General features: G+C 37.1%; 1 protein-coding gene across 2 annotated transcripts; it reads right to left on the bottom strand.

Moving 5' to 3' along the window:
- Positions 1–12,251: 12,251 nt before the first annotated feature.
- On the bottom strand, positions 12,252–45,151 carry CEP97 (centrosomal protein 97). Of its 2 annotated transcripts, none has more exons than XM_037835007.1 (11): positions 45,067–45,151; positions 40,624–40,766; positions 39,814–39,972; positions 38,696–38,797; positions 37,275–37,388; positions 36,570–36,736; positions 27,341–27,505; positions 26,469–26,602; positions 25,246–26,020; positions 20,795–20,870; positions 12,252–16,941 (listed from the first exon to the last, which is right to left on the bottom strand). In XM_037835007.1, exons 1-11 carry the CDS (start codon positions 45,107–45,109, stop codon positions 16,240–16,242), a joined length of 2,580 nt encoding a protein of 859 aa, XP_037690935.1. In that variant the 5' UTR covers positions 45,110–45,151; the 3' UTR covers positions 12,252–16,239. The 2 variants fall into 2 exon arrangements, with proteins under 2 accessions (XP_037690935.1, XP_037690936.1); XM_037835008.1 differs by lacking the exon at positions 39,814–39,972 and adding an exon at positions 39,746–39,784.
- Positions 45,152–58,525: the final 13,374 nt, after the last annotated feature.

Below are 58,525 nucleotides of genomic sequence, written 5' to 3'. Positions count from 1 at the left end.
GAATTCCCTATTTCAAGTTATGGCACAGCATAAGGAATTTCTGAACATTCCATTTATGATAATCTCACCCTGAGAGTTGGAAAAAAAAAAAATGAGAGCATAAGGTTTGTATGTTATAATAAACACCAAAGGAACTGGTCATTTCTGATGCAAAATTGGTTTAGATGTTAATGTTTCTAAAGTTTATTTCTCTAAGCAAAACAAAGTGTAGCTGTTAAAGGTAGATAAGCTAAAGCAAGGGAAGCCCTGTTTCTGGTATAACTACCTTGGGGGATATTCCCTAGCAAATCTGGCTCCACTGATGGCAGAAGCTTGGAGTACAAGCACTCCTGAGCCATCATCAGTTCCTGATTCAGTTCCCTTGCTACCTCCCTTTGAACAAGTGAGTAAAATTTGGGCCCCAAGAACCATCAAATCATTGTTCAAGTGTATACGTGAATTACAGTGTATGTTCAAGGATGTGTGCAGCTAACTCTTATATGTTTAGAAGACAGAGCAATAGATGATGGATGATAGATAGGGAGGGAAAGAAATAGCGATGTGACAGCATGTTAAAGTTGGTGGATTGAGCTATCGGGGGAGGGGGTCAGGGTATGATGGAATTCTGTGTATGGGGTTAGTACTGTTTTTGCAACTGTTCATATAACTTTGAATTTATTTCAAAAAAAAAAAATCATTGTTCAAAATAGGTTGCTTCTGTCCTGTTGGGTATTAACCACTCTATTCCAAACACATCTGGGACTGTGAGAAGGTACTACCATGGGGGAGGTTTGAAGGCGAGAGGTACTTAATGCCACTACCATCTTGATCCACTCCCTCAAATTAATTAGCAGCCTTTCCTTTTTTAAATTCTTAATCAATTAAGGCTAATCTCTTTTGCCCTCATAGATGTTTTAGGGAAAAATGAGATAAATTGTTTCCTCCACCCTTGATTTCTCCAGCTCAGTAGTCCTCAAATCAGACTCCACTAATAAGCAGAATCATGTCAATAACTTTTTTAAAAATAGAGATTCTGGGCCCTACCACCAACCTGCTGTGTCAGAGTCTCAGGGGCAGGAGTATTTGAAATCTGCATTTTGAGAAGCTCCCCAGATTTTAAAAAAAAACATTATTTGAGATACTTTTAGATGTACAGAAAGGTTACATAGAGTTCACTCACTTTCCTTAGTAGTAATATCTTACATAACAGTGGTACAGTTATCAAAATGAAGAAACTAGCACCAATATGACACTATTAACTAAACTACACATTCTTCGGGTTTCACCAGTAGTTCCATTAATGTCCTTTTTCTGATCCAGGTTGCCATCCAGGATACCACATTGCATTTAGTCATCTTCTTTACTCTTTTGCAATCGCAACAGTTTTTCAGTCTTTCTATGTTTTTCATGGCCTTGAAATTTGGGGAGAGTATTGGTCAGGTATTTCGTAAAATGTCCCTCCATTTGGGTTTATCTAGTGTTTTTTCATGATTAGATTAGGATTTGGATTTGGGAGAATACCAGAAGTGAAGTGCCTTTCTCATCACATCAGATTACTGGGCATATTAAAGCAAGATGACTTACCATCAATGATGTTAACCTTGGTCACTTGGTTGAGGTGGTGTCTGCTGGGTTTTTCCACAATAAAATTTCAATTTTTTCCTTTCCAAACTATATTTTTTAGAAGTGAGCCGCTATGTCCACATTCAGGAGAGGGAAAGTAAGTTTTACCTTCTGAAGGGAGGGTTATCAAACAACTTGTGGGTATGTGTTAAAACTACCACAATCATTAATAAATATTTGGAGGAAGATGTTTTGAAGCTATGTAAATATACTGTCTCTCCTTAAATTTTAGCCCGCTAATCTTAGCATTCATCACTGGATCTCTCCTGTAGAAATTATTATGTGGTGTTCTAATGGTGACTTTCTATTTCCGTCATTCCTGCTACACTTTGTATTTGGAAATCTTCTGTAAGGAACAGGTAGGTGTCTCTTCTCCTGTCTATTCATTCACTCAGTTTATTTACATCAGTGTGCACTTATTTTATTCCTTTGGCTAAAATCCAATACTATTGTGATTTATTTTGTTGCTCAATTTGTTCCAGCTTTGGCCATTGGGAGCTGTTTCAGGTTGGCTCCTGTGTCCTTTTGTAATGCCACCAGCTTTTTTTTTTAATCACTTCTTTATTTTCTAGCATCATAAAATTGTTTCAAGCTCATCTTATGTTTTCCCTCCTCCACCTCTGGAAGCAATCATTTCTCCAAGGAGCCTGGTTTCTTTTATTAAAGATTAACATTTAGAGACCAGGATTTGGGTGCTAGGTGTGCTTAATGCTACTGGAGTGTCACTCTCTCGAAGCCCCCTCAAAAAACAGAGCTAGGAAATTCGTGAGTATATACTAATCCCTGTATACACACTCATCTGTGTTTACTCCCATAACTGTCTCTGTGTGTATATATGTATGTTTGTAGATATATATATTTTCATGCTGATGTTAGATCCCAGAAGAAGAAACTAACATGTAGAAAGAGTTTCTAACTCAGGGGCCCCACAGCTTATCTCACAAGAAAACAGGTGCCCCATAAACTAAAGAATGAAGGCTGTTCAAAGCTGTTCAAGGCTGTCCCAGTGGCCCGTCAATGGCAGGTAAGGCAAGGTCAGATATACCCATAAAATACACAACCAAAAAGGCCTACTCTCCCTAGCTAGATAACGCAGCTGCTTTCCTAAAAAGAATATTGTCTCAGAATTCTACCAACCAATCAGCCCAAAACTAGATAGGCACTTATCCAATCAAGGCACAGAACATCACAGCAGACACCCTACCCAACGTGGGTTCCTTTTTTCGTTAAAGAATGCTGTTCTCAGATAGAGAGCGGGAGCCATTATCTTTTTCTTCTTTTCTGCTGGCTCCCACCTGCTTTCTTCCTCTAATAAATCTTAAACTTTATACTTAAACTTTGACTCGCTGCATTGTATGAATCCTTGAATGGCTCCAAACCTAACAGCTGATATCTCCAATTCCAGTCCAGCACTATGGAGTTCATTCTAGCAATCCCCCTTTGCTTATTTGTAACTTCTTTCTCAACAGTGATATATATCGTTATCATTTTCTACAATATTATTTATTGCTCAACCTTAGTATACATATAAGGTAGTTTCAGAGTTACTAACCTGTACCCCTGTAAAACACAAATTTACCAACTGTAGTACAGTGTTTATGTATGGTTCTTTTTGTCTTTAGTCTTACATTGTCCAGAGAAAACGCTCTTTTCCAAAGTTACTTAGGTCATTTCCCTTTTTCCTCACCCCTTTCAGGGAGGTTATATCATACAGTTGTAATATCGTTATATTCATTTGTCATATTCTCCATTCCATCCTGAGATCCTATGACATCCTGCTTGAGTTTTTTTATTTTAATAAAATTTGCATATTGTAAAGTTTGGACTCTGTGATGTACCATTTTATGGGTTTTGACAAATATATAGAATCATGTATCCACAACCACAGTACCATACAGAATATTTTCATTCCCCCAAAAATTCCCATGTGCAACCCCTTTATATTCAGTCTTCCCCTCAACCCCTGGTAACCACTAATCTGATTTCTGTCCCTATAGCCTTTTCCAAAATGTCATATAATGAAATCAAAGAATATGTGTTCCCTAGATTTTGATTACCAAAAAGTTTGGGAATTCTTTCTGAGAAAACTCTGAAATTTTTCCAAATTCTTATTAATTCAGGTACTATCTGAAACAAGCACCAACATTTCTACCAGGTTACCAAACTGTGAATCAACTTCAACTTAGATATATTTTTAAAGGATAGATATTCTTTCCTATCTTACGTAAAACTCTGTTTTAGCATTCTTGAATGAGAGACTCGCCTGGCTGGCTTGCTGAAGTAATGGCCATGTTGGAGAAGCCCACATGGCATGGAACTGTGGGTGGCCTCTAGGAACTGTAGGTGGCCTTCAGGAAATGAATTCTCCCAACAACCTGAGTGAGTTTAGAAGTGGATTCTTCCCCATTAGAGCCTCCAGATGAGCTTGGCAACACCTTAGTTGTGGCCTTGTGACTCCCTAAGCAGAAGATCTGGCTAAGCCATGCCCAGACTCCTGACCACAGAAATTATGAAATCATAAATGCCCATTGCTTCAAGTCACTAAGTTTGTGGTAATTTGTTACACAGCAATAGATAACTAATACTATAGGTAATACCTGAACCCAGGTTAAAACCAACTGCTAGCCTACTAGTAGGCTAGTTCTACATGTACTAGAAAAGAGTCATTCAATTGAGTTGACTTAGTGTGACTTTACTCATGATCAGAAATCTCGAATGGAAAACCCATTCTGCTTTCTCACTGGGCTGGCTTTCCAAGTTTCCATGACTTGACTTCTCTCCTCATATTCCCATTGTCTTTACACATCCTTCTCAACAAATGATCCAGCTTCATTCTTCAAATTGAGTGTGGAGTTTTTTGGCGTCCTTCAGGATAGCATTATTTTATAAAATCAGCATTGTTGAGATAGTTTGCATACAATAAAATATGCATATAATTTTAAATGTACAATGCAATGAGTCTTGACAATGTATACAGTCAATTACTACCATTACTGTGATGTAGAACGTTTCCATAACCCAGAAAATTCCCTTGTGCTCCTTTACAATTAATCCCTCTTTCTACCCCAGCCCCTGAAAAACACTGATCTGCTTTGTGTCACTGTGCTTCTTTTAGAATTTTCATATAAATGGAATCATACAGTATGTAACCTTTTGAGTCTGGCTCTCTTCACTTAGCATAATGCTTTTGAGATTTGTCAGGTTTTGCAAATCAGTTATTCGTTCCTTTTTTCTGGTTAAGTAGCATTCCATTGTAGAATGAACCACAATTTGTGGACATTTGGGTTTCGTAAGGATGGTTTTAAAACACTCAAAAGATGATTTAGAAGTTTACTTTTGAGGTAAACAATCAGTTTATATTTATTTACGTTAATAATTCAAAACAGTAGTTCTTTCTTAGCCTTTAAAATTCAGTTTACAAATTTTACTGAAAAATCTAGCAGATTTTAGCAAACACTTCTAAGGTACCTTTTACAGACTTACACTTTCAAACATCTTAAAGTGCATTTATAGATGAATAGATTTGAATTTCCTTTTCCAGTACCTATTATCTGAAATAAACAAAACCTCCTGAGGGTCTATATTATTCTTATAAATCTAATAAATCCAACGTATAAATATGGCAAAAAAGGATATATCCTCTTAACTCTAGAATATTAGATTGTCTAAATTTGGAAGATCTTGCTTGAGGTAAAAAAAGTTTTCTTTTCCTTCAAAGACAAATGGGAAACTACAAGAAAAGCTTTGTTTGCATGCTGACTTGCTTTTTACTCCCTATCCAGAGTATGGACTTCCACTCTCACCAATATGAGTTATGTTTGTTTCCAAACCAGTTTAAACTAGTAATAGTGTTATTGTAATTATATAATCTAATTATTTATTATATGAATCTTTAAAATAAAGTGTAAAAGAAAATTTTCTCTTGAAACAAAAGTTGAGTGCTTTGATAAGACTCAAAGATGAATTCCTTCAAAGAGCAAACAAACAAAAAAAAAAACTGCTACAGAGTTAGGTATGGGCAAGACAATTATATAAAAATCTAGAAGTATTCTGCATTCAGATGAATTTACAAATGCTTTTAAGTTCTCTATTAAAGTTAAAGAAATTCAAACTGGATATGGTGTATTATTGGGGCAATTTATACACAAAGCCACAGAATTCCAGAGCATCAATACTCAAAGAAAGCCTTGAAAAAGAACAATCCTGGAGGGGTTTTATTACCTGATTTCAAGACTTATTATAAAGCTATAGTAATCAAGATAGTGTAATATTGACATATAAAGAAATAAATCCATGAAATAGAATAGAATCCAGAAAGTGATTTTTGGCAAAGTGCTAAGGCTGTTAAATGGGAAAAGGACAATCTTTTCTCTAAATGGTGCTGGACAGCCAGATAACCATATGCTGATAATAAATAAATAAACCTCAAACTTTATCTCATACCCCATAAAACATTTAACTCAAAATGGTTCATAGGCTTAAATATAAAATTTAAAACTCTAAAGAGACAATCTTAGTGACTGTTATGGAATGAATTGTGTCCCCCAAAAAGAAATGTTAAAAGTCCTAATCCCCAGTACCTCAGAATGTGACCTTATTTGGAAATAGGTTCATTACAGATGGAATTAGGCTAAATTAAGGTAAGGTCATACTGGATTATGATGAGCTCTTAATCTGATAAAATTGGTGTCCTTCTAAGAAGAGGAAATTTGGATACAGATAGACAGAGGGAAGAATGCTTCATGGCAAATGAGGCATGGAAAGCCAGCCAGAAACCAGGAAACCAGGAAAGAGGCATGGAACTTCCCCACAGACATCAGAGGAAGTATAATCTTGCTGACACCTTGATTTCAGACTTCTAGTCTCCAGAACAATGTGATGATAAATTTGTTGTTTTAAGCCACCCAGTTTGTGGTACTTTGTTACGGTAGTAATAGGAACCTAAGATGGTGACCTTAGCTGTGGCAGATTTCTAAATGCAACCAAAAAACACAAACTATAAAAAGAACAAAATCAATAAATTGGACTTCAGCAAAATTTTAGGTTTGCTCTTCAAAAAACATGATTATTCAGAGACAGCTTTGCAGATGTGTTCTCATACCAAAGTGAATCATAAGTGAGTCTTGAACCAGAAATGAGCACATTTTCTGTGGTAGTCAGCCACTCTGCAGGGCTGCCCTGCAACCAGTGCCAGTGATGTCTCAGCCAGGAGACTGGTGAGGTGAGAGAATGGACAGACAGATTTCAGGATCAACTTCTCTCTGGGAAGTGCCTTGGCTCTTGTACCAAAAGCATCCAGATTTCTTAAAACAGGAAAAATTGCTTTCTAACTAAAGCAGTGCTGTTTACCCTTTGTTTCTTATTGTAAGGATGTTGGTTGGGAAGTGTGTAGGGAGCTAAAACTCCTGAAAACTTTGGGTATGTGATAGAATGGTTTCTATGAAAATCTACAAAAGCAAGTCAGTTTTGAAGCTAATGTTTCATTGCTTGATAGTAAGTACATTTTAAATTTTAGTTCTCACAAGTGACCTAAGGTAAAGTTATATGCCCAGAGTCTGACTTGGTTCTCAGGACTGCCTTTCCACAGATTTAAGCAACCATTCTAGGCATTTCGACATCTGTGACCATGGGGGTGAGACCCACAGTTGCCTGCCAGCTCTAAGATTAGGGGATGGAGGTGGGTGAAGGGAGAAAATAGATGGGGGACATCACCCACTCCTTCCTTGTGATTTAATAAATACTGTGGCATGGGGTTGTAGGGTGTTGGTTTCATTGACTAAGCATAAGAAGGACTGCTAAGCTTTTAATCATTGGTGCTTCTGTAGTTGGTATACAACTGATGATTGAGAAGCTCTAAACACTGCACAACTTTTTCTGCTTCATCTGGAACATTATGTTCTGCCATGATAAGAAACTTCATTTAACTTATATGCTTATTTGGTCACTAAGACTGTCGTGCTGCATGGCTGGGGTTTCATTTTGTTGCTTTTCTGCTTTCTATTTCTGGCTTTCTGAACATACCATCTTTCTTGGGGGTCATATGTTCAAGCAAAGATGGCTGTTGAATCTTGGGTGCTTGATATCTCGTTATAATACAGAGTCTTTCAAAACTTAGTTTTCTCTGTTCCACTGGGTCCTCATCACACTTATATCAGATAAAAGCTTTCCATTGCTGATGAGTAAGGAAGATACAGTCTAGGTTAATGCTTCTTCTTGGTTGGTAGTATGGGAAGAGGCAAAACCAGAAGATCCTGGTACAATGGAATTAAGTGCAGCTGTTTAAATAAGCTCCATTTACTAGATTAAATGCCCCTAGAACCTTCCAGCCCTAATTCTAAAGGTAGTCTCTATGGATCTCATGGGCTTCTGGGTTTGTTTGGCTTGTAGTTCATTAAAAAGGAATTGTCAGCATACGAATTGGGAGATGCTGGAAACCAGGGTTTGTGACTTCTTTAGGAAGTGGAACCTCAGGAAAAGGCAGTCATTACTGAGCTGTAGGACCATGATGTACCTTAAACCCATTCCATGGGCTGCCCCATCTCTCCACCAGGGTCCACGACCAGTTCTTACACCTGGCTCACTTTATTCCTGTACTGGGACTGCTTGACCCTGCCAGATACAAATATAGGATAGGCAGAGAGGCCAGTGCTCCTCTGCAATCTTGTTTCAGTGGTTTTTTGTTTTTTTGTTGTTTGTTTTTGAGGTCCTTTTGTATGCTGTATTTGCCTGGTGCTGTCAAGAGGAAGGAAGCTTTTACCAGAAATATGTCAAAGTTAGAGACCAAGTTGTGATAAAGTGTTCCTGACCTTAAAGCTTTATCTTTGCAGAGATCTCATAAATGGATATGTGAAAATTAAGCCAAACAAGCAAAATATTTCATAAGAGTCATCAAAAATTTATTTGGAATAGAGTACTTAGGTTGTGTCAGGGATTGTTAAGTTTATTGTGCTCTTGCAACCAACTGATGTTACAATTAAGTTGTTTATAATTTATGGGAGGTTTATATGGTGACAACTTGAATGAAACTTACCTCTTGGAAGGAAGCCCTGCATTTTTAGTGTATATATTTAGTCTTTTTATACCCTATTGAATCTAGTTTCAGAGGTTAAATTCATCTATCATTCCTTAGTCCTGAATTTTTTATTTTGAAAAATCTGAAGGGAAACTTAAAGGAAAATCCCTAAATGTTCCTCTTTATTAAATCTGGAGTTTTATGAAATCCTCACACTAGAACTAGCTTACATTTTAAGAAGGGGAATGGGGACATGAGATGCTTACCCCACACAGTCATGCCTTGTTTGTATTGGCCCTCCAAGTCGACCACAAGCTTATCTGCCTTATGAACTAAGGGCTTAGAATTTATCTTTTTGCTTGAAATTTTTAACCACTTTTTCCTAACAGCCCGGTTCTTAGAAGAGCTGCTACTTTTCTCTTATTCTTCAAAAAATATTTTAAAATGGGAAAAAATGGAATTTCCAGCTCACAAAATAACTTACCTGTTTCTACAGCAGTTCTGAAACTTGGTCCATCGTGTCTAACTACAATGGGATTTTGCTAATAAACTCCTTTGTTAGTTTTATGATCTCTAGTGTCTAGATATCTCAACTGTTTGAAACAGTCTCTGAAGTAAGTTCACAAATTGCATTTTCCTCATGCCACCCAGAATCCCATGCCAAATGACTGTTCTGTGTCCTCCCTCCTCCCTCAAGGTTCCCAGTCCTTAACTTCTTTAAGATGTTAATGTCTTAAGTGTTCTTTGTGCTTTCGCATTCATTAAGAAGTTCAAGATTTCATTCTATTTCAAGCCTTTTTAGAACAGCTCTTCCAAGTAACTGGATGAATGTATTTCTCATGTAGACATACAACATGTAATGTACATGACTTTGGAATCATACAGTTGCTTTATTCAGATTACACTACTTTACCTACCCAATGCATTTGAAGAGTAGGTTTCCCCACAGTTTCAAATATACTGAGACATTGTGATGGTTGGGTTCATGTGTCACCTTGGCCAGATGATGGTGCCCACTTGTCTGGTCAAGCAAGCACTGGCCTGATACTGAGAGGACATTTCATGTACTTAAATCATCAGTAAGCTGATTACATCTATGACTGATTACATCTACAATCAACTAAGGGGAGTGTCTTCCACAATGAGAGATGTTTAATCCAATCAGTTGAAGGCTTTAAAAGGAGAAGTAATGAGTTCAGCAGTTAGAAGAGAGAATTTTCATTTCTACTTTAGCCAGTCAGACTTTCCTGGGTAATTCATCTAAAACCTTCATTGGAATTGCCAGCTTGCAGCCTGCTCTACAGAATTTGGACTCGTGCATCCCCACAGTTGCACACGACACTTTTATAAAATCTCATATTTACAGATATCTCCTATTGGTTCTATTTCCCTAAAGAAACCTGACTAATACAGACATCTCTCAAAACAATGGCTAGTCTAAAGATCTTCATAGACTGTACCTTTTCCCCCGTTTTGGGACGAATACTTTTTTAGGGCTAAGTTAAATTTAAGAGCAGTACCAAAAAAAAAAAAAAAAACAGGTTTATGAATATGAAAAGGCAGTACACAGACTGGGACAAAATATATATAAAACCAGTATCAATGGAGCATTTTTATCTCGACTATATACAAAACTCTTACAATCAAAATAAGGAAAAAAGAAACAATTTTTAAATGGGCAAATTTTTTGAATACTTCACCAAACTTTGGGACACTGACCCAAAAAAGATGGAAAATAAGCAAATAAAAAGATGCTCGACATCATTAGTCACTAGAGAAATGTAAATTAAAATCACAATGAGATATTACTATACACCCCTTAGAATGGCTAAAATTAAAATAACTGACCATAGCAAGTGTTAGGGAGGATGTGAGCAGCTAGAACTCTCATACACTGCTACCAGGAGTGCAAAATGGTACAACCACTTTGGAGAATATTCAATAATATGGTAATATCTTATAAAAGTAAGCGTAATACCTACCATATAACAAGCCTTTCTACTAGGTTTTATGAAAGACAAAAGAAAGCATTAGTCCTTACAATGACCTGTACACAAATATTCATAGCAGCTTTCACTTATGATAGCCAAAATCTAGAAACAACCCAAATGTCCATCAATAGATGAATGGATAAACAAATTGTGGCAAATACATACAACAGAATACTACTCAACAAAGAAAAGGAATGAACTATCAGATGACTCTCAAAATTACCATGAGTAAAAGAAACCAGACAAAATAGAGGAATTACCAAAAGAATAGGAAACTTTTGGTGGCGGTGGATTTGTTCATTACCTTGATAACTGTCATGCTTCATGGGAATGTTTGTGTGTCAAAGTTTATCAAATTTTCTACTTTAAATACGCACAATTTACTATATGTCAATTATATCTCAATAAATATATCTTTTTTAAAGTTTAAGGCACATATATCATTTTTTATGATTCCCTGCTCTAACCAATCTTTTAATTAGTCAACCAACTACAGGTCCTAATTGTGTCAAATGAGAGGGCTTCTACTCCACTTACTCACTCCCTAAAACTTTCAGCACCCATTGTCTTCTCTAACATCTGGCTATGTCATCTGTGCTCTTTGAAGGATAACCTCTGCTCTTCTCTACCCAGATAACTGCAGTGGGTAAACAGTATGTCATGAAATCTATACTGAATAAAACTAAATTAGCATACCTTTCACTTCATATACATTTTAATAAGGCTAGGACTATTTTATTGTAAGTTCACTTACATCACAATATTCTGCACCTTTCTTAGTAGAGTTCTATTTGCAATTTGTTTTGAATTTTATTTATCCATTAATTGCTAGCAAAATGAATAAGAACCATCACTACTAATAACTAATAAACAGATGTCACACGCAAATGCCAAAACCTTTTATTTAAAATTAGAAACTCAAACACAAATTAAGTAAGTGTAATATAAAATATTAATCCTTCATAAAACAGACCATAACCACTTTAAATCACCCACTATTTCTACAACAAAATTAAAGAGACATCTAAAAATAGTTCACAAATTAAACTATTACTGTCAACATTAAATTATTATAAAACAGTCAGATTTACACTGCCCTCCCCCCAACGTGGGATCAGACACCCAGGGGAGTGAATCTCCCTGGCAACGTGGAATATGACTCCCGGGGAGGAATGTAGACCTGGCATCGTGGGACGGAGAACATCTTCTTGACCAAAAGGGGGATGTGAAAGGAAATGAAATAAGCTTCAGAGGCAGAGAGATTCCAAAAAGAGCCGAGAGGTCACTCTGGTGGGCACTCTTATGCACACTTTAGACAACCCTTTTTAGGTTCTAAAGAATTGGGGTAGCTGGTGGTGGATACCTGAAACTATCAAACTACAACCCAGAACCCATGAATCTCGAAGACAGTTGTATAAAAATGTAGCTTATGAGGGGTGACAATGGGATTGGGAAAGCCATAAGGACCACACTCCACTTTGTCTAGTTTATGGATGGATGAGTAGAAAAATAGGGGAAGGAAACAAACAGACAAAGGTACCCAGTGTTCTTTTTTTACTTCAATTGCTCTTTTTCACTCTAATTATTATTCTTGTTATTTTTGTGTGTGTGCTAATGAAGGTGTCAGGGATTGATTTGGGTGATGAATGTACCACTATGTAATGGTACTGTAAACAATCGAAAGTACGATTTGTTTTGTATGACTGCGTGGTATGTGAATATATCTCAATAAAATGAAGATTAAAAAAAAAATAAAATAAAACAGTCAGATTTAATTATAAATTGAACAAAGCCACTACAGAGTGATTCCTGCTATCCACTAAAGGAATTAAAAAGTAGTATGATTTTTATTCATTGACAGATAAAAAGCACCTCATTTCTAAAAGACAATTATTATTTATTTCCTCTCCAAGGCTGTAAGGACTGCTTTGTTTACTTGATTTTTAATTTTAGTATGGCACAACAGGGTTGTTCAGTGAAAGCAATCTCATTAAAAATGTTTAGAATTTTTACAGACCCTTTCTGCTTCACTTCTTGAATAAGGAAGTCATATATCTAGAAGTTAAAACATTACAATATAATATCCTTTAATAAGGTAAGTGGCAAAATGAAAATATACGTTAAACAATGAAGTCCTTTTTCCTTTTCATTTATGAATGGGAAATTGACAGATTCATTCCCCTTTTTATTGTGTCTTAATTCTCCTTTAAAAAAAGGTTTTATATTTTATATTTTAATGTTATAAGTCCAATTCTAAGAATTCACACCAAAAAAAAAAAAAAAAAAAATGCCAAGGGAGATAGTATAATATCTTGAGCCTGTATTTTCCTGAAAATATTTATAAAAAGAAGTACACTTGCCTTGAAAAGATAATAGGAAAATACACTATTATAGTGTTTATATATTTTAAATAATCCACAACAAATAAAAGATAAACGCATACTCAAGAATGGCACTCACATTATTCAAGAATAAAGTTATGAACATATATATAAATATATAAACAATTGTGTGGTTAATAAACCTTTTCCTAAAACATGCACATTATGAGGCCTGTTCTAATTAAATTCATAAAATCAAACTAAATTGTATATGTATCAACTGTCATGATCATAGTTTTCTGCACACCAGAAGAGTTAAAACTTTAACATATAATCAAACTCAGCATTTCACCATAAAATTTTATATATATCAGCAAGCAGTAATACTTCCTTGTCATCAGACAGATGGACTCTAAGATGCAGTATGCTTTTCTACTATGATCTACTATTTCTCTTCAAAAAAACATTTTAATGAAATAACATTTCTTGGAGAAAATTCACTCAAGGTTCTGAGAGCAACATTATCTTGAATGACAGAGTTAAAGCTCTCTTAGAACTTTTTTTTCTTTCAAAGAGAATGAAAAACATGCAAAGACTTCCCTACTTACTCACTAAATGTAGAGATTAATAAAGAGGGTATAATAAAATTTTGGGATACAATAATATTTAAGTGTTCATGGTTTACTTACTACTACTAACAGTAATCTTAAACAAGTCCTTTAACTTCTCTGCTACTTAGTTTCATCTTTAAAACAAAGAGATTTGAATAATCTCTGAAGTTCTTTCCAACTCTCACATGGTATGATTCTGTTCTTCTGTAAGAATTTCTAATTGATACACTGAATTTTTCATAAATCAAGAGAACTGATATGACCTAAAATAGCAAAGCTGACATAAATCTCCCGTTAGAAATATCACAAAGACCATATTAAAAGCTCAACTTCCCAAATCTTATTGGATCTATTCCCTCCTGAACAGACCAATGAATAGCCCCTAGAGTTAAAACCAAATATCTTACTTACATAAATTACTTTTAAATAACATTGTAAACCTATCAAAATACATTAAGTCTATGCCACAGATTTCCTACATTCTAATATATATTATTTTCATTCACCTACATTCAAGATAATCTGTACAATTCGGGTGGGGGGGGACTAAATATTCTTGTACTTCAAACTGTAGTAACAGTTAAATAAAATACAGATGGAAAAGGAGACTATTAATTACCATATTCTGTTAATTTTTATAAAAGTATTCTGAATACTATTTATGGACTAGAAAAACAAGGCAAAGGCAAATCCTCATGATAAATGCTGATGTTCAAATGAATTTAGTTGTGTTTCGCCATTTCTTAAAAGAAAAAAAAAGGAAGGAGAAGATGTTAGCAGAAACCTACTTAAGTAATACTGAACCATGACATTTCAGCAGCTTTTATGAAAAATGATGTACCATGAAGTAGCACTTTGGTACTATTGCAGTGCAAGTTGGGTGGTGGTGGTTTTTTTTTTTTTCTAATCATGGGCAGCAAATGAGGCACTTAACTGTAAAGTAGAAAAATAGGGTATATTTAAGAAGAAATTCAAGATTATTCATAAAAGATAATTAGCATTATTCAAAAAGTTAAAAATTCAATTTTTATTTAACATGCACCCAACGTTACACGTGCTTCACTAGGGAAAGTCATATTGAAGATAAAACTGCTGTTCTGGTGATAAGAAACAAGAAAACATTTCCTCTGCAAGAGATTCTGGATTTCTGAGAATGAAATCCAAGTCTTCTCAACCTGAGTGCTACATATTTATAAACCCAGAACAATACATCTTACTATACTGGAGAAATATTTCTAACTACCAACTAAGTATAGCATGCAATCCCTGACTTTTTTCTTGAAGGGGAAGAAGTTTTTACTTTATATAACTTCAAAGAAGGGGACCTAGTGACAGTAACAGAATAATGAATAGATATTTAGCACCTAAATTTAAAGAACACATAAGTATTGCCATAGTTTTAAACAGTTGTATATCCATGGATAGGGGAAAGAAGATATATGTTGTTTAATTATCTTAGAAGATTCTCAAAGATTAAAATATCCAGCTTCCAAAAATTCTCCTTGATTTGCAAATGCATCTCTTCTATAATATTCAAACACAATCTTATCATTTCTTCTCAAAGTTATGGATATATATTCTTTTTTTAACAAGTAAAGAAACAGTTGAGGTTTTGTTTTTCTTAACTATCATTAAATTGTCTTCCAAATGTGAAACTGTTTCAGAGATTTAGATAGAAAATAGTCCTTTAAAAAAAAAAAAAGTCATTCATATTCTACCACTAGTATTACTTTAAATGTTCTTCACTATGGGGTAGAGGTCAAAAATGAAGTGAATGGCCATGGATCTTCTGCTGAAATACATAAACAAATACAAGCAGAAACAGAGAAGATAAACATACATTAACTTCTGACAATATATTGGCACATAAATACTTATCTGTAGGGTAAAAAGCAGTAAATGAAAAGATGTGTGCCTTGACATTATTCCAAGTGAATGGAGCTTACCATCTGCTTTCTTCATATCTAAGATAAATAATCTTGTGTTGTTCTAAGTAAGCCTGATTTTAATAACTGTATGAAACATTGTACTTCATATGATGCATGACATTAAAGTTTTCCATGAGACAATTTAATCATGCCCACTGTGAAATCCTATAATATTACCTTTACTTCCTAAATTTACCTATAAGAAGGCTTTCTTTGTCTCATAAGGGAGGAAAGAAAGACTTTTAAAAAAATGTTTTTATTCCATGAAGACTGTCTGGCAACTTTAAATAGTTCATCATCCTCATATTTGTCATTTATATTCATTTAAACAAATTGCATTCTTCACTACATAATTAATTTCCTCATATGAAGAAGAATCAAAATTCTGTTCTTTATATCAAGATAAAATTTCCTATTTGTAAGATATTTTCTAATTTAATTATTTTTGAAAGGAAATAATCTGAGTACATAAAAGAAACAGGAACATTGTTGATACAATTCATTTAAGAAATAAAGTGCATAGAGCTTTCAATATAAATATTGTTTTGTACATTACAGCTAAGTAAAAGTTTATTAGCAAAATTAAAATGAAGACACAGCACAGTATCTAGAATCTAGAAAATATGAGACAAAAATACAAATTCTATATAAATAGTAACAAAATTGAGGGAGTACTCCCCTTCCCACCCCACCCCCCAAAAAAGAAAAGGCAACTGAAAACATTCTTAATCAAAGTTTAAGTGGACTTCTGCTTCCCAAGTAAGCTAAGAAATGCTATACAATAATACCAACATGCAATACCTGAAATGCAGAATCACATTCTGACTGCTGCCCTTGAACTTCTTTATTTAATTTACAATTCTCTGGTGTCTGGCTGATTTCATCTTTCAAAGTAGCAGATATGCCATGAGTCTCACCTACAGCAGCACTGTCAGTCAAGACATCTAACTTCTCCAGAGAATGTGCTATGTGAAGCTTACTATCTCCTATCCCTTCATCAAAAGTTGTCCTCTCCTCAGCATCTTCTAGCTGTTGAACTGAAGTTAAATATTGTTCAAGCAGACTATTATCCTGTTCATTGTCTGCACTTTCCCTACTCCATTCAACATGTTTTTCACTAACATCCCCTAAATCTGACTCTTTGCCATATTTGACTGTGTCAATGGAATTCCCCATTATGGAACTTTCGCTGCCTTCTGTGGAACTTTTTTCAAAATCCAAAGAATCCTGCAAATAATGAACTTGTTCTGTTAGAGAGGAATGAAAACCAGAGTCTGGAAATTCTGGTAAGGATTTCTCTTGAGGAGCTTCATCAGGAGCAATGACCCAGTCAGAATTTTGATCAGAAGATAGCTCCTGGCTTTCAGTGGATAATGGAAGCTTAGATGGTATCAAACTACTTGACATAGGAACATCAGTATGCCAAGAACTGAGGCGCTGGTCCACCATCTGTTGCCAAGCCTGTAAAGACCTTACCTATAAACCAGAGGATAAAGTTTTATTATAAAATTAAAATCATACCTTTTTTACAATTGCCTTTTGAGCTTTTTTTCCAGTAGTCATAAGGTGGTAAATGCAGAACTAGAATTAGAAACTGTCTCACTCTATAGTCCTTGCCCTTTTCATAGCACCCTTGGCCTAAACCAGTCTGGCACAAATGGTATGTGTCCTTGGTTACAAAAGGCCCTCACCAGGAGAGCGGGGATGGGCCAAAGCAATTCCCTTGCTTCTCCTGGAAAAACAATCCAAAACACAACAGTATACATCTAGCTGACCGAGGAAATCAATAATGTATTCAGTATACACTGAAGTCTATTCGGTAAGACAGATTAGAACCTATTAATATAAGTAAATCCACTAAAAAGTCGCATTTAGATATCCATGTAAGGAGAAGAGTTTTTAAACATTATTTAACAATATAGTATATGCAACTCTCTAAATTGCCTAAAAATATCTTGAGCTCTTGATAGTACAGCCTTTACGTTTTTAAAATACTCTTAAAATTTCACAAGTAAGAAATACTTATTTTAAAAATTGCAAGCAAAAAAGCAATATGTAGTATTTTTAAAAGTTCCCCTTTGCTCTTGGAGGTAAATCACTGATAGCTGTTTGATAGGTATCCTTCTAGACCTTTTTCTATATATTTTCAAATATACAACATTTTTTTTTTAAACATAAGTGGACTCCTAATAGACAAACAGTTCTGTGACTTGCTGTTTTTTACTGAACAATATTATTTTGGAGATCTTTCTATTTCATTTCATACTGTTACCTCATTCTTTTTAACCTGTTCCATAGTATTCCATGGTACTGTTATTCTACAATTTATTTAACTATTTCCCTACAATTGGTAATTAGAAAACCTTAAAATCAATAATTACTTTTTAATTTTGTAGGTCAAATCCTGTTATAAAAAATCCTTCTATAAAAATATTTCCAAGAAATTATCAAGTATGTGATGCAATACAAGACTAGTAAAAACAACTGTCTGAACTGTCCCTAAAATGTGTGGTTCAGAATTCAAACTCTCTCTTCCAGGGAATTACGCTATACTTTTTAGGACATACATATTGTAGCCATCTGTGGTAGACTGAATTGTGTACCCTGGTGTGCCAGTTTGCATACATTATGTCTCCCAGAAAAAGCCATAATCTTGAATACAATCTTGTAGAGGCAGACGTATTAGTGTTGATTAGATTGGAACCTTCTGATTAAGTTGTTTTCATGGAGATGTGCCCCACCCAACTGTAGGTTACATACTGTGATTAGATAATTTCCATGGAGGCGTGGCCCTGCCCATTCAGCTTGGGCCTTGATTAGTTTACTAGAGCACTATATAAGCTCAGACAGAAGGAGCGAGCTTGCTACAGCCAAGAGGGACACTCTGAAGAAAACACAGGAGCTGAGAGAGGAGCTGCAGCTGAGAGACACGTTTTGAAGATGGCCGTTGGAAGCTGACAATGACATTTTGGAGAACGCCATTTTGAAATGCAAACCAGAACACCTAATTTGGTCATGTTCTTGGTTTTGTTCCACATTCTGGGGTGTGTGGACCCATTGTAAATAAAATCTCTTCAAGATATTACTTCAGTAAAAGTGTGGCCCAACTGAATCAGGTTGGGCTTTAATCTGGATTACTGGAATCCTTTATAAGCAGAGTGAAAATCAGGAGAAGCCAGGGAGCAGCTGCCAGAAGCTAGAAGTCAATGGAACTCAGAAGAGAAAAGAGAAGACACCGCATGTGCATTGCCATGTGACAGAAAAACAAGGACTAAAGATCGCAGGCAGCCAGCCCTAGAACACCACAGTATTGGGGAAGAAAGCATCACCTGGCTGATGTCTCGGTTTTGGACCTCTAGCCTAAAACCTGAGGGCCATACAATGGTTGGCTTAAACAACAGAAATTTATTGGCTCACAGTTTTGAGGTAGGAGAAGTCCAAAACAGAGGCATCAGCAAGGCAATGCTTTTTGGCATTCTGCGGCTGGCTGCCAGCCACCTTTGGTCCTTGGCTTTTCTGCACACGGCAGTATCCTCTCCTTTCTCTCCCTGGTTCTGTTGACTTCCAGCTTCTGGCGGCTCCCCATGGCTTCTCTTTCTGTGTCCAATTTCCTTTGCTTATAAGGGTGTCAACCATACTAGATTAATGCCCACCCTCATTTAGTTTATGTACACCTTAACTAATAACATCTTCAAAGGTCCTATTTACAAATGGGTTCAGACCTACAAGATGAATTAAGATTAAGAACATGTTTTTCTGGGGCACAAAATCCAATCCCCAACACCGTCTGTTCTAGTTTGCTAATGCTGCCGGAATGCAAAACACCAGAAATGGATTGGCTTTTATAAAGGGGGGTTTATTTGGTTACACAGTTACAGTGTTAAAGCCATAAAGTGTCCAAGGTAACACATCAGCAATCAGGTACTTTCACTGGAGGATGGCCAATGATGTCCGGAAAACCTCTGTTAGCTGGGAAGGCACGTGGCTGGCGTCTGCTCCAAAGTTCTGGTTTAAAAATGGCTTTCTCCCAGGGCATTTCTCTCAGGCTGCTGTTCCTCAAAAATGTCACTCTTAGTTGCTCTTGGGGTGTCTGTCCTCTCTTAGCTTCTCCGGAGCAAGAGTCTGATTTCAATGGCTGTCTTCAAACTGTCTGTCATCTGCAGCTACTCTCTCAGCTTCTGTGCATTCTTCAAAGTGTCCCTCTTGGCTGTAGCAAGCTCGCTCCTTCTGTCTGAGCTTAAAAAGTGCTCCAGTAAACTAACAAAGGCCCATGCTGAAATTATCCATGATGGAAATTATCCAATGAAAGATCTCACCCAAAGTTGAACGATCACATCTCCACGGAAACATCCAATCAAAAGTCTCCAACCCAATTGTGCCAGTTTGAATGTATTGTGTCCCCCAAATGCCATTATCTTTGTAGTTTTGTGGGGCAGAAGTTTTGGTGCTGGTTGGATTTGCTTGGAATGTGCCCCACCCAGCTGTGCGTAATGATTCTGATGAGATGTTCCCATGGAGGTGTGGCCCCGCCCATTCAGGGTGGGCCTTGATCAGTGGAGCTATATAAATGAACTGACGGGGGGAGGAAACTGAGTGCAGCTGGGAGTGATGTTTTGAAGAGGAGCAAGCTTGCTAGAGAGGAACGTCCTGGGAGAAAGCCGTTTTGAGGCTGGAGCTTTGGAGCAGACGCCAGCTGCCTTCCCAGCTAGCAGAGGTTTTCCGGATGCCACTGGCCATCCTCCAGTGAAGGTACCCGATTGCTGAGGTGTTACCTTGGACGCTTTGTGGCCTTAAGACTGTAACTGTGTAGCTAAATAAACCCCCGTTTTATAAAAGCCTATCCATCTCTGGTGTTTTGCATTCTGCAGCATTAGCAAACTAGAACACCAATCAACACCAATAGGTTTCCTATCCACACAAGACTGCATCAAACATAATGGCATTTTGGGGGACATAATACATCTAAACCAGCACACCATCTTAGTCACTTTTTACTCAAACATTCCCAAAATTATGTTTAAAAAGATAAAACCAGACAGATAGTGACATCAAACTTTAAATTAGGGTTTTTATGCCTATTGGAAAGTTATAACAACATCTCTCAATTTAGCCACTTCTCTTCAGCTTTTCGTCCTTCTCAAACTCATGAAAATACTGTTCTTCAGATTAAACAAAACGTAATGTTCAGAGTTAGTGGCAAAGAACACAAACCATACCCTTAACCTTGAGAAAGAATGTTTAATATGCCTACCTACCCCTAGGATTATCTCAATAAATCTAGAATCTACCTCTGTTCATACATTAGCTAAATCAAAAGAAGGGGGTTTACCTGGTTCCAAAGGAATCTGACAGCCTCTTCTTGTACAAATGTTTTCATACGTTCTTCATCTCTTTCGTTTCTCAATCTACAATAATTCAAAATAAATGACTGGTTCAGGAAGGGTGCTTTGACTTGCACTTCCTGTTACAGCTACTCAACACATGCAATGTGAAGAGATTAATATTCTAATAAAATAAAATAATAAAAGTCTTTTCTATTTTTAGAATATGTAAACTGAAACTTTAGTTTTAAACTATGACTCACAATAGAAGCTAAATAAAATGTGACTGACATTCAGATTATATTATTTCTACAAGGTACTGCCAGTGATAAAAGATAAAATATCAAGTGGCTCTTTATCTGGCCTCAGTTTCCCAGCCACCACACTGAAGTGGAAGGAGCTGCAGAAGGGAGCTCCACAGCTTGAATCACCCTCATCTAAGAGAACAGCAGAGCTAATCCCATCAAGCTTCACATCTGTTTGCCCCAGCTCCTGACATAATCCTTGCTGTCATTAATGGACCTTTCTATCCAACACTAAAGTCTTAGCTTAGTCCTCATTAAAGTCTTAGCTCTGTGCTCACTGCCACCTTCTATATACTTACACCTATCAAAAACCCAAGGCTCCCTGGTTATCTATTATCTCCCAGATCATCACCACCATTCTGCTCTGAAACCCTGATCCAATTCTCTACTTTCTCTGGAGCTCCCCCCACCAAAACCTTCACCTGGGCCATATGGGACTCCTGAATTGTAATCAGCAAACTCCCTTATATACTCACCTCCTCTCCAAAGTTTTACCAAACCAGATCATCTTTTGAGGGCACTGCAGCCCCTCAAGTGAAGGCTATTTTTTTCTCTCATTCATCGGAGTCAGAATATTGCTTTCTCACTGTTGTTTTCAATCTGTTCTTTATCTGCCCCTTCAAGAACCCCAGCTCCTACCTGCCATCCTGCTAAATTGCCCAAAACTCCTTGTCAACTACTGTCCTCCCATTATTCACCCCCATCCACTGAAGTTTCAGTACCAGACTCACTGCCTCTCTCTCTGCCTCATTCCTGTCATCACCTTCAGAGACCTCAACATTCACCTCGTTGCTCCATCCAACAATCATCCAACCACATCAGTCACCCAGTCTCATGGTCTCACCCTAGACCAAATCATCGTGACTACACCACCTTCAAAATTGATTTCAAGCACCCACCACCTATCACTACCTTTCTATCCAACCAGTTCACTTTCTCTTGCAGCCCACTGCAACAATCGATACCTCCAATTTTCATCTACATCTCCAATCCAATGACTCCTTCCTGTATTCATTTCCTTTTGTAATTGAAAGTCAAGAATTAACAAATAATTATGATTACTGAATCATTATATAGATGCTTTTCTTTCTCATATATGTAAAATAACCAAAGGGAAATATCTGAGGTTACTGAACTATGTATGGCCCAGCTGCCTTGATCTTTGATAATGATTGTATAACTATATAGCCTTTATCTTGTGACTGTAAAAACCTCATGACTGGCTCCCATTTGTACCTCATAATCCCGTTTTTCAACTTTTGAGTCACAAAAGAGAGCCCCTAATGTTTATTAATGAAAGAACTTGAGTCATCCCAGAACTAATCTATCCCAATTCCTAAACTATCTTGCTAGACAAAGCTGGATCTAATCAAAACTGGCCTGCCTGACATGTGCAGTAGCTTTAACTTTAACCAATAAGTGACATATACCTCATTATAATACTAAAAATCATGCCTATCATCATATTAAGGCTGCCAGTTTCTTACACATGTTCTGTGACTAAGCATGTAATCAATCTGCACATGCTCAATAATTAGGTCATCTCTATTTACATCATTTAGAGTCATTGTGCTCATTATCCTAAAACCTGCCCATCTTTTGATACTACAAAACTATCAGAGTTACTGCAGTTTGGGGAGATAGATTTTTAGACCAAGAGGCCATCTGATTTCCGGCTTTACTCTAAGCAATAAACTCTTCCTCTCTGAAATTCTTTGTCTCAGGAACTGGACATTTGAGCACATCAGTCAGAGAGTCTACCACTTTTGATCAGTATCACTTTCTTACCTCATTTAAATTCCAAAATCCATCACTCTGTTGGAAATAACTTCAGCTCCCTTGTCCTTTCCTCTTTTCCTTCACCACATTCACCTGTAAAAACGTACTCCTGGCTGAACTCAGTCAACCATTTCTGCATCAGAGCAGAGCAACTGAGACTTGCTGATGAAAATCAGACAACCTGACCTACTGTTTTGCACTTTTTCTTCCTCACACTTGACAGCAATCCTATTCTATTTCCCTCATAAGTTCAATTTAAGATGATTACCTCACACCACACCCTTGACACCTCTCTCCTTAAACCTCTCACACCTTCACCCCTCCACACTGTCAAGACCACGTCTTGTGTTATTGAAAAAGAAAAAGCATCAGACAGGAATTCTCCATTCTCCCACATCAGACCTACCACCTACTCCTATCTTAGGTCACTCCCTGTACTTGTGCAATGGATTCCTTCTTCTCTTACTTTCTCGAGAATGTCAATCCTGCCCTTATCCCTTCTTTCCTCAGCACTATCAGTTTTTCCCTCTATTGAACCATTCCTATCAACATATAAACATGCTATAGGAACATCCATTTTTAAAAAAGAATCTTCCTTGACCCCACATCCTCCTCCAGCAACCACCCCTACTCTTTTCTCCTCAGAGACACTTCCCAAAACACACTGACTTCTTAAACTCTTCTCCTTGCATTCATTATTCAACCCGTTCCAATCTGGCCTTCATCTCAACACTCTACTGAAGTTCCTCTTAGGAAGGTCACTGTCCAGTGACCACCAAGCCCTTGATCTGTCTCCTGGGAGATAACCTCTAAGCCCTTAGAAAATCTTGCCTGATAAGAAAGTCTGTATAAACTGGGGGCCTAGGGTCACACTGGAGAGTTTATGCTAACATGCCATATAAGATGAACACCTGTTTTTTGTTCACTTGGAGCCCAGGACCACTCTGTATCAGTTTAACCTCTGTGGTGGGGAAGCTAGAGTCTGAGTCCATTCAGTAGGGCATGAGTCCATTCAGTAGGGTTTGAATGCCTGTGTGACTGACCCCAATAAAAACCGAGGATGCCAAGTTTGAGGAGAGTGTCTTAGTTGGCAATACTTGGTATGTGTTGTCACACATCATTAAGTGTTGACTATATGACTACTGGGAGAGGGAGAGGACAACTGGAAGCCTGTGCCCTATGTACTCTGCCCTATTGCCTTTTTTCCTTTACTGATTTTATCTGGTATGCTTTCAGTAATAAATCATAACCATGAACAGCTTTCCTGAGTACTTCTAGTGAAAGCAGAACCATAACCATCAACAAGTTTCCTGAGTACTTCCCCACCACAGAGGTTAAACTGATAGAGTGGTCCTGGGCTCCAAGTGAACAAAAAACAGGTGTTCATCTTATATGCCATGTTAACATAAACTCTCCAGTGTGACTCTAGTCCCCCAGTTTATAAAGACTTTCTTATCAGGCAAGATTTTCTAAGGGCTTAGAGGTTATCTCCCAGGAGACAGATATGGGCTTGGTGGTCACTGCACAGTGACCTTCCTAAGAGGAACTTCAGTGGAGTGTTGAGACGAAGGCCAGATTGGAACGGGTTGAATAATGAATGCAAGGTGAAGAGTCTTGGGAACTCTCAACACAGTCACCAATGACCTGCAGTTGCTAAATCTAATGGACAGTTCTCTGACCTCACCCTACGGCACTTCACGTCTCTCCCAAAACACTTTCTTCTGTTGGAGCTGGGAAACACACTTGTTTAGTTTTCCTACTACTATGGCTACCACTTCTCAGACTCTTTTGCTGCCTTCTTCTCTTCCATCTGATAATATTAATAAATATCACTAGTGTAGTATGAATATTTAAAATAAATTTATGAATTCCTAATTTTCCTGGCTGGCAATCAGTAAAGCCTGTGAACCATAGAATTAAGGAATAATTCCTATTGTAGCCCCAGAATTTTAGCCCCTCCTTAATTCTCACTACTTTCTTTAATTCTTATGCCACCTACTGGGTTCTATTTAGACTTTTTCATCTTTCCATTTTCACATTTATGAATTTTTTTCTATTTTTTTTATGCCTTTCCATGTTTACAATTATAGATGCCTATGGAGCTCTTCCATAATACTCACATTCATTCATTCAACATTTATGGCTACACTGCATCTGTGTACTAACTGCAGAGATAGAGGAGCATATGACAGACAATCTCTACTCTCAAGATGCTTTCAGTCCATTGTAGGAGACAAGCAAATAAACCAACAGCAGCAACATGGCGTGATAAGTGTTCTGACCAAAGCAGCAATGATTCAGTGTTCTGAATCAGCAATAAGAATCTGACTCCCCCAAACCAACAAAAGAGCACTTAAATAGGTCTTTTGGCTCACCTCTTTATTTCTTCAGTTAAGCAGACAATGTGCTCCTGCATTCTGCGCAGCCGAATTTCATAACGTACATCTTTGGCTTGAGAGTTGTAGTTCCTGGCATAAAAGCCTCGCCAACAGGCCTGAAGCTTAGTAGCCGCTTCATTCAATTTCAGAAGGGCAACTTTATCTTGCTCCAAAGACACAGATCTTTGGCTTAAAACCTTGCAGGGAAGTTTTTCTGAAGCTGTTTGAGACATGGTTTCTTCACTGTCTGGCTGTGCATGGAAGACAATGTGTCCAACTGATTCAAGAAAAGATGTAAGACTTGGGTTGTCATCCTTTAAGACAACTGTGGCTATTGTTGGGTCAGGACAAGGTAACAACCCAGCTTTTTCATTTATCTCTGTACTAATCTCACTTGTCATTTTTCTAATAGAATTCTTATTTGTAGCCCATAAGGCTTTTTCCTCTTCTTTATCCAAGTCCTGGTTTTCCATCCCTTTCACAGATTCATCTGTAACACCATCATCTTCCAGGCCCAACTTAATGCCTTGTAGCCTTAGCTCAACTGTAGGTGATACTGGAGATAGTCCTGAAGTAACTGGCATAAAAGTAGATTCTGAAGAGAGAAGACTACAGTTTAACTTGTCCTCATCTGTCTGTATATCTTCCAGGTGCAGGTCATTTCGAGAATATCTTGTAGTATGTAAAGAAGCTAGAAAGTTATTCTTAGCAGTATATAGTTGATCTTCTTTACTGCTTATCCCAACCCAAGAATTGACTTGGATGATGGGTTCTAGAAGAAGAAACATAGTGTCATTTAAACGACTAAACATTTATAGAGGTTTTTTTTTTTTTAGTTGTATCCTTCTAATTAAATCTAACCCCGGAAATACGGCAAAATGCAAAAAAAAAAAAAAAAAATGCCTTCAGGGATTTCCTTCAATATACCTAAACCATCATATTAAGCATTCTTTAAGGAAATGGATTCTTGCAATAACCACAAGAATAATCAAGGCATCAGGTCTATACAAAAGGTAGCAGTGCTCTAATTTTTAAAAAATTAGAAATAAAATAGCAATAATGTATATACATATATGTATATATGTAAACTCACAGGATCCAAATGATCACTTAAGTTAACAAACTAATAAGATATGAAAATATGCACTTCTAACATTTTATGGTACTCAACATATCAAACAACTTGGAGAAGAGGAATCAAGGATAAATTAATATTTTACCGCTTTCCTGGACTATTTGGCAATCTTGAAGAGGACCCAAATGCTCAGATACAAGAGGTGCCCTTGTTTCAAAAGTGGCAAGGGGAGACAACTCTTCATTTTGGCTTTGGTTCATCAACTGCCTCTGGTGAAACCTAGAAACAAACATCTGCTATTATTTAAAACACACACAAACACACACTCACAAAAAAACTTTTCTGCTTCCTAGGTAATGATATCCAAAAGGTGGAAGCTCACAAGTTTTAAAAGTAAGTACTTTTAAGCACCTCCAAATTATAAAGCCTCATATGAAAACACTGGATAGAAAAAGTAAGAAATGTATTTTTAAATGCATAGACAGACATCTTCAGAAGCACATACACATTTGAAGTCAGTATTTCTGATAACAAAAAGACTACTGAATCCTTCTAGCTATACTTCTTAATGTTACTATTTAAAAACTCAAATGAGAATCTGGGGTGCGGGTTGGGGGGATATGTTGGTGTTCTCTGGGTTTTGTATTATTTTTGCCACTGTCCTGTAGGTTTGAAATTATTACAAAATAAAAAGTTTTTTAAAAAAAACCCATATGAAACACTTACACTAACAGGACAAATACATGTTTTTAAAACTCCCATTTACCCACACTGCTTGGTTCTCCCGGCTCAAGAAGTGATCAGCAATGCAGTTCTAATGCTTTAGAGCAAGCTAGACTGCACTGCATGGTTGAACTGCCCTGCAGGACTGCCCCAGTAACAAGGGGCCTGAGTGCCCAGTTTGAGGTCTCCAGCATTTGCCTCAGGCCTACAAATTAGACCTACTAACACAGCAGGAAAATCTCAAAGGTATTTTCACCTGTGAATTCATCAGCTGCTACAAATAGATGGGCTTACCTCTGCTTGCTCAGAATCTTCTCTAGTTTGGCATCCTCAGCAGTTTGAAGACCCAGTGTAGAAGTGAGAGGACAGACTGTAGCCAGATATTGGACAAGCTGAATGTGCTGGCCAGGCCGATAAGCTCTCCCTTTACCTTGACTATAGAGCCATTCAGCTTTCAAACTGGAATTGAGGGAAATAAAGAAGAGGAAATGGCACTGGGTAGACAAGATACATGTGTAAGAATTCTTAATCTTCATAACACCATTGGATATTTTTCAAAAATAAAATTCACCAAAGTTTTAAAAAATGTATCCTTCTGACCCACTCCCCTTGCTCTAATATGTTTTAATTTTTTTTGCTTAGAGGCACTTCCACAAAGTTGCAATAGGGGCTCTAAATACTTTTAAATTATTTTCAAAAAAGCAATGAGTATTCCCTCCACACACTGTCAAACTAAAGTGCCTAAATAAAACAATTCTGTTCTAACTCATGAATTTGAATTCATAATGACAGTTTTTAAATAAACAAAATTAATTGGTCACAACTGGAAGATGCTAGTAAACAAACTCATTACTGGTGAAAACAGGGTAAAAATTAAATATTATTATTCTACCGTTCCTATACAAAATATACCAATGGGCAACCAAACAGTCACTACGTAGTATTCCAGCTAATAAACAAACGAATGATACAAACAGAATTTCACTATTTTGCAACCACTAATAAATAAATCATGAGACAACCAGACACTGTGTGCCTCCTGATAGAACCCACAAAATAATCCTCCAACCACCCCCCCAACACACAAATCAAACTTGAATTCTGATCAAACTTCTATATCCAACTACCAATTCAGAGGAAATACAGAATAAAGAAGAACATGTCAAAGGACACCGGGATGCAATCAATAAAATAAGCAGACAGTGGGAAAATCTATAAAACCAATAATCTGATTTCTTCAATAACAACCAAAAAAAGAGAAAAGAAAGGAAATGAAAAGAGGGAAGGAATCTACAGATTAAGGGAGACTTAAGAGAGCTGATGTAAAAGTTTTGATAATGGGTGGTGGTGATGGTAGCACAATATTGTGTAAGTAATTAACAGCACTGAATTATATACTTGAATGCAGTTAAAAGGGGAAATTTCACGTTGTATATATGTTACTAGAATAAAAAATTTTTAAAAATCCACAGAACTGTACAACAGTGAACCCTATTGTAAGCGACGGACTACAGTTAATAGTACAATTATAAAAATGTTCCTTCATGAATTGGTCTGAATAATAGGGTGGTATAAGGAAACTCTGTATTTTATTCATTATTTTTTTGTAAACCTAAGAACTTCTCAAATTAGAAAAGAGAGAGAAAGAGAGACAGTCATCTTGGACATCCAGCCAAGTGGAGCCTTAAGATGACTCCAACCCCTTCTGCAGTCTGAATGCAACCAAATGAGACCCCAGGTGAGAAACCCTAGTTCAGCATAGCCCACTCAAAGAACCATGCAATAATAAAAAATGGTGTTTTAAGCTACAGAAAAAGAGCGAGAAAGAAACTTGCATATCAACCAAGTGCAAGGTATGGCCTTAACTGGATACTGATTCCAAAAAATGGATTTAAGCATTTTTTGAAATGATTGGAAATATAAGCACTGACTGCATATCTGATCTATTAAGGAATCATTTTAATTTTTTTATTTAAAATAATAGTATTGTGGTTATTCTCTTTTTTAAAGAGTCTTTTTCTCTTAGAAATATATACTGAAATATTCACAGATGAAATGAAAAATTATCTGATATTACCTTCAAAATAACAGGGGAAAGACTTCTTCCGGGAAGAATAGGGAGTGGCAGGAGTCGCTCCTCTCCCAAAAACGGCTAATGGACGGGCAGAAACCATCTAAAATAACTGCTCTGGAGCTCCAGAGACCAGGGGAGTATTGCACAGCATCCAAGGAAGACTAGAACTAAGAGACTGAGAAACTGCGGTGAAAAACTATGAGTAACTCACGTGACCGAGTCTCCTGGCGCCCGTCCCTCACCACCAAGGCAAACAGCTTTGGGTCAGCCCAGTACCTGCCTGGCACAGGCAGATCTCTGCCCCAAGAACAGAGTGGGTCACAGCCCAGTACTGGGCCAGCTATTAGCCAGTGAATTTAGACCTCTGGGTCCCGCTGCTTTAACCTGTCCCAGACAGGTGCCCACCATGCCACTGTTTCAACCTGCATCAAAAGAAGAACTACCAGAGGGCTAAAAATGCCCAGCCTTCTTAAGGCTGCAGGGGAATAGGCTGCCAAAGATCACCATCTGCTGGGCAGGCCAGGAAAGTGCACCTTCTGGGAGCCATCAAAAAGGCCTCTTGGCATGAGTGCCATATGCTGGGAAAGCTGGGAAAGCCAGGAAAGCACACCCTTAGGGAGCTGAAATAAAGGCTTTTTGGCATCTTTCCTGACCTTCTCCCCAGACCATTTGGAACTGGTCTGGCCCCCAGCATATGTCCCTGGCCCAGTTTTGGCTGGAAAATATTGATGAACCACGGGTCAAAGAAGAGCCTTACTACAAACCCAATCAACAACAAAATCCTAGATGAGAGAGAAACCAACCTTCAGAATAATCTCATCAAGATAATCAGATTCCCAGATATCAAGGAAAAAATTACAAACCATACTAAGAAACAGGAAGATATGACCTAGTCAAAGAAACAAATTACAAGAGCAAAGGAGATACAGAATTTGGAATAACTAATCAAAAATTCAAAGATATCTCCTGAGCGAATTCAAGATGAAGGAAAATACAGCTAAAGAGATAAAGGATATTAAGAAGACATGGGTGAGCATAAAGAAGAATTTGAAAGCATGCAAAGAAAACAACTTATGGGACGGAAGGGTACAATTGATGAGATTTAAAATATGCCAGAGGTATACAATAGCAGATGTGAACAGGCAGAAGAAAGGATCAGCAACTTAGAAGACAGTGTCCTAGAGAATAGGACATTCAAAATCAAACAGTCCAAAGAACAGATAGAGAAAAGAATGGAAAAATTGGAGCAGGGCCTCAGGGAATTGAATGACAGCATGATGCAGACAAACATATGTGCCATGGGAGTACCAAAAAGAAAAGAGAAGGGAAAAGGGGAAGATACAAAATGTCAAATATTGTTTGGTCTCACTAATATGAACTAATTATAATGAGCAAATGCTGGGAGTTAAAATCTAGAGTATAGGGTAACAGGAGATAGAAAAAGGGTAGAGAATGGGCAGATGATGCTTATGGTGTACAGAATTTTTGTAAATATTTGGAAATGTATAGAGCAAATGGTAGTACAATACTGTTAGTGTAATTAACAGTGCCAAATTATGGGCATGAGTATGGCTGAAAGCGGAAGGCTGGAGTCATGAATGTTACTGAAAGGAAAGCTAGAGGGTGAAACATGGGACTGTATAACATAGCAAAATCTTTGTGGACAATGACTGTGGTTAATTGTACAAATGTAAGAAAGTTCTTACATGAACTAGAACAAATGTACATCACTATTACAAGGTGTTCAAAATAGGGTGGTATGTGAGAAAAAACAAATAATGCAAACTATGGACTATAGTTAACAGTAACATTTTAATATTCTTTCATCAAATATAACAAAGGTACTATACAAATACTAAGTGTCAAGAATAGGGAGATTTAAGGGTATGGGATTTTGGGGTTTTTTGTTCATGTGTTTGTTTTCTGAAGCAATGAAAATGTTCTCAAATTGACTGTGGTGGTGAATGCACAACTGTGTATACCAAGAGCCACTAACTGTACACTTTGGATGGACTGTATGTATGGTATCTGAATAAAACTGTTTTAAAAAATCCATATTGGAGAATGTGCAAGCTCACAGAGAAAGAAATCAGGAGAACAGATTGCCAAAGGGCAGATGGATTGGGGAGTTAATGCATAATGGGTACAGGGTTTCTGTTTAGGGAAATGGGAAAGTTTTAGTAATGAAAGGTGGTGAGGGTACTGCACATTGTGAATGTGATCAATCCCAATGAATAGTATGTTTGGGAGTGATTGAGATGGGAAAGTTTATATTGTATATATGTTCCCACAATGTAAAAAAAAAAAAAAAAAGAACAATTAAAAAGACAATGATAATTAAACATAATGTGTGATCTTGGACAGGATCAAATAATGGAGGACAAAAGGCCCAAAAAGACATTTTTGGGATCTATGAAAAATTAGAATATAGACTGTAAGCTTTATATCAACGTTAAATTTCTTTAACTTAATAACTGCACTTAAGATAGTTACAAAAGTGAATAACCTTGTTCTTAGGAAATGTATATGGCGGTATTAAGTATCAACGGAGCATGATCTATTCAACCTGCACTCAAGTGTTCAGAAAATGGTTTGATAGACAAACAGGTAGACAGGTTGATAGATGAATGGATGGTCAGATATGGCAAATGTGGCAAAATCTTAGCATTGGTGTATCTAGGTATCAGATGGGGGGAGGGGTATGCTGGTGTTCTCATTATAGGGTTTGTGTTACTTTTGAAACTGTCCTATTAAGTTTGATAGTATTTCAAAATAAAAGAAAGAAAGAAAGAAAAAAATTTACATGGGGGGACAAGGGGCCCCAAAATAGCCAAAACCATCTTGCAAATGAGGACTGAAATTGGATGACTCACTTCCCAATTTTAAAACTTATTACAAAGTCACAGTAATCAAAAAAGCATGGTACTGCCCACAAGGACAGACATATAGATCAATGAAATCAAACTCAGAGTTCAGAAGTAACTATGGCCAATTGATTTTTGACAAGGCTGCCAAGTCCACTCAATGAAGAAAGAATAATCTCTTCAACAAATGGTTCTTGGAAAACTGGATATCCATATCTAAGAGAATGAAAGAGGACCCCTCTCTCACATCAAATATAAAAATTACCTCAATGTGGATCAAAGAGCTAAATATAAGAACCAAAACTATAAAACTGGTAGAGGAAAACATAGGGAAGCATCTATAAGACCTTGTGTTAGGCAATGGTTTCCTAGACTTTACCCCAAAAGAACAAGCAACAAAGAAAAAATAGATATTCGGGACTTCATCAAAATTATAACCTTCTGTACACTGAAGGACTTCATCATTAAGGTAAAAAGACAACTTATAGAATGGAAGAAAATATTTGGAAACCACAGATCCAATAAGCATTCAATATCCTACAAATCAACAACAAAAAGACAAACAATCCAATTTAAAAATAAGCAAAACACATGAATAGACATTCTCCAAAGAAGATATACAAATGGCTAAAAAGCAAATTAAAAGATGCTCAACATCATTAGCCATTAGGGAAATACAAATCAAAATCACAATGAGATACCATTCCACACTCATTAGAATACCTACTATTTAAAAAAACAGATAGTAACAAGTGTTGGAAAGGATGCAAAGAAATATGAACAATCATGCAATGTTGGTGTGAATGTAATATGGTACAGCCACTGCGGAAAGACAGTTTGTTGGTTCTTCAAGCAGTTAAGTATTGAATTACCATATGACCCAGCAAACCCCTTCTAGGTATATACTCAAAGGAATTGAAAGCAGCACTTGGAAAGATATTTGCACACTGATATTCATAGGGGCATTATTCACAATTGCCAAAAGATAGAACCAAAATATCCATCAACAGATGAATAAACAAAAAGTGGTATATATATTCAATGCAATTATTTAGCCTTAAAAAGGAATGAAGTTCAGATACATGTGACAACATGGATTAACCTTGAAGACAGCATGTTGAGTGAAATAAGCTAGACACAAAATAACAAATATTGTATGACTTCATATGAAATGATTAGAATAAACAAATTCATTGAGTCAGAAGCTAGACTACAGGTTACTGGGAGATGGGGTAGAAGTAAGAATGGGGAGCTAAAGTTTAATTGGTACAGAGTTTCTTTTTAGGGTGATGGAAAAAATTTGGTAATGGATGGTCTTGATGGAAGCACAACATTTTGACTGTAATTAACACCATTGAATTATATAGCTGAATGTAGTTAAAGGGGAAATTGTAGGTTATATACATGTTTTCTAGGATAAAAATTTCTAGGAACAAAACAAACAAACAAAAAAAACCTAGGACTGTACAACACAAACTGTGAACCCTAATGTAAACTATGTAAGTTAATAGCATAATTATAACAATTGTAACAAGGTACCACACTAATGCAAAGAGATAATAATAGGGAAAACTCCGTGAAGGAGGGATATATGGGAACTCCATATTTTCTGCATGATTTTTCAGTAAACCTCCAACTTTTCTACTTAATAAAAAAAGGAAAAAGGAATATTGCCTTTCTCCAAAGTTCTGCTCCCATCAGATCTCCAACTAAGCAATAATAGGTCTAGCTTATTATGAGGTCCTGAAAACAGTAAAACAGAACTCAAAACAAACTTCAGAAAGAACTCCAAATACTGAGGTGCTGGTCTTTCTATGGGTGTACTTTCCTCTGAGAAACTACTCAGCCAATGTATCGAGGCTCGGGTTACTGTTCCAGTTACTCTTGTGGGTGACACATACACTGCCAAGATCTGACTACCTGAAGTCATCAAAGAACCAGGGATACTTTTCACAAAGGAGATTTTACCCTGGATGCTCTTGACAAATACCAGTGAGGCTGGATAGGTAACAAAGCTAGAAATTCCTTCCTGATCTTCAGAAAAATTCCCAAGGTTGAACAGGAAAATGTTTTAAACACTGCTCAGGCCACTCACTGACCCTTAGAATAATTCTTCCCTCCTGAACAAAAGAGAATGTTTAAAACATGGGAGCACTGTGTACAGAGACTACAGAGTTTTCTCAAACATCAACTGCAGTTATGATTAGAGATCAACTCATTTCTAACAAGGCATTAACAACAATCTAGGTTCTTAAGTTTGAATGTAGCTCAATTTATTTATCCATTCTTTTGATGATGAGCATTTGGGTGTTTCCTATTTGGACTTTTTATGAATAAGGCTGCTATGAAAATGCCTGTACATCTTTCGGTAGACATAACTTTCTGTAGTAAACTTTCTGGGCTGTGAGGCATTTTTATGTTCAGCTTCAGTTGATACTGCCAGTTTTCCAAAGTGATTGTACCATTTACACTCCCAGAGCAGTGTCTGAAAGTTCCAATTGTTCCACATTTTCACCAACACTTAGTACTTTCAGTCCTTTTAATTTCAGTCATTATTGAGGGGCTGGTAGTTTGAAGACTCCATAATAACCAGGAAAAAAGAATCTTTCTGAATTATCAAAAAGTCAGTATACTGGTTACCTGTAGTGGGGAGGGATTTATGATGGGAGTGGGGCACAGGAAGTCTCTGTGTTGGTTATGTTCTAGTGTTATTCTGGGTAGTAATTACATGGGTACTTTTAAATATTATTCTTTATATCTGAATTACATTTTGCAATTTTCTGAAAGCATCATGGGAGTTGGGGGAAGGAGCTGAGAAAAGGTCACTATTGAGCTACCCTCCACCACTTCCTTCCTCCCACATACTATGATGCAAGACAACCCCAAAGAAAGACAGCTGCCCCAACTGGGTACCTACTCTTCCCCAATTCCTGAAGTCTCTGAAATTAAATCACAAAACACTGTAGAAAGAACTCAAAATTCAAATTCACCTTAAAGTCACTTGGATTAAAATGATTTCCACAGTGTAGAAACAAAGTTTTTGTACTATTATTCATCCAGTCATTCCCAACAAATATTTATGTTCTGCTGTCTTTAATACTTGCTTTAGTTTCAACAACATAATAATGATAACTATCATTTACTAAACACCTAGGATAGGACTAGTATGCTGTATAGATTATCTTTAATTCTCAAAACATCTTTGAAAGTTAAGAGGAAACAGATGAGGAAATAGAGAGATTAAGAAACTTGCCACTGCCACACATCTAATGGTTGGCAGGGAAAGATGTGAAGCTTTTCCATTGTCTCTCCTGACCAGGTCTTGTCTGTCTTCACAAGTCTCTCTCGAGGCCAAACCCTAGCTCTCCCTACCTTACATCTTACCTCCCAGGTAAGAAAATGTCACTAGTCCTAATCACATAGAAAAATACAACAACTTATCTTCTTTCTCTTAAAGGAAGATATGAAGATAATATACCAGGTAGTCCCAAATTCCAGCTTTAGAACAGTCTGAAACAAAGTAAGTTTTCTCCTCAGAGCAACACTGTTTGCAGGAAAAAGGAAAAGCCACTGTTTTCTGTAGGCTAACTAGACCTGATATTTGCCCTTCACCCTACACCAGCCCCACTACTGTCTAGCTCCTGATTGCCATTCCTCACTGCCCCTTGCCCTATTCAGCAACTAGATGCACAGCAGGGAGAAGAAAAAGGAAAACCTGTCTGTATCCCACCACTCATCCCCCAATTAGGAAACCTCTCAAGTGACTACTACCAGTCTCTAGTCCAGAAGGACAAAAAAGTCAAGGAAGAATGTACACGTTGTATTCATGGATGCATGTATGCATGTGTTGAGAGGTGGAAATGAAACAAGGAATAGTCAAGAGAATAAAGTCATCTCTATTCACTTTCCCCTCTAACTCTACCCCTCTCATCCATATCCTAGTTCCTTACCTGCCCTAAAGCTCTGATTTCACTAATCTTCTGCCAGGGTCCAGAAGACCCCATCTTGCAGAAGTCCCAGTTCTAAGCAACAGAAATCATCAATGATCTAGAGATGGTGGAGTTCCCACTTCTGCTGATTCACAGGTATAAGAAGGTGAGAGCTAATCAGCATGTCTGCTACCAGTTCCAAACTGGAACTCCGTACACATTTTCCCACAAAGTTGTTAAAAAGGGTAGTTGGGATCTAAGGTATTATTAATACTGCTTTTACATATATGCTGGGTTACAAGCTTTGGGGGGATAGTCTGAGGACCTAAGCAGCATTTGTACCATGGTTCCTATGCAAAAATGTGTTCCAACCCTCAAACTGATTAAGAAAAGAACCTTTAGGAACTAAATTATTGTATGTTGAGTACTAAGTTATATTCACTAGCCCCAACCTCTGGGCTGATATTTATTTCTTCTCCTTTTTGGAAAGAATAGAAAATGCTAAATAACCAACACATAGTCTCCTATACGGTTGCATCTTCATTTCAAAATGCACATTTTAAGAAAAAATATTCCGCTTAATAATCTGTACTAGCTAGAAATGGTCCCTTCAGTAACTTCCATGATAAATGTAATGTAAAAGATGTCATGTTCACCTTTCCTTCTGAGAAATCATGTATCCATCTAGGACTCTGAGGTTTAAGCACCAGCTGACAATGTATGGCCGATAGTCGAACCCTGGAATGGAAGGTGTTGCCATCACACAAGGATTGTTCATGATCGACAACTGTTCCAATTCAGTTAAGGATGCCAAAAAAGAGATCTGGAACAAAGGATATCTTTGTTGAGTAAAATGGTCTATTCAGTGTCAAGCACAGAGCTTCCACTGATGACACAACTTTGGCAGCATTTGAGAATTTAATAATTTCCCTCTTGTTCTGAAAAGCGACAAGTAACACTCTTCTATCATCCACTGACTTCCAAACTTCCAACAATATGGTCATCTGTGCTTGTTGCACAAAGTCCCTTAGAAAGTATTAGCACTTTGTCCTAGCAGAGAGAACCCTAGTTTAAAAAACATAATGTCATCCAAGGACATGGTGCCTTATTAACCCTTTTAATGTATATGTCCCTCCATCACCAATCACCTCCCAATGCACCAACGCAATGATAACTGTAGCACAACAAATGAAATTAAGAAAAAATTTAAAAAGAAAAATGATGTCTATAGATAAATGTTTCATCCTGATGGCAGTTTATTCCAAGATGCTCACAGTCTAAAAGTGAGCTCACAACCTTCTCCTGTGTGTCTCCTGGACTTTCCAGCTTCCTCAATCCCATAAAATATCTTCAAATTTTACCTCATTTAAGTCTCTGATTTCATTTTCTGCCAAGGAAAGTATAGCAAGACTCCTGGGTAGACAAGCAGGTGCCATTCTAAGAGAGGTGATGATGTTTCCATGTAAAAGCAGGGTCTTCAAAGTAAAACAGGATGAATTACAAATGAAACAAATACAAATAAACTGGTCTATTTTGACAATACCAAAATGGTGTGTAAGAGAAAAAAAAGGATCCAACTATTATACTCTCACTGCATACAAATCAAAAATAGTTAAGGCCAGAAGGGTCCTAAGTGATCTTCTGGTCCAACTTCCTCTTTTCACAGCAGCATCCTAAGCCCATGAAAGTTTAAAGACCTACCCAAAAACACATGCTTGGTGTAGCAACTATCATGTCATGAGATTTATGTTATTAGACATTGAGAAATTTCCAACATCCTTTTTTTATTTTCTTTTAAAAATCAAAAGAGTGAGAAAAACGAAAGAAAAAATTCATTACAATCATGTATAAATTAAGTTTTCCAAAAGAGAGACAGAGAGAACCCATAACTATAATTTGCAACAATATTCTCTTGGTAATTAAAAGCTCAAAGAAGGTAACATATGCTTCTTGAAGATAAAATTGATTCAAATTAAGTCAACAACAATAAAGAATAATTAACCTAAGACTCTAAATATTCAGGATTCTGATAAGATAATCATGCCTTCATTCCAAAAAAAGAAAGTTCAATCATCTTTAGATCATTTGAATTATCTTGGCATCTATTGGTATAGTGTTTACAGCTAAAAATGATTTCTGCTAAAGAAATGGGTGAAATTGAGCTAACATATTATTCCCACAACTTAATGACTCTATCTACTGCTAATAATATCCAATGAAACATAAATATGAAAAAAGTCCTACACATGTTTTTTGAAGCTGTGATTTCAATTGTTACTTATTTCATTGCATAATATATTCCTCTCCACAAGAAGTGCTAAATGCTACCTGTTTTTTTTTTGTTTTGTTTTGTTTTGTGTAGTTAAGATGAATTTAATTTTGATAATTTACTGATACCACTAAAAACACAGCAATCCCAAGCAGAAAAATCAGTATCAAGATCAGGTATGATTACTTCCAACGTCATTAGCCTTGTTATATATTATATAACAAAAGCTACTAGCATTGACAGGTTGGGCATGAAGGAATTCCATCATATTTGGAAGATGATAAATAAGGAATTAACTTTAATTATAATGACCTATTTTACATAAAATAAATCAGTTCTAGAAACTAACAGCAAAAAAGTTCCATACTTAATTTCTGGTACTCAGAATTTTTATCACAGTGAATACAATCTGTTCTTCATATAAAGCAGGCTGATTTTAGGTCAAGCAGATCACTTTCACTTGGTATTTTGGTTTGAAATTTCAAAAACAAAATGATCAGAAAACACACTTACCTTCAGGGAGACTAATTTAGATAGATCGCCTATCTGGGGTATGTTATTGTCTGATAAATCAAGGTGCTGTAGAGCTGTGCAGCTATTAATTTGTTCCATGGCCTATGGCAACAAAAGCATCACATTATTTCATGCACACAAAATCAAAATATGAAGTTTCTCCCTAGTTCCCTGCAGCTGAAAGAGTCTCCTGCCTCTTCTCCTTATTGTAAACAGAAGAGCAGGGCTTAGCAAAAGAAAGGGGAGACAGTACTAAAAGAATTTGGCAAAGCATCATATTGCAAGCATTCACCTTCATTATCCCTCCAAGAGCAGAGAGCTACCCAAGGGGTTCATACCACTCCAGATATTTACAGATTGAAGAAACTTTTAGTGTCATTTAATGATGATAAATGACAGTTCACACATCACAGACTTTACTAGTTACAAGTGGAGCCAGAATGCCTGGATTTAAATCCTGGCTCTACAACTTTCTGGCTATGTGACTTTGGGCAAGTTCCTTAACTTCTGTACTTTGATTTCCTCATCTGTATAATGGGTTTAATAACTATACCTACCCCATAGGCTGTCATGAAATTGAAAGAGTTAATGTAGTTAAGGTACTTGGAACAGTACCTAGCACAAATTAATTGCTCAATAAAAGTCAGCTATTAATATAATTTAATCCAGTCCCCTCACCTAGCATATAAAAAAGTAAGACACAGAGATATCTATTAACTTACCCAAAATTATACTGCTACTAAGTGGATGGAAACAGGACTAGACTCCAGATCTCCTGACTTTTAAAAGAGTATGTTCTCCATTATACCATTAAAGATTTACTTATTATTTTAGAATAATAAATTCTCCTTCTTAACACTTTATTCTACTATTTGCTCTACTTTTCTAAGTAGAATATAGATTCTTTGTTTGCATTTTGTGAAAAAATTGTAATGCAAAAAAGAATATTATACTGCATGACATGTTTTAAATTGAGACTTTTTAGTTTATGTTAACAGAAATTATCCCTGGAGAGTAGGGATGGGTATTTTGACTTTTAAATCTACTTACTTCCATACTGCTTGAAATTTCTTTTTTACAGTGAATACTCTGCAATTTAAAAAAAAGAAAAAATTCACCTTCAGATTATTTCCTGCTAAATTCAGCCATTCCAAATGTACTAGTTCCTTTAGTCCCTCCACATAGCCAATGCTATTATGAGGCAAATTTAACACACGGAGTTGGGTCAGTTTGGCCACACCCATCATACGCACTAGTCGATTATTAGCCACTGACAACTGTGGAAAGAAAAAAACACATTACCCCGGGAATAAAATACATATCTTACTTTCACACTAAGTTTGTTTAAATGGCCAAACATCCCCAAATATACAAACCCACTATGTATTTTTCACATGTGTTGTTTAAATATCCTACAGTGTAAATATTAGTTTTGTTGTTGTTGTCATCCCCACACAAAAGCAAATACTAATAAAGCTGAGTGATCAGACCTCCTCCAACTACTAAAGAGAAAACATTTTTTAACACAGCAGCAATTTGAAAATATAAGTTCCACAAGAGTGGGCTCCTTACACTGTCTTAGCTAAGACCTAGAATTGTGCCAGATGCATAAGCGTTCAATAAACATTTGTTGAATGAATAAAGAAATGACTGAACTCCTTACCTCATCATGAGGTAAAGGGTTTCTTAACAACACAATATTTTGCCAAATGAAATGTTTTCTTTTTTTAGCAATGCCTCTTTTTATAATCCACTCTAAATGTAGCATATGTTTTCATCTTCAGGAAAAACTGTCATAAAAATTTAAGGCAACATTTTACTGCTGTCTAGGCCTGCAGAGTTACTTTTTGTCTGGTTATTTTATTGTTTTATTTTGTTTGCTAATAAACTGTTCCTATGTAACTATTTCCCCAGTTAACAATATTTACCTGTATTAATCCTCTGCATTTCTCAAGATTTTCCAATTTAATAATCTGATTTTTATCCAGAATCAAAGTATGAATATTAGCTTCACACGGTAAATTTGGAGCTAATTTCTGTAGTCCCTGTCCTGTCCAATTGACCACTGATCCTTAAAAAGAAAAAGGAAATTGTTAGAAAACACAAACAAAACAAATATAATAGCAGTGCCTCAAGATGAAATTATAAAATCTCTATACAAGAAAAAACTAGAGTATAATAAATATCAAGATTTTAAAACTAAAGCTATCTTGAGTTCTAAATGTCCACAGATTAAATTATTAAATTATTCACGTTTCTTCAAAAATATCATGTTATAACCAGATTTGTGATTTTCAAAGTGTCTATAATGTAATACCTTGAAATCTGTCACATTTAAATATGACCTATTACTTCCATATTTTGTAAGGATAGCTTTTTTTTTTTTTTTATTTTAAATTAAACTTTGTATTTTAAGATAATTCAGTGTTGCATACAGTTGTAAGAAATAATACAGGCAGCCCTCAGCTACTCTTTATCATTCTTCCTGGTGGTAACATTTTTCAAACCTAGAGTAAAACATCCTGGATATTGACTGTGATATAGTTGGGACACAGATTATTTCCATCACCAAGAGATCCCTCATCTTGTCTGTTTATAACCATACCCACTCTCCTCTGTATCCAACCCACACTGTAGACAACAACTATACCATCTTTCATTTCTATAATTTTGCCATTTCAAGAATTTTGTATATATTCCACCAGCTGCTTGAATAGAATGTGTATTCGGCTGTTATTTAAAGGAATGTTCTGTAAATGTCAACTAGATCCTGTGTATTGATTGTGCTGATGAGTCCTTCTATATCCTGATTTCCTGTCTAGTTTTCTACCATTGGAGGGAAGGGTTTTGAAGTCTCCAACTGTAATAGTGGATTTGTCCAGTTCTTCTATCATTTTCATCAGTTTATGCTCCAAATATTATGCATTTCTGCTGTTAGGTGCATACTCTCAGAATTGGTATGTATCCTAGGTGAAGTGACAATTTTATTATTGTGCAATACCACTTTCTGAGGTGATTTTCTTTGCTCTGGAGTCTGCTTTGTCTGATATAGATGCTCTTGATTTCCTTTGATTAATATTTGGAAGATACAACTTTTCCCATCCTTTTATTTTCAACATGACTATATTGTTTTATTTGAAGTGAATTTCCTTTAAACAGTATATAGTTGTATCATGCTTTTTAAATCCAATCTGCCAATCCCTGTCTCTTAATAGATTTGTTTACACCATTTACATTTAATGCAAGGCTTAAGTCCGCCATTTAATTTTTTTTTTCCACTTCGGTCTTGCATTTTTTCCCTTTTTTCTTTTTCCAGCTCCCCTGTAGGTTAGTTGATATTTTTAATACTCATTTTTGTTTAACTTTAGTAATTTAGAGCTTATCTTTTCATATTGATTTTTGTATTGGTTGCTTTAGGTATTATATTATATCAGTCTACTGATGCTGACATTTTACCAGTTTGCATAAAGTGCAGAAACCTTACCAAACTTTATTTACATTTCTCTCCCTTCCCCATTTATAATATAATTTTCTCAATATTTCCTCCACATACATTTGCAATCACATCAGATATTGTTATAATTCTTGTTTCAACCATCAAACATAATTTATAAAATTCAAGAATAAAATGAAAATGCATTGTATTTATCCACATTTTTGTTCTTTTTGTTCTTCTTTCTTCCCTCCTTATGTTTAAAGACTCCATTTTTAGTATTTCCTTTGCATTTCGAGAACATACTTTAACCATTCTTTTTGGGGTAGGTCTGCTAGCAACAAGACTCTTAGTTTTCCTTCCTCTGAGGATGTCTTTATTTCTCCTTTACTCTTGAGGGATAATTTCACTGGATATAGATTTCTGGATTGACTATTCTTTTCTTTCATGTGTGAAAAATATTGTGCCATTTCTTTCTGGCCTTTTTAGTTTCTGATGAAAAATCCAGCCATTTAATTGTTTTTTGCTGCTTTTGGTAGTGTTATTTCTCTCTCTCTGATTTCCAGATTTTAAATTTTTCTTTAGTTTATGCAAATTTCACTATAATAGTTCTTCTTGGGGATAACTTTTGAGTTCTTTCAGTGTCTTGAATCCCTATGTTGATGTCTTTTGCTAAATTTGAGACATTTTTAGCCATTATTTCTTGAAGTGCTTTTTCAGCTTTGTCCTCTGTTGTGGACAGAAATGCGTCCTCCAAAGGGATTTGTTGAAGTCCTAACTCCAAGCCCCAGTATATGTGACCTTACTTGGAAATTGGGTCTTTGACGATATAATCAAATTTAAATGAGGTCCTATCGAATTAGGGTGGGTCCTAATCCAATATTACCAGTGTCCTTATAAATAAGAAAAGGAAAAAAAAAAAAAAAAGATGCAGGTATAGGGGAAAAGGCCATGTGAAGATAAAGACAGAAATTGAAGTAGTGTATCTACAAGTCAAGGAATGCCAAGGATTGCCTGAAAACACTGGAAGCTTGAAGAGGCAATGAAAGATTCTCCGCTACAAACTTCAGAGGAAACGATGCCCTGCTGACAAATTGATTTTGGTCTTCTAGCCTCCAGAACTGTGAGACAGTAAATTTCTGTTTCTTGAAGTAATCTAATTTGTGCTACATTTTACAGCATCCCTAGGAAACCTAAATGATATACCGTCTTTCTCATTTCCTTCTGGGACTCTGATGAAACAGATGTTAGATCATTTGATATAGTCCTTCAGGTCCCTGAGATTCTTTTCATTTTTTTCAGTCTATTTTCCCTCTGTTGTTCAGATTGAGTAATTTCTATCATTCTAGCTTCAAGTTCACTGATCAATTCCTTTTTTTTTTTATCTTCATTTTATTGAGATATAGTCACATACCAAGCAGTCATACAAGGATAGCTTTTAAAAACAGAACTAAATTTCTGAAAGAGATTATTAACCTGCTCACAACCTAAATTCCAGTGTATCATAAAGTGTCCAAATAATTTTTAAAATCAAAGTACAGTTCACTTAATTCACCTATAAAATCAGGGCAATATGGCTATTTCATTAGGTTGATTGAAGGATTAAAAGAGAAGTCATATGAACAGCACCTAGCCCCATTCCTGGCACAGAGCACTCAATAAAGCACTTTATTATAAGGGAACAGACATTCAAACCCTTGCTCCACCGGTTACCCACTGTGGTATCTTAAACAAATTATCTTTTGGGGACTCACTTTTCTATTTTGTAAAATATGGATGATAATGCCTACTTCATAATGTTATTCTACAGAGAAAATAATGTATGAAAAGCACTTAGAGCATTGGTGCATAAAAACTGCTCTATAAATGTTAAAATGCTATTACTTTCAGTAGTTGCCTTGGTGGACTGGGGATGTGTCATTTAAGAAAAGCAGAGTCAGAGGGGGCAGGGCCAGAGAAACTGCCAATTTCAAATTTATAACCCAATTATAACTACTGCGGGAAATAATTACACTGGCATGTTCGCTTGGAGGATTTCAACGTTCTTCTATTGTCTCTTGCCATTTGAGGGGCCATGAGCTCCTCTGAAATTTGACCAAAGCTGTGTACTGTCCCAGGAAAACGCACAGCCTTTGTGTACAATTCCAAGGAATTGACAGGCCTCAAGAACCAACGACAAGGATTTACGGCCCCCAAATAATGAGCCTGAGGTCCAAACCGTGAAGACAGGCCTCGACCCCCGGCCCTGCCCCGGCCTCAGACAGCGGCAGTTGTAACCAAAACAAAGAAGCTCAGCTGAAGCCCAGAGCCCCAAAGAGGTACTTCGCGACCACAGAGGCACCCATACCCCGAAGCTCCGCTTGGCGGCGACGAAACCCGATCCCAGGACCGGGTCTGCGGAGAAAGGTTGTAGTAGTTTGAACAGTGGGATCTGGACCGTCCCCAGATTTTATCACGACCACCGGCCGCCTGAAAAGTGTTTTAACGTCAGTGTGGGGAACGGTGTTTGAAGTACGATTTACTGAACGTTCTAGGAAACCAAGGGAAAAATGGGGCATGTGCAGCGACTGCGGGAGATACTGCAAATTTCATTTGGGCAACCAAAACGCAAATTAAATGTTCAGGAAAGAACATCGCAGCCCGAAATCCACCGCTTAGCCATCCACCAGAGCGCGGGAGACACGGTATCGGACCGCGCAAAGTCCCCTGGAGGCTGTAGTCCCCGTGCTGGGCCCTCGCCGTGACGCGGGAGAACTGGACATCGCCAACGGACCACAACTCCCAGAAGGCAGCGCGCCTCCGCGACGCCCACAGCCCCGCATTAAAGAACTGGTCCAGAACTGCACCCCTAAACGTAGGTTTCCCCTCTCCAGCAGGCACCTATTTAAATCGGCTCAGTGGAATAAAGTTTGGGACTCAGGGGTGGAGATCGTCTCACCTTCTCCGGGAGGCAAAGCCACATCGACGCGCGCCACCGCCATACTTCCCGCTTGCTAATAATACCAGGCAACCGTCTTCCAGTGGCTCTGTGGAGCTTGTAGTCGGGAAGAGGGAGCCGAAAACTACAACTCCCAGGATGCATGGTACTCAGTCGGCCCAATTGGCTGGCTGCGCTTAATAATATGCAACCCGGGTTAGAAACTGAGCGTTAATGAGCTTAGGTACCCCTGTTCAATGGCTTCATTTGACAGATAAGCAAATTGCATTATTAAATGGTTGTTTCATGCCTTCTCTAGGTATTTTACCATGGAAATGGTTACAAAGATGTTACTTAATGCAGACCGAATTTGAGACTTCATTGCTAAAAGTCTCTGTAGGGACTGCCTCTTTTATTTTCCGACAATTTTAATGAGTTGAAAGTTTTCAAGTCCTCTGAAGTGTTAAGTGATCTTGTGATAGTCAAAATAGATACAATTTATTTGAAATTTTAGTTAAATAAAAAGACAGCATGCTAACCTGGAAACTTTTATACAGTATTATTTTGAGTAGCAATTACCAGAACTTTTGACCTGGGGATATATTTAATGAGTAACTATGAACTCAGAATTTTTCCGGGGAATATATAAAAGTAGTTTAAAATATGTTCTCTAAACTCAAGAATTACACTGCCTAGTTAAAGGAGAGTAGGTGCAAGCTTTTGATACAACCATTACATGCTAAATTGTGTGATTATAACTACCAACAATAAGATTTCAGGGAATGAAGAAAAATTGGAAACTATAATCTTCAGGGAAGACTTGATGAAGGAAATGAAATTGACCTAGGGCTTAAAAGATGACTGAACTCTAAACAAGTTCAGAAGTAGAAGGGAAAAAGATACGAACACAGGCTGCAGCTGGTAAGGCTGGTGATAATGAAACTCAGCTCATAGGAAGTGACTAGCCTGACAGCACCAGAGAATTTACAAAGAGAGCTTCCACTTTCAACTATCAACTCTCCCATTCTCTTTTACAGTCTTCGTGAAACAGCAATCTACAATGTCTCTGATAATTTCAGTTTGGGAAAATCTAGTAACTCACCCTTCTAGATTTTCAGCATTCCCTCCTGCCTCCTGATTGCGCCTGCCTTAACTCTTTTTTTTTTTTTTTTGGTTGGTATATATAAACGGAAAATTTCTAGCTCTAAGGAGGGCTCTCTAACCAAGAGATCTCATAGCCAGAGAACACAAACTTACTTTCCACAAAAGCAAATTTCAATACTGCCTCCTTTCAAACCCTGGGTTTTAGTTTCCTTGGCTGCTCAATTAAATATCATATAATGGGTCGGCTTAAACAATGGGTATTTGTTAGCTCACAGCTAACAAATTTGGAGAATGTCCAAGTCAAAGTGTTATCAAGGTGATAATTTTTTCCCAAAGACTGGCATTCTGGGTCTGGCTGCCTGTGATCCTTGTACTGTCACATGACAGTGCACATGGCAGCCTCTCCTGGCCTCTCCCTTCTCTTCCAGGTTCTGTTGAATTTTAGCTTCTTGCTTCTCATGACTTTTTCTCTTTTTCTGTCTGAATTTCATTCTGCTTCTAAAGGACTCCAATAATAGGATTAAGACCCATCCTGATTGAGGTGGGCCTTAACTGAAGTAACCTCATCAAAAGGTTCAATTTACAATGAGCTCACACCCACAGGAATGGGGTACCTACAGCTCCAAACCACCACACCATGGTTCCCTGGAATAGGCAGTGAGAATGGAGAAGAGGCTAGCCCAAGGAGAGAGAAACTGTTTACAGCTATCTCCACTTTTAGACAGTAATGACTTAAGTGGGGGCTTCTGGCAGCCCAGAGGCACTTGAGGAACACAGGTTTCTGCAAGTTTACAGCAGTAGCTGAACCAAAAAATGTGTGTCTGGCTCATCTGCCCTGGAATCCTGAGAAAAGGGACAAAGAACTCCTTCTATGGGGCTGATTAAATATAGTCATGACTCCTACAGAAAGAGGCCAGATGGTCCTGGGCAAGGTCCCACATGACCAAGTGACCCAGCAACCCTTTTAAATCACACCACAGAAATTCTTTCATACTTCAAATAAAGCGGTTACACCTAAAATCAAATTACTACACTTTAACTAAATTACATTAACTTGAACATATGTTAAAGCCTGCATGCTCAAACTAATTTTGGGGATTCCACTGACCAACACTATGAACCTCTCAGTAAGGAAGCATTTCTTTGGCAGGTCTAGGCCCCACAAGGAAGACTTTCCTTTGTATCAGCACAAAATGACTGATCCTGCAACAGCAAATCACCCTGACTCATTTCCCCCCATCTCTAATTCATCCTGTCTCATTGTTAATGGCATGATCTAAGTAAAACAACACCTTTTATCATATCACTACCCTCCTCAAAAATTTCCCACTTGAAATTCAATTTTCAAGGACCACAAAAATCTGGCCCCACTCTTATTTTCCATCATTCATACCGTTAGTTTTCAACAGGTGTTTTTAAGTGAGGGAGTAACATAATGAAACTTGTGTTTTAGAAAGTTAAACTGCTCTTGGAACCAGGATGAACTGGAAGGTAGAGACAATGTGGCAGGAAGGAGACTGTTGTAATAGTGGATGGTAGCCTTCAACAGAGCGGTTTCAGTAGAATATTAGATAACACGAAGATAAGAGACTAAGCAGACAGGAAACTGGAACAAGAGGAGTGGAGAACGCAATTTATCTTAACAAAACAAAGGTGGTTTTTAATTAGGTTGAGAAATTATATTTAAATGCAGTAAACACGATAATTTGAAGTTTTAAAACTAAGACGTTATTAATATAAAGAATTTTGTCATGGTAAAGATTTTGAAAATATGCCAATCATTTTACAAGTAAAAAGACATCTTTATTTAATGCAAAGACTTTGGTGGATAAAATTAAACTCCTCTCTTTAACTTCTTCATTGGTAGCTTTTTATGATCCTACTCCCTTTACCTGCTGCCTGGAAAGAGAGACTGCCACTATGAAATATCCATCCACAGTTTATCTAGAAGATCCAAATGAGCATTCATTGATGTTTATTATTATTATTATTATCATTATTATTATTATTATTATTATAAAACCTGCTGTGATGGTTAGGTTCATGTGTCAACTTGGCCAGGTGATGGTGTCAAGGTGTCTGGTCAAGCAAGCACTGGCCTAACCATTACTGCAAGGACATTTGTGGCTGGTTAATAAACCAGAAGGCTGGTTTATTAAACCATCAGTTAATTGGCTGCAGCTGTGACTGATTACATGAACTAAGGACATGTCTTCCACAATGAAAGAATGCAATCAGCTGGATTTAATCCAATCAGTTGAAGACTTTTAAGCGAGACAGATAGAGGACCTTCACTTCTTCTTCAGCTGAGGAGTTCATTGAAGTTGCCAGTTTGCTGCCTGAGGAGTTCATCAAACATATTCATTGGAGTTGCCAGTTTGCTGCCTGCCCTACAGAATTTGGACTCATGTATACCCACAGTTGCATGAGACACTTTTATAAAATCTTGTATTTATAGATGTCTCTTGTTGATTCTGTTTCCCTAGAGAACCCTAACTAATACACCTGCTATCTATTAGGCTACTTTACAGATATTAGCTCTAATTTTCCCCAAATCTCTGCAAGTAGATCCCAGAAGGTTAGGGTTGCAGATAAAATACAGGGCATCCAATTTATATCCACTTAAACTGAATTTCAGACAAACAACAAACACTTTTTTAGTATAAATATTTCTGAAATATTGCTTTGAAGTAAGTATTTTAGTATTGCAGAATATGTATATTCCATGTATATACTGTAATATATACATATAGATTATCAAAATGGTCTATGAGCCAGAAAAATTAGAACCAAAGCTTTAAAGCTTCTCAACAATATAACTGTACAATAATAACAGAGGGCTGACCACCTGTGCTTTGTTATAAAGAGGTTCTAGCTGGGCTTCTGGTAAGAAGTTAGTGATGGGCAAATAGGAAATCTTTTTTGGGAAAGGAAGTGGCAAAGCAGGTTGGAGAACCAATGAGCGATTGCCTCCATTGCCTCCACCAACCCTTCTATCGGGAAATTTTTAGCCCACCATTCCCCAAACCAATGAGATTTCAGAAAGGTGGACACTTTTTTTTTTTGTTAGAGAAGTTGTAGGTTTACAAAATAATCATGCATAAAATACAGGATTCCCATACACCTTGCATTTGTGTGGAACATTTGTTACAATTGATGATGGCACATTTTTATAGTTGTACTATTAAACTCCATGATTTAACTTAGGGTTCACAGTTTGTGTGGTGTACTTACATGCTTACAGTTCTAAGGTCATGAAAATGTCCAAATCAAGGCATCATCAAGATGATACCTTCTTCCTGAAGACTGGCTGCTGGAGATTCTTGACTACTCTGCCACATGGCAAGGCACATGGTGACATCTTCTGGCCTCTCCCTTCTTTTCTGGGTATTGCTGCTTCCAGCTTCTTGCTTCTGTGGCTTTATCTTTTTGTCTTATTTTCATTCTCACATAAAGGACCCCAGTAAAAGGGTTAGGACCAACCCTGAATGAAATGGGTCACATCTCAACTTAAGATACTACTCAGCATTACCCTTCGATCCACCAATTCCACTTCTTGGTATTTACCGGAAGATCTGAAAGCAGTGATAAGAACAGATATTTGCACACCGATGTTCATAGCAACATTATTCACAATTGCCAAGAAATGGAAACAATCCAAATGCCCTTCAATAGATGAGTGAATAAACAAAATGTGTTGTATACACACACGATGGAATACTATGTGGCAGTAAGAAGGAACGAGATCCTGAAGTTTATGACAACATGGATGAAACTTGAAGACACAATACTCAGTGAAATAAGCCAGACACAAAAAGAGAGATACTATATTTTACCAATAATGTGAACTCTGTGAAAAATGTAAAATAAATATTTTATATTGTATAATGTAGGGGACCTAGAGATAGACAGCAACTACTGAAGGGGGATTGATCATTTAATAAGAACAGATAAGGAGGCGGGGCAAGATGGCGGACTGGTGAGCTGTATGTTTTAGTTACTCCTCCAGGAAAGTAGGTAGAAAGCCAGGAACTGCGTGGACTGGACACCACAGAGCAATTTGACTTTGGGCATGCTTCATACAACACTCATGAAAACGTGGAACTGCTGAGATCAGTGAAATCTGTAAGTTTTTGTGGCCAGGGGACCCGCACCCCTCCCTGTCAGGCTCAGTCCCGTGGGAGGAGGGGCTGTCAGCTCTGGGAAGCAGAAGGGAGAACTACAGTGGCAGCCCTTATCAGAAACTCATTCTACTGATCCAAACTCCAACCATAGATAGACTGAGACCAGACACCAGAGAATCTGAGAGAAGCCAGCCCAGCAGAGAGGAGACAGGAATAGAAAAAAAAAACAACATGAAAAACTCCAAAATAAAAGCGGAGGATTTTTGGAGTTCTGGTGAACATAGAAAGTGGAAGGGCAGAGCTCAGGCCCTGAGGCTCATATGCAAATCCCTAAGAAAAGCTGATCTCTCTGCCCTGTGGACCTGTTCTTAATGGCCCTAATTGCTTTGTCTCTTCGCATTTCAATAACCCATTAGATCTGTGAGGAGGGGCCTTTTTTTTAATCCTTTTTTCTTCTTCTAAAACAATTACTCTAAGAAGCCCAATACAGAAAGCTTCAAAGACTTGCAATTTGGGCAGGTCAAGACAAGAGCAGAACTAAGAGAGCTCTGAGACAAAAGGCAATAATCCAGTGGCTGAGAAAATTCACTAAACACCACAACTTCCCAAGAAAAGGGGGGTGTCCGCTCACAGCCACCATCCTGGTGGACAGGAAACACTCCTGCCCATCACCAGCCCCATAGCCCAGAGCTGCCCCAGACAACCCAGTGTGACGGAAGTGCTTCAAATAACAGGCACACACCACAAAACTGGGCGTGGACATTAGCCTTCCCTGCAACCTCAGCTGATTGTCCCAGAGTTGGGAAGGTGGAGAAGTGTGAATTAACAAAGCCCCATTCAGCCATCATTTCAGCAGACTGACAGCCTCCCTACACAGCCCAGCAGCCCATTGAAGCCCATTGAAGCCCATTGAAGCCCATTGAAGAAAATGGAACACTACCTAACTCATTTTATGAAGCTAACATCAATCTAATACCAAAACCAGGCAAAGATGCTACAAAAAAGGAAAACTACCGGCCAGTCTCTCTAATGAATACAGATGTAAAAATCCTCAACAAAATACTTGCAAATCGAATCCAAAGACACATTAAAAAATCATACACCATGACCAAGTGGGGTTCATTCCAGGCATGCAAGGATGGTTCAACATAAGAAAATCAATCAGTGTATTACAACACATTAACAATTCAAGAGGGAAAAATCAAATGATCATCTCAATAGAGGCTGAAAAAGCATTTGACAAAATCCAACATCCGTTTTGGATAAAAACACTTCAAAAGGTAGTAATTGAAGGAAACTTCCTCAATATGATAAAGAGCATATATGAAAAACCCACAGCCAGCATAGTACTCAATGGTGAGAGACTGAAAGCCTTCCCTCTAAGATCAGGAACAAGACAAGGATGCCCGCTGTCACCACTGTTATTCAACATTGTGCTGGAAGTGCTAGCCAGGGCAATCTGGCAAGACAAAGAAATAAAAGGCATCCAAATTGGAAATGAAGAAGTAAAACTGTCATTGTTTGCAGATGATATGATCTTATATCTAGAAAACCCTGAGAAATCGACGATACAGCTACTAGAGCTAATAAACAAATTTAGCAAAGTAGCGGGATACAAGATTAATGCACATAAGTCAGTAATGTTTCTATATGCTAGAAATGAACAAACTGAAGAGACACTCAAGAAAAAGATACCATTTTCAATAGCAACTAAAAAAATCAAGTACCTAGGAATAAACTTAACCAAAGATGTAGAAGACCTATACAAAGAAAACTATATAACTCTACTAAAAGAAATAGAAGGGGACCTTAAAAGATGGAAAAATATTCCATGTTCATGGATAGGAAGACTAAATGTCATTAAGATGTCAATTCTACCCAAACTCATCTACACATTCAATGCAATCCCAATCAAAATTCCAACAACCTACTTTGCAGACTTGGAAAAGCTAGTTATCAAATTTATTTGGAAAGGGAAGATGCCTCGAATTGCTAAAGACACTCTAAAAAAGAAAGACGAAGTGGGAGGACTTACACTCCCTGACTTTGAAGCTTATTATAAAGCCACAGTTGCCAAAACAGCATGGTACTGGCACAAAGATAAACATATAGATCAATGGAATCGAATTGAGAATTCAGAGATAGACCCTCAGATCTATGGCCGACTGATCTTTGATAAGGCCCCCAAAGTCACTGAACTGAGTCATAATGGTCTTTTCAACAAATGGGGCTGGGAGAGTTGGATATCCATATCCAAAAGAATGAAAGAGGACCCCTACCTCACACCCTACACAAAAATTAACTCAAAATGGACCAAAGATCTCAATATAAAAGAAACTACCATAAAACTCCTAGAAGATAATGTAGGAAAACATCTTCAAGACCTCGTATTAGGCGGCCACTTCCTAGACTTTACACCCAAAGCACAAGCAACAAAAGAAAAAATAGATAAATGGGAACTCCTCAAGCTTAGAAGTTTCTGCACCTCAAAGGAGTTTCTCAAAAAGGTAAAGAGGCAGCCAACTGAATGGGAAAAAATTTTTGGAAACCATGTATCTGACAAAAGACTGATATCTTGCATATGTAAAGAAATCCTACAACTCAATGACAATAGTACAGACAGCCCAATTATAAAGTGGGCAAAAGATATGAAAAGACAGTTCTCTGAAGAGGAGATACAAATGGCCAAGAAACACATGAAAAAATGTTCAGCTTCACTAGCTATTAGAGAGATGCAAATTAAGACCACAATGAGATACCATCTAACACCGGTTAGAATGGCTGCCATTAAACAAACAGGAAACTACAAATGCTGGAGGGGATGTGGAGAAATTGGAACTCTTATTCATTGTTGGTGGGACTGTATAATGGTTCAGCCACTCTGGAAGTCAGTCTGGCAGTTCCTTAGAAAACTAGATATAGAGTTACCATTCGATCCAGCGATTGCACTTCTCGGTATATACCCGGAAGGTCGGAAAGCAGTGACACGAACAGATATCTGCACGCCAATGTTCATAGCAGCATTATTCACAATTGCCAAGAGATGGAAACAACCCAAATGTCCTTCAACAGATGAGTGGATAAATAAAATGTGGTATATACACACGATGGAATACTATGCAGCAGTAAGAAGGAACGATCTCGTGAAACATATGACAACATGGATGAACCTTGAAGACATAATGCTGAGCGAAATAAGACAGGCACAAAAAGAGAAATATTATATGCTACCACTAATGTGAACTTTGAAAAATGTAAAACAAGTGGTTTATAATGTAGAATGTAGGGGAACTAGCAATAGAGAGCAATTAAGGAAGGGGGAACAATAATCCAAGAAGAACAGATAAGCTATTTAACGTTCTGGGGATGCCCAGGAATGACTATGGTCTGTTAATTTCTGATGGATATAGTAGGAACAAGTTCACAGAAATGTTGCTATATTAGGTAACTTTCTTGGGGTAAAGTAGGAACATGTTGGAAGTTAAGCAGTTATGTTAGGTTAGTTGTCTTTTTCTTACTCCCTTGTTATGGTCTCTTTGAAATTTCTTTTATTGTATGTTTGTTTTCTTTTTAACTTTTTTTTCATACAGTTGATTTAAAAAAGAAGGGAAAGTTAAAAAAAAAAAAAGAGAGAAACAAGGAAAAAAAGATGTAGTGCCCCCTTGAGGAGCCTGTGGAGAATGCAGGGGTATTGGCCTACCCCACCCCGATGGTTGCTAACATGGCCACAGACATAGGGGACTAGTGGTTTGATGGGTTGAGCCCTCTACCATAGGTTTTACCCTTTGGAAGACGGTTGCTGCAAAGGAGAGGCTAGGCCTCCCTATAATTGTGCCTAAGAGCCTCCTCCTGAATGCCTCTTTGTTGCTCAGATGTGGCCCTCTCTCTCTGGCTAAGCCAACTTGAAAGGTGAAATCACTGCCCTCCCCCCCCTACGTGGGATCAGACACCCAGGGGAGTGAATCTCCCTGGTAACGTGGAATATGACTCCTGGGGAGGAATGTAGACCTGACATCGTGGGACGGAGAACATCTTCTTGACCAAAAGGGGGATGTGAAAGGAAATGAAATTAGCTTCAGTGGCAGAGAGATTCCAAAAGGAGCCGAGAGGTCACTCTTGTGGGCACTCTTAAGCACACTTTAGACAACCCTTTTTAGGTTCTAAAGAATTGGGGTAGCTGGTGGTGGATACCTGAAACTATCAAACTACAACCCAGAACCCATGAATCTCGAAGACAGTTGTATAAAAATGTAGCTTATGAGGGGTGACAATGGGATTGGGAAAGCCATAAGGACCACACTCCACTTTGTCTAGTTTATGGATGGATGAGTAGAAAAATAGGGGAAGGAAACAAACAAAGGTACCCAGTGTTCTTTTTTACTTCAATTGCTCTTTTTCACTCTAATTATTATTCTTGTTATTTTTGTGTGTGTGCTAATGAAGGTGTCAGGGATTGATTTAGGTGATGAATGTACAACTATGTAATGGTACTGTGAACAATCGAAAGTACGATTTGTTTTGTATGACTGCGTGGTATGTGAATATATCTCAATAAAATGAAGATAAAAAAATAAAATACATGTCAGCATGGACAGAAAATATAATTATGGATGGAACTTAAACTAAGAAAAAAAAAAAAAAGATCAAAGGCAACAAATACGGTCAGCTACTTTCCTTGGAATGACAGGTTCACTTGGTTCCTTTTCAAGAAAATGTCTGCCAGACAGCCAAATCTGAATAACCATAGTTGCCAGCCATTCTTTCATGTAAAAAGAGTTGTTCCATGAGAAAAAGCAGTTAATCTAGGTTACAACTCAAACACTTGCACAGGTGCTTTTCCTGGTGATAACCGCCAGAGGTGAGCATGCGACAGAAGTGCTTTATGTTATTTTCCATTGTATCACAGAGAATGTTCAAAAGATATGTGCTCAAAGGTCAAGATTTAATCAAATTAATAAGTTACACTGCTTTATCAAGGATATTCTTACATAAAACTGGCCTTTTAAAAAACCCATCGTGCATAGCAGTGAAGATTACCATGACTGCTGGTGCATTTGATCCACCACCACGATTCCTGCTAAGGAATCAGCCGTTTCACTCACCAATGCTTTTGCAACCATCAGTGCAAACATCAACACAGAAAAAAAAAGCAAAAACCTCCTTAGCATTATGAACATAATTTTGATTTTATGGACCCCCTATAAGGTTTTTGGGGACCCCCAAGAGTCCATGCGTCACAGCTTGAAAACTGCTGCTTTAGAGTCTTTTGGGCAGGTGACCTCTGGGTTGCCTGCCCCTTGGAAACCATTCCCCTTCCTTCTCGGTCAGGGAGAATTCTGACTTTTCTTCAATGCTCAGCTCAAATGCACCTGTGTATGGGTCCCACCCACCTTCTGACAGGCCAGCCTGCCTTCCTTTGTTTGAGGGTTGCACTCTGTTCACATTTTCATTGCAGCTCTAACCCAGGTATTTATCCACTTACACATCTGCTTCTTTACTTGATTATGAGATCCTTGAGTTCAGGGACCAGTTCTTTTTTTCCTCCGTACCCTCAGCACCAAATGCAGTGCTCAGATGAATATTTATTAAATGAGTGGATAAATCAATGCTCCATTTCAAATCACCATAGCAGCTGCCATCTATCCTTCCCTTGTGTTCTGTGGCTCACAGAGCCAAAGCTTCTGCACCTACAGACTCGGGTTCCGGGACTGCTGGCCCATGGCCATAATTTGCTGTACAACATTAACTTGGGATGCCATTTTAACAACTTAAAAAAATTATCACATTAAAAGAATGTATTACTCTTCCTAAAGTATGTAGTAAACATTGAGCCACAATTAGTTTTCCTTGAGCCTATTTCAAAAGAAAATAAAACATTTCACTTCCTACTAATACTTCAGTTTCTTTCTTTTTAAAAATTATGTCTGGAGTAATGAAAATGTTCTAAAATTGATCATGGTGATGAATGCACAACTATGTGATGATAGTGTGAGCCATTGATTGTATACTTTGGATGGATTGTATGGTATGTGAATATATCCCAATAAAATTGCATTTAAAAGAAAAAAAAAAAAAAGAACAGATAAGCTATTGAGGGTAATCTCAATGTTATGGGAATGCCCAGGAATGATTATAGTTTGTAAATTTTCTTGGGTATGGTAGGAACCTGTTGGAAGCCATGTAGTTATTTTAGGTTATTTGTTTTTCTTATTCCTTTATTTGGTTAGGGTTTGTTAATTTTCTCGGGGTTTGGTAGGGACATGTTGGAAGCAATACAGTGATTTTAGATTGTTTTTCTTAATCCTTTGTTTTGTTGTGTTTGAATTCTTTTTTTTAAATTTTTTGATAAAGTAAAAAAAAAGCTATTGCATTAAAAAATTAGCTTCAATAATTTATAACAATGTAGATTACAAGGGGTGACAGTGTGATTGTGAAAACCTTGTGGATCACATTCTCTTTATCCAGCGTATGGATGGATGAGTAGAAAAATGGGGACAAAAACTAAATGAAAAATAGGGTGGGATGGGGGGGATGATATGGGTGTTCTTTTTTACTTTTATGTTTTATTCTTATTCTGATTCTTTCTGGTGTAAGGAAAATGTTCAAAAATAGATTGGGGTGATGAATGCACAACTATATGGTGGTACTGTGAACAGTTGATTGTATACCATGGATGATTGTATGGTATGCTAATATATCTCAATAAAGCTGAATTGAAAAAAAAAAAAAAAACAGGCCTGTGGTCAAATTAAATACTTCCATGTAATAGTAATAATAAATAAATTTTTACCTACAATTCTAGGATGAATGTTCGCTGCAACTGAACAATCAATTTAGCTCTGAGCTCCTTGTCACTGAAGCAGAAACTGGAAACACCCAAAGGCATATACCTTATCTAACCAACTAAAGAACAAAAACTTCTATTGGAAAAAAAAAAAAAAAATTAGTTTCAATGTAGCTATTTTAGGTTATTTGCTTTTTCTTATACTTTGACTGGTTGTTAATCTTCTTGGGGTATGGTAGGAACACGTTAGAAGTGAAGTAGTTACTTTGGGTTATTTGTTTGTCTTAATCCTTTGCTTTGTTTTGTTTTAAATGTTGTGTCTTTTTGTGGTTGTTTGTTTGTTTTAATTTTCCAATAAAGTTAAAAAAAAAATCCTACTCAGCAAAAAATCCTACTTACAAGGGGTCCACAACCACAGGAATAGATTAACTTTAAGAACATAATTTTCTGGGGTACATACAACCTCAAACCATCACACATGGGTTCTTTTTTTTACATTTTTGTGTTATACAATCTAACATATCCCCTTTTAATCACATTCAGACATATATTTTGGTGCTGTTAATTGCATTCACAATGTTGTGCTACCATCACCACCATTTTTTACCAAAACATTTCCACCATTCCAAATAGGAGCCCTGTATATTTTAAGCCTTAACTTTCCATTCCCTAGACCCACCCCGTCAGCTGGTAACCTGTATTCTAGATTCTGACTCTATGATATAGTTTCTTTGTTCTGATTGTTCCAAATCAGTGAGATCATACAATATTTGTCCTTTTGAGTCTAGCTTATTTCACTCAAGCGTCAATCCTAAATAGAATTCAATGTCAGGCCCAAAACAAAGACTATGGAAGAGTTAGTCATCTCAAGATGAGATACAAAAAATTTGCTTTATTTTTCCCCTTATATGACATAACAGCTAATGCATAAGAAAAAGAAGAGGTAGGAGTATACATGAATTTCAAGAATAAAACCTTGTGAGACAGTTTTCAGGTCCCTCTGCCTAATTAATTAGGAAGAAGTTGTCTTTCTTTAAAATGCTAACAAAAGAATCCTAGACATATTTAAAATTTTATTTCATGATCTCTTTTGCAGCTTTTCTAAAAGGCAGCAAAACCTATAAAACTGATTCATCATATCATTCTAAATTGAAAATTAAGTGAATTTTTTTTAAAGTTCTAACTTTAATTTATACATAAAAGATTTTGAGAGCTTTAAAGCTTAAAACATTAGTTTAAAAGAATGGTAGATTTATTCTCCACCCCCAGTCTTTGACTTGACTCATTTTTTAAATCAGGAGGAGAAGGGGTTATCAACTTCCAAGTAGTGTTTAAATACTGCAGTTTTCACTCCTGTAATTACATGTGATTGTGTGGTCCTCCTCATTTGGGACCCCATTGTCATCAGAGGTATGAAAATTTGCTCAATTCTGAAGAGAGTTTTGAAGAAAGGAAAATTCAGAATATG

Source organism: Choloepus didactylus, chromosome 1, assembly GCF_015220235.1.
Source record: "Choloepus didactylus isolate mChoDid1 chromosome 1, mChoDid1.pri, whole genome shotgun sequence".
NCBI lineage: Eukaryota > Metazoa > Chordata > Mammalia > Pilosa > Megalonychidae > Choloepus > Choloepus didactylus.
This window is presented reverse-complemented; position numbering and strand designations above follow the sequence as displayed.

What these genes read in the sequence shown, in the direction of transcription:
- CEP97 (XM_037835007.1), bottom strand. Translation starts at nt 45,109, where the DNA reads ATGGCGGTGGCGCGCGTCGATGTGGCTTTGCCTCCCGGAGAAG. An exon ending in AATGCAGAGGATTAATACAG is followed by an intron (nt 39,973 to 40,623) that starts GTAAATATTGTT and finishes TTCTTTCCACAG; the next exon opens with TTGTCAGTGGCTAATAATCG. An exon ending in AAGATTCTGAGCAAGCAGAG is followed by an intron (nt 26,603 to 27,340) that starts GTAAGCCCATCT and finishes GTTTGTTTCTAG; the next exon opens with GTTTCACCAGAGGCAGTTGA.